Source organism: Papaver somniferum, chromosome 4, assembly GCF_003573695.1.
Source record: "Papaver somniferum cultivar HN1 chromosome 4, ASM357369v1, whole genome shotgun sequence".
Lineage (NCBI taxonomy): Eukaryota > Viridiplantae > Streptophyta > Magnoliopsida > Ranunculales > Papaveraceae > Papaver > Papaver somniferum.
In genome coordinates, this window is record NC_039361.1 from 85,519,614 (window position 1) to 85,591,702 (window position 72,089).

Genomic DNA, 72,089 nt, shown 5'->3' on the forward strand with positions numbered 1-72,089 from the left:
TTCTTGGCTATGGAGGACTTAGGGACCCATTTATAGTTGGGTTTCGCAGGAGAAGCTTTCTCCTTCATAATACCATTAGGACGACTGTCCTTTTGCGAAACATCCTTTCTCCAATTTGGAACATCAAATCTTGTGTTTGCATTTGAAACGTCATCTCTCTTTCTATAATTGGGTATTTTATGAGATGACCTTGTCGAGTGATATGCAAAATTTGAACTATCATCATAATAATTCTTTTGTCTAAACTTAGAACAATAAAGATCTGAGTTCTTATGAGGAGCAAGCTTATCCAATTCATTTGATACAAAAGAAAGTGCATCTTGCATCTTACGAACTTCGCATTCCCATTACAAGTGTCCTATATTACCACAATAATAACAATACTTAGTATAAATATACGAAGTATGAGTTTTAATGTTACCTTTTTGTGGATCCTCTTTCATTGGAGATTGATGAGTTTTCTTCTTCTTTTCCTTATCCTTGTTCAACGTTGTTGCCTTCTTGACAGACTTCTCTTTTTTACAAGGAATATGAGCATCTTTGTCATCAGTGGAAGCCTCTGATTGAGAAGAATTTGTATCTTTAACAAATTTTACCTCTTTGCTAATACTTGAAGCATCTATTCCCTTATAGCCCAATCCTCATATATCACGATGATTTCTACTTGCTTCTAACATTGAGTTTAACTTGTTGGAGCTTTCATTGGATTTTTTCAGTTCCAAATTTACTTCTTCCAATGTCTTGACTTTATCAAGAGCACCGGCTAGATCATCCTCAAGGAATTTTTCTCGTGAGAGATATACACCTTCTTTATCTTCAAAACTCTTTTGTTGAGAGTTAATCCTTGCATCAGATTCAACAAGTTTCTCTTCCAACAAGTGAATTTTTTCAAGAGCAACTTCATGCTCTTTCTCTAACAATTTTGTTTGAGAGAGACTACCACTGGATTTTTCTTCAAGACCCTGTACTTGTCGAGAATCAAACATAGCTTCCGATTCAGCACGTTTCTTTTCCGACAAAAAAAGTTCTCTTCGAAGATTTTCACATTCTAATTTCTTAGAATTTAGATCTTTTGTACGATCTTTAAGAAGATATTCACGGTTTTGGAAACCAATATAATAAGCTTCAAAAACCTTCTTCAATTTTTTTTTCTCGCGACAAAGAGGAGTCATAAAACCAAGAAAATCTGAAGTTCTTAGCTTTTCATTTTTAAAAGGTTCCAGCAGTTTAGAGTATTCTTAGATATCCTCTTCTACTTCTTGTTCAAAATCTGAGTCATCATCATCGAAAATTTCATCTAGCCTTTCTTGTAGACTTATTTTCCAGTCGTTATCGGTTTCTACATTATTAACAAGATTAACTTGTCTAGTAGAGACTCTAGTGATGATATCTTCATATATTGATTCGTAGATGCCATCATCAAGTGTTAATTCAGAACTCTTGATGTCTTGATTTACGTTAACTGAATTATTCATTATATTCAATTCTTATAGGTTGGATAGAACCAAACAAAGATTGTTAGATCTTTTCGTGTTTTCCTTCTCTGATACCAATTGAAAAGGAGAGGGTACCCAAATATAGCTCAAGCTAAAACTTTTCCTACCTATAAGTCCTTTCTCCGAAAGTGATTTTCTATGGACTGAGTCGAGACAATACAACTAATCGGTTCACACTTCGTGTGATCGTCTATGGATACGAGATCGAGACAATACAACAACGAAGTATGTTTACTTGATACAAAGGTTCGGACTTAACCAAACACAATAGGATTGCTTATCAAGCAAATAGGAATTGATGATTGTATAATTTACTTTAATTATAATAAAACAATTAAAATGCGGAATATAAAAGTAAATGCCACAGCAAGATTTTGTTAACGAGGAAACCGCAAATGCAGAAAAACCCCGGGACCTAGTCCATAATTGAATACTCTCAGGATTAAGCCGCTACACAAAATTACACTAACTTCCTATAGTTGATACCAAGTACCTAACCCTATAGTTCACCTAGTTCCTTTTGTATTCCCACGCCTCCAACTTATAAATAAGTCACGTACTTGGACCAATTCCTTTGGTTCGTATTCCAAACAGTAAAGGAACAACAAATTTGTTTGGTATCAACTCTATTCAACCAAGTGATATGAGTCGGACAAAGGCTCTTCCGTTTATCACAACATAAACTCATTCGTCAGGTCCTTAGATCTGTCTTATTTTCAATCACCCAAAGGTAATCGATTAAGATTAAGCCAACAACACCTTTAATCCAAAAAATCATGTTGATGCGATCTAATCAATTAATCAATCCAATCTACCACAAGGATAAACCGATTATCAATTGGATCATATTTTACCGAAACAAGTATTGTGCACATCAAAGATTATAAAACCCAAGTCAGATCTTCAATATCTTCTTTGTCTTCAAATCTTCTTAAATCTTCAATAAAAACCTGCACACAATCACTTGAATCTCTTGTGATCAATCACGCACAGAACGAAGTCCGTTAACAATGGATTATCACAAGATCGTCTTTAGAACTAACAACAGTCTAAAGATCCCTGTCGAAACTCTGAACTAGTTTGAGTGAATCTTATATCAGAAGAGAAGATTCTCAATAACAAACAAACTAGGTGCAATCATATTTCAACCACCGTTAGTCAATCAAATCAATCAAAAACAAAAGATAAGCGAACTAGGTGCAATTATCTAGTTTCCCACCAACGATACACGCTAGAGCTTCTCAATCCCAAAGAAAACTTTAAACTGAGCGGCCGTAAGAGATTTCTCCTAATTAGGTTACTCTCCTCTTCGAATAGGCGGTTACACCAGTAACAACAACAAAAGAGTAAATCTATTGTTACGAAGGATTAGTTTGCTAGAAAGGCAAACTTCGAGTATTTATAGACAAGGAAGTTTGGACACCAAGGAATTTACAAAACCGAAAATATTCTCAAGATATTCATAAAAGCACAGATTCGATTTTCATAATTCCTGTAAATGCTCTGTCCAAAAATAACGATTGAAATTTCTCGGAAAATCTAATTAGTAAATGCACATTACTAATTCTGTAATTTCCCTACAAAATGATATTAATAACCTTAATTAAAAGATTCTTAACTTACTTATGTTTTGATCATGGGATTCTCTTCCCTTAGCCGTTAAGGAATATCTTTGAACAATTAAAGAAATAAACATTCACAGCATGTGTTCAAAGTTTGTCGACATCTTAACTTTGTAAGTTTTCTTTCACACTTACAACCTTGAAACCGATTTGCCACACTTACAAACAAGTTTAGAATTGGTTCATCTGACTTTCAAGAACTATGTGATTGATCAAACCAATATTAAATCACAACCATGGGTTTACGGTTCTACCAAAACAAGTTTCGGTTCTACCTCCATGTGAGTATTGTGCATAGTCACACTAGCTTTCCAAAAATTCGGTTGACTAGGTACTAGGATCGGTTCCCCACATATATATGGTATCTAACTTATATGTGTTGCAGATGTCCATAGGATCGGTTCCCCTTTGCCTAAAAACGTGTTGCACATGTCCATAGGATCGGTTCCCCTTTCTGCTATAAACCTTGCTGCATCCCATACAAGGATCGGTTCCCTTTGATGTACTGCACCCTTTAGAAGGATCTGTTCCCCTTTCCTTTTAATTGGTTCTGAAAATCCGATCATACCACATGTAATTACTTAGGATCGGTTTTACTAATAAAAGTTATACCAATACATAAGTCAGGCCTTTATGAATAGTTCTACCAAGAACACAACAAGTCGTGATCGGTTATACTCTACCGCACATATTGGTTGTCAATAAGATATGCAATGAATAACAAAACCAATAACACCTGTCAATTTCCTTTTCGGTCCACAAACAAGTTTATGAACTTACTTCCTTAGAACACATGTAAACATTGTTCCCTAGGATGAAATCCTCACCTCATACCCATACATAATCACAATATCATTCAAATGATTATGGAGATGTCTTATCTACAAAGTTTAATGGTTAAGCAATAAACCTCGTATTGTATTCCTTAATACTATGTTTATCTAGAGTTCAAATATGCTTCGCAGTTATGTTTTTAATATGCACGACTTTAAAGATACGTTAGGGAATGAAACAGTTTAAGTCAAATATCACTAACCTCAAGTGGAAGTATGATTGTTGTCGTTTTAGCTCCTTGCTTCTTCACATCTTCAAGACTTCGCAATACTTGTAATGTCTCATATCCTAATACTTTCAAGCTAACCTATACGAAGTTGACTCTAGTACATAATCATGCGTCTCCTAACATGAGTTTTGATTCACTAAAATATAACAACCAAACTTGACATACTAACGCTTGGTGGGTTCAACCGAGCAATTCTCTAAAAGGTTAAATCTGAGAGTATCAAATTAGGGTTATAGAGTTGATTTAGGTTTTGAAGATTTAAGAGATGAAATTAGAGCTATGGTTTGATGAAGAATCATGGGTTTAGGTTTAATTGAAGTTCTGAACTTTTCTTGGAAATGAACTGAGAGCTAGGGTTTCTGAATCTGGTTTCGAGATTCGATTGAAGATGAACTTGATGTTTTAGGATAGTGATTTGACATGGGTATTAAGAGATTAAATGAATTAGGGTTTAGAATTGAATAATAACTCTAAATGGATAATTAGGGTTTGAGAAGAGATTCAAAAATTCAAGATGAAGTGGATTGAAGCTGAGATGTGCTAGTAGAATACTAAACTGATCTAAGAGATTAGGGTTATCTGAGGTAATCCTTTATTCTATCAATAGGATTGAATTTCAGTTATTATGTTGTGTTATCAGAATTTGAATATGTATTGAACTAGACTTGAATGTGAAGAATAAGAGAATTCGTAGAACTGTTATTGGAGTATTTGTAGTAGCAGGTGGAGAACATAGTACAGATAAGAAAGGTGATTGTGTTTTAATTGAATTATAGGTATTTGGTAGAGATGGAGTTTGGTTGTTGTATTGAATTTCAGAGAATTGTTTATGTGGATGATTTGGTAATCGAATAAGAGAATAGTTTTGGTGAAGTAAGTTGTTGGATGTTGATGTAAGAATAGGAGGTGTCACAGTGCATTGTTAATGTTTAAACTGTAATAGTGGTGATGATATAAGTTGAACATAAATGAGGGAGTTGGTATGTTGCTGGTGTAACAGTATTGAAATGATGCAAGAATTAAGTTTGTTTTAGAATGGATAATGAAGCTGAGGTGCAGAGTTACTTGAACTGAGTATGTATATTAGAAATAGAACTGCAATGAAGATATGGATGTATAGGTGGTGGATTAATTTGATGAAAGTAACCGATACTGCTTGTGGTGATGGGTTTGTTTATGCTGAGGGTGAAATTCAGTTAGAAGTGAAGTGTAATCAAATGGGAATTATAGTTGAGGTTTGGGTGTTGTTTGAGTTGAAGCTTTGTGGATATTGCAACTACTGCATTTGTAGGTAAGCTAGACTTGTATTTGTAGTTAAAGTATGAAGTTCAGCTGAATTAAATATGTTAGTGTTGTAATGGGAGTTTTAGAAGTTGTTTAGATTAAATTAAAATGGTAATAGAGTAGAAGTTGTATTTGAGTTTTGGTGTGTTGCACAATGTTTGTGCATTAGTATTCTTTGGCCTGAACGATGGCTCTGCCCTGTACTAAGGTTTTGGCCTTTTTCCTTTCAGCCTAGTCAGGTATATGACTCTAGCTGACTTAGTTGATCTGACTGAATCAATCATGTGCTGACTTAATGGACCTTGACCGATTCTAGTTTGACTCGTTGACCAGTTATCCTTTGACTTGACCTTGGACTTTGATTATAGACGTTGACTGTTAGTTGACCTGTAACTGTCAGTTTGACCATTAGTTGACTAAGATGAATTGGATCCGGCCTTGTGTTAATGGGCCTAGTTTAGTGGATTTGGACTTAGGTTTAGTTTTCCTATTTTGATGGTTCGGACCCTTTGTGGTCCTAATTTGCTTTTGATTCCTTCTCCGAAGTTGTGGATATTTATAAGACTTACCTAATGGACTTTTGAATCAACTCAATTGAATTTATAGACCTTTGGATATGCTAAAGATAGATAGTAAAAAGGTGTAGAACCATAAATGGGCTTAGAACCATTAGATAGTTAACTTAGCCTAATACCAGAGTTTTGTATTGAATTATGTATGATTCTTGTATGAGTCTTTTGACTAAATTCTTAGAGTGCTTATCTTATCAACAATTACTCTTTATTAACAACGATCAATTCAAATGATGAACCATTGGATCGAGGATTTCGAGGTAGGCTAGGCTCGTCATCAAAAGAGGTGGGAACTCTGTAACCTTCTGGTAATCATTGAGCTTACTTTCTATTTGCGAGCATGATGTGCTTTTACTATTTGAATGAGTGTATATTATGATCGCATATATACGATGATTTCTTTGGATATAATTGTGTATGTTATAATATGCATTGTGTGATTTTCCGGCGAAGAGTGTCCGTGTATCCCCAGGTCTCCTAGATAAGTTAAGTAGGGCGGTAAGTCATCCGTCGGCAATGTATTAATAGGGAGGTAAGTCATCCGTCTGAATATTATTATAACTATTTCACTTAGTAAGGCGGTAAGTCATCCGTTTAAATATTAATGCTTATTAAGATAGTAGGGCGGTAAGTCATCCATCAACAATAATATTAGTAGGGCGGTAATTCATCCATTTGATTATTATTATATACTATTTAAAATTGGGAAAATCACTCGTGTGCATATTATACTTGTTTGTATAAATTCTTGATCTTGATGGTAATATTCTGAATCATGGTATGTATGGGCACTCTATGTGGACGATGTTATTATTATTGATTAGGGTTTCTGTCGCGTCGTCTTCTCCAATGAGTTTGGCGAGGTTAGGTTGACACTTGCTTCGTGTTGCATAAATTTCTAAATAATTAGTTTCTTTTTGTTTGTTTCAATTTCTGTAATTCTTTTAGAACAGTGAGGCATGTTAGTGATTACTTGAGGGTTACATGTTTTCATTGATCACCATTTTGGGATGATGTGATCACTCGTTCCCACTTCAGTTTCAGTTACTTGAAGAAATGGTGCACGTGAAGATACCCATTTTCGTAGTTTAAAGCGTAAACGAATTACGTCACATTTATGTACCTTTTGTATATGAGTACTGTGTTTTATTATAAGACAACATACTAACATATATATATATATATATATATATATATATATATATATTAATATCATTTGACAGTTCTTCATTTATAAATATCAGAGTATTGGGTTTAAGTTTGGTTTTAGTTCACTCTATGTAATTAAGATTCTTAAAATCGTTAATCTGGAATACATTTTTCAATTAGGTTGAAATCCTATTAGCTAAGAAGGTTTAGTGATTGGGGCGTCACAGTGACAATCCATCGCCTGAATTCTGAATCTCTTGACATAATCATTTGGATACTCATTGTTCCGCTGGAACATTCTTCCCAAGTCTGACAGAGTGATTTGCTCAGACATAAAGAAATATTTCTTGCAGAAAGCGGTAACCATCTCACACCAGTTGGCTATGTTGTTTGGTGCTATGTTGTTGTACCAGGTGTATGCTCTCCCAATAAGTGATTTTGAAAACTCTTTCAGGCTTGTATTCATGCTCTCCTAACACTTCCAGAAAACGAGAGATGTGTTCACGAGTGTTACCAGTACCATCATAAAGGGCAAATTCAGGATAAGAATATCCTTTCGGAAGAGGAACTCTTTGCACATCAGGAGGATAAGGAGGTTGATACCGATGTATGGCCGCCGGGTTTTCTCTGCCTCGATTTTGGAGAAGTCGTTCCAGATACTCACGTGTGATAAAATTGGATTGTTGATTCCTATCTGATGGATGTTCAGGAGCAACACGAGCCTCTTCATCTATAAAGGCAAGCCCAGTCGAAGTGCTTGCGCCAGGAGTCATGAAAGCGTTCCTTGTATGCTCCACTTGAGGCTGACGTGGCTCTGGTGGTAGCCGCTCTGTTAGTGTCTTGAGGAATGTGAGAACTTCTTTTTGAGTTGTATCCATGTCTATTTGATCTTTAGCAAAGACTTTTTGTCTCTCCATTAAATCGACAATGGTAATAGGGGGTTGGCTTGCTCGAGCTCCTCCAGTCACCCGTCCTGACGGAGTGGCAGTAGCTCTAGTAATGATTGGAGGTGTCACGCTCGAAGAAACATTGGGAAGGTTAACAACGGCTCTGGATCTGGTGATAGGAGGTGTCACGCCAGAGGGAATGTTTCCTGCGGCACTGGTGCTGGTAGTAGAGGATGTAACACCACGAGATGCATCAACTGTGCTGGCAGATGGTACATTGGTGTCAGCATCAATAATATTGACACCGGGAGTGTTGTCAGCGCTAGTAGTATTAGGATTAGTTATCGATCCATACCTAAGATCCACCATTTTGAAATTGAGGAAATTGAAATGAAAATTGAGAAATTGACTTCGCAACCGAGAGATTGATCTCCCACTGTGGTCACCGATTTTTAGTACGACAAAAACTGATTCTGCTGAAAATGGTAAATTGGGTGTGCCGCCGAGAAACGAATCTAAACCCTAAAAAAATGTACTGCACATGAGTACTTTAGATTCGAGAGATCAATCTGTACAATTCTGGCATAAACCAAGAAACGGCCGTTCCAGTCTTGCTTCGGTCACAAAATGAAGGAGAAGGGTTGATCTTAGGGAGGGAAGCGAAGAAGGTTTTGAGATCAGAATGATGAACTATGAAGGTGTGGCTTTTTTATAACTTGTATCCGAATGTGGAACTTTCTTGCAGAATGTAAGCTATAAGTTCTTGGTTTTTTCTGGATACTTGTGTTGATGAAACTATTGTCTTTGAAATAGATTGAAAATCTAGTTATACAAGTGATAGCCGAACCCCCTAATCTCATAAGAAGTAGAAATAGTTGAGTGATGGAGAAGTGGGGATCATGTAAAATGGTGAAAACCATGTCCTTATTATGAGGGGAAGACTGGTTGGTTTTATTCTCACTACTTCTCTACCATCAGTAACTGTCTGCCTTTCCTAACACTTTCTTATAATGGGCGTGTTTCACGCCCCATGCTGTAGACTGCCAGACCAATAGCCTGATGAATATCCCCCAGTTTGTGACATGTACGATGTCTCAAATATTTTGTAGAAAAATATGTAGCAAGTTGTTGAGTGGATCTTGCTTGCAAGACCTAATTATTTTGACCAATCACACGCAAGCTATGCGGCGGGCGGTCATATGTTACAAATCAAGTTGTGAGACATTCCGCAAGAAATAGCATGTAATGCTCTAAGATTAAATAATTAAGCAAGCAGCTCAAAATAATTGATGTATATGAAACATCGTTGTATAGAGCCTGTCTTGGTTGGTCGCAGAACTTAATGTCTTAAAAGGAGTGCGACCGGCCATCTTTGGGAAGCTTCTAGGAGCCGTTCGAGCAGGCCAAGGGAAAGTCGATCGGCCCTTGTGGAAGAGGGGCGTCCAGAGATCACTACGGCACCTCATTGGTCGCCCAGAATTGGATCTAAGCCGGTCAATTTGGATAGCAAAGTTGGACGACCAAGATGATTTGCGACAGTAATCGGTTGCCATTGAATTTATTAATACTTTTGTAAGCAGCGCGACTAGCCTGCTTTGAGAAACTACCAGGAATTATACGTGTGGGTTGAAGATGGGACGATCGGTTCATATAGGAGAGAGGCGGCCGGCGATCATGACGGCATCTCATTGGCTCCCCAAAATCAGATCTAGGCCAGTCAATTCAGCTGGCGAAGTTAGATGACCGAGATTGCTTTGCGGCAGTTATGTGCTACCGTTGGTCGACCTTGAGGCTTTTAAAGTCATGTGGCCAACCTACTTTGAGCTAACAGTTTTAGGCGTTAGCGGCAGACTGGGAGCAATTCGATTGGCCAGGTCTAAAGGAGAGTCGCCGGTAAGCATATCGGTATTTCATTGGCCGCCCAAAATTGGATCTGGTCCGGTCGATTTGGATATCCAAGTTTGATGGCCGAGATCGGTTTTGCGACAGTAATGTGCTGCCTCTAATGAAAAAGTGTGGGTCTAACAACCTCACCCAATAATTCGCTTAGCAATCTGTATGGACTAACTCCAATATACTTTTAAGAGAATCAACTAGACAGTCAAACTCAATCTTAATAAAAAGTATATCAAGGAGTTATATCTCAATTTGTCAATTCAATACTTACTCAAGCAAATAGAAATCTGTGATTCTAATTGAACACAAGAGAAATTAACTTGAACGTACCAAAGACCAATGTTCAAGTATCAATCAGTTTCAATCAACAACCAAAGGTTGGATTTAACAATTGATCGATTCAACGCACAACCTGTGATATCTCAATAATTTTACAAAATATAATGCGGAAAAGAAATAACACAGACACCATAAGTTTTGTTAACGAGGAAACCGCAAATGTAAGAAAACCCGGGGACCTAGTCCAGATTGAACACACACTGTATTAAGCCACTACAGACACTAGCCTACTACAACTAACTTCGGTTTGGACTGTAGTTGAACCCCAATCAATCTCACACTGATCCAAGGTATAGTTGCGCTCCTTACGTCTCTGATCCTAGCAGGATACTACGCACTTGATTCCCTAAGCTGATCTCACCCATAACTAAGAGTTGCTACGACCCAAAGTCGAAAACTTTAATAAACAAATCTGTATCACATAGAAAAGTCTACAGGAATAGATAAATATCTCTCCCACAGAAATACCTACGAGTTTTTGTTCCATCTTTTGATAAATCAAGGTGAACAGGAACCAATTGATATACCAGGCTTATATTCCCGAAGAACAACCTAGAAATATCAATCACCTCACAATAATCTTAATCGACTAGAAAAACAAGATATTGCAGAATCACAAATGATGAGATGAAGATATTTGTGACTACTTTTCTATCTTTCCTATCAGAAAAATTAATCTCGAGCCAATTTTACAATTTTACTCAATACGATAGAAACAAAAAGATCAGATCACGCAACTGCAGAGAAAATAGTTGGGTTTGGCTTCACAATCCCAATGAAGTCTTCAAGTCGTTAACCTACAGGGTCTCGATAGAAACCTAATGTTAAAGGAGAACCGACTCTAGCTTATGTAACTAGTATCACACAGGAGGTGTAAGGATTAGGTTTCCCAGTTGCTAGAGTTCTCCTTTATATAGTCTTCAAATCAGGGTTTGCAATCAATGCTACCTTGGTAACAAAGTATTCAATATTCACCGTTAGATGAAAACCTGATTAAATTCAAGCTAATATCTTTCAACCGTTATATCAAATCTTGGCTTGTTATACACAAATGAAATGCACGTTCATTTAGGTTTGTGTAACCGTACCTAAATGAGTACACCTAGTTAGTTCAACAGTAGTTAACCAAATGGTTAACCATGTGAGCACTTTCATATAAACCATATTTATCTTCACCATAACTAGTTCAAATGACTAGTTAGAGAGTTTTTGAGTTGCTTATATCTTATAAAAGTATACAAGACACAGTCGAAGCAAAATCGGTTTTGATTCACTCAAATCGATTCATGAACATTATAGCCACGGTTTACAAATTGCATTCCTTATTATATAAATGTTTTAGTTCATTAACAAACCAATTTTAGAAAGTAACGTACTTAAGTATGTGTATGGGTATGCGTACTTAAGTAACCATATTTGAGTTTGTTTTGGTTTTCAAACTCAGCAGAAATTCACGGACGTGAACTTTCCGCTAGTATGCGTACGGGTACGCATACTTTGGTAACCTGATTGAGTTGGTTTTGAATTCCAATCTCAGCAGAAATTCACGGTCGTGAACTTCCGCCAGTATTCGTATGGGTACGCATACTTACCCAGTCTCCATCAACCATTTAGTACACACACAAGTATGCATACATTTGGTTCCCGGTTTTGGACTTATAAACTAATGTGCGAACACACTATATGCTTATTGAAAAAGCTGGGGTCTAACAACCACACCCAATATTTCGTTTGGCAATCTGTATGGATTAACTCCAATATACTTTTAAGAGAATCAATAGACTGTCAGACTCAATCTTAATAAAAGTATATGAAAGAGTTATATCTCAATTTCTCAATTCAATCCGCAAATAAACAAATAGGAATTTACGAGCCCGATTGAATATAAGAAATAACTTGGACGATATTGATGTATTTTTTCGAGTGGTAAGTAAAGTTCGTTCAACTCGGACTTGTGTAGACTCGATTCTAGACTTAAATACTAATTCTAATAAATATATACAAAAATATGGTAGCAGTATCGGGAGAAACTGGGACTTAGGATTCCACCAAACTCATAACATAAAGCTCAAATATTAATTCTTTTAACAATTATGGATCAATAAAGACATGGACTCTTATTTTTGCCAAGGCAGATTCTCAAAACATCAGTTGTAAATCCTAAGCATGGACATCAAAACATCTACGCAAGCATGACCCATCAAACGAGATGACAACTAATTAATCAAAATCATAATTCAATTTTAATTAATGCAATAGTCATATAAGAATTAAATATAATTACCCAAGTATGATATTAGGATTCCTCCGTCATCCCAGTGGTGGGGTTTAGCTCTTCATGGAAAACACGCTCAAAATAATAAATCATGGCTCAAAAGGTGTTTTTATTGAAGAAATTATATGACTCAACGAATCTGCAACGCTGTACTGGAGTTACAGAGTTCACTGTTACAGAAGGTGTGGCTAACTGAAGATATGTGTGGCTATTGTACTGTTACAGAACTGTTTGAATATAAGACTGTTCTGTGCAGCTTAATGTTCTTCAGATTAGGGTTCTTGAGAACGACACTTCTGATATGTCGTTTGCAACTCTTCTTCTTCCTCTTCTCAGCTTTTACTGCAGAATCGCTCTACAACATTTTTGTTGCTCTAAACCTACCCCAAACTCTCGATTCCCCTTTTATGACTCCCAACACTCGTATTTATACATAACAGACCTTTTGGTGCAAGAAATTTCTCGTTATAAATTTTTCTTTCTCCCTCCGGCAAGTCACAAAAATAACTCCCTGCTAGCTTGTCTACGCGTCTGTTGTCTTTCCTTACACTGCAACTTCCTTTAGATAGATTCAAATCAAATTAGCGAAGATATCCTCCAAATATTCACTCAAAATTCTCGTAAATAATTCTTCTCCCTATTTGTAAAGAAAGTACGATGAACTTCCCTTTTCTTCGATCTAAAACCAACTACCAAAGCTGATTCGACCTAACATGCCCAAACTAATCCAAGTCCATGAGAATCTCCACGGAAAACTTTCCTAAATTATCTCCAGAAGTTAACGCAGGTAGAAAAGAAATCTCCCATGTTCTCTCGAAACATGTTGATCCAGTCCATGTTATTCGGATCCGACGCATATATATCCCCTGTCTGGTCCATTCAAGTCCAACCCAGTCGAGTTTTGCAATTGAATCTCCATAAAACTCGTCTAACTTTGATCCTCCAATTTACGTAGATGAAAGATCATTTTCCAGCCAATATCCATTTGAATGTGTGGAAGAAGATGGAGTCCCCTTAATCAGACTTGGGGTCCCTTTAGCACTGGGGTGAAAATAACGGTGGATCACCCCTTATCAACTGGATTCCCCTTATCCATTTGAGGGGTGTCTTTAGAAATTTTCTCCGGAGGTCCAAATGCCACTATTCGATCCAATTTTTCCATAAAAACTTATTTCTCCAAAAACACCTAGAAAACAATAAAATAACCAAATAATTATAAAATCGAGCATTATAAATACATAGAATTGAGATCATATCAGACACAAAGATGTGTCTATCAAATACCCCCAAACTTATTATTTGCTCGTCCTCGAGAAAATCTAATCCAAAAAAAATGAAATCCTAACTCATTGTCGCAGGCATCGAGGTATACCCACAAAACCTTTACTCCCGACCCTAGTTATCTACGCAGAACCTTGGAAGGCACTAAAGAATCTCCTTGGTTGGCATATTTATTGACTACATGAGGAAGTACCCTGATGCGAAATTCCAATTGTTATACGCGAGTTTGCACCCGCATACTAAAATTCATATATAAGTGACAGAGCTATACCCAGATAGTCGCACTTGGACATCGATATCCGAAGTCAACAAATCACTTGAACAGATTAAGAAGATGGATATAGAGAAAAACGTAGATGGTTTTGATGTTGACTAAGGTGAACGGTGTTTCCCATATCTGTCTGAAGGCCACGTCCAAGACGAACCTATCCTAATAGACTGAGATACTGGTCTGACTAATATCAACAAAACTGGCATATACAAGGGAACCAGTGGTCAACAATCCTAATTCTAGATCAACTCAGCTGGCATATACAAGGGAATCAGTGGTCGATTTATTGAACATTACTAAAAAAAAATTAACAACAGGATTAGATCTTGCGGATCCAAGCGCGTGCTTCTTGTCAGCATATTACATGGTAATTCCCGTGGATCCTGTGTTCCACGCTTGTTTAGGCGATGGAGACAGGGAAAACACACACATATTGCTATCTAAGTGTTAATATTTATTCCGATTGGTCTAATTGGTCTGGTTTTTTTTTTTAGTAACTCAATCACTCTACTTCATCCTAGCAGTGGTAACAATTCGATGCATGTGCCCCACCAAATCACTTAGAGAAACATATTTAGAAATAAATAAAAGAAAAACAGAAGGTGAAAAGGACTCAACGAGATATGGCGACCTGAGCTTTGCGCTTTTATGAATAGACTCTATTTAGATGTCTCCATCTACTCAGATTGGTTCTTCAACTCCTACAACCAAGATGCTTCCGTCCACTTAGATTGGTTAGTTTCATCCTTAATAGGCATAAATTTCTAGGCTATGGAGTTCATTTATTGCAATTAAAAAGTTTCTCTCATACCCCCAAACTTAAACCTAACATTGTCCTCAATGTTCTAAAGATAAAATTAAAAGCATGAACAAGGAGAAACTGTTACCACTTGAAGAAAGTGAGTTAAGGAAAGATATTACCGTGTTGCATGTGCATGGGTTACCTCCCAAGAAGTGCTAAGTTTAACGTCTTCATCCAGATATGAGAAATAATTAATCACCTCGAATCATATAGTAATAATCGAAACAATTGTGGATCATCTGCACAGATAAAAGGAAACTGCAACAAACCAAGAAAATGAACAACAAGAGCACACCCTTGTCTAGTTTCCTTTTTAAGACAACTACATCTAGTTGTGGTTCAAGTTCGGGTTCAATAAAGGGGTCTAAATAAAATATTTTCATGGGCTGCACCTCCTCATAAGTAAGATCCAGAATATCAGGTTGTAAAGTCTGCAAAAACTCAAATAATAATTTAGAAGCACATAATAATATCTTGAATAATTGAGGATCCTCATAGTCAATCATATATGACTCAAACAATTGACCGCAATGAAAGTGGTGGTCATTCTTAAGCAAATGTGTAGTTTCTATTTTCCTAAACTGCTTAGGTTTAGTCTCAGAACTTAATAACTGACACATTTGAAACTTGTACGTTCCCACATTTGGAAGAAAAGTTTTTGGTGGGGAAACAAAATTAATCTGGGTATTATAGACCGGGTAAACCACATCAACCAGAGGATGGGTTTCTAACAACCGAACTTCTTATGGAATCACTAGGTTCAGGAAAACGTGTCTGAAGATGATCTTGTAAAATGGTAGAGGTACATATGTCAAATACCAAGTGATGGACCTTTCTAAGAGTTAAAGTTAAGGCACATGGAGAGTGATAATCACCCCCAAACTTAGAGTTTTGGGTGTCTCTAGATAGACTAGCTACAATTTCCCTAATTTCTAGATCGTCAGAATCCCGAAAATAGTCAATTGCTTCTTCTAGGTTATACTCAGGTGATTCATCCTCACACATATTGAAAGGCTCTACGAGTTCATCTTCTTTGTCTAAGACTATTGTTTCTAAGTCGCTAGACTCTAAAACATTATCCTCAGAATAAACTCGTTCCTCTAAACCATTATCGGCTTTGTAATCAAAAGAAAATTCTACATCGTCTAAAACGATGGTATTTCTCGTCAAATCCTCATCCTTTTGAATAGGTGAATAATCATTAAAATTATTTGGAATTGAACTAGAAATAACATGATCATTAAAAAGCTCAGTTGGAGTAACAAATTCCTGATCACTATGCCTACATATTTCAAATTCTTCGTCAACAGTATCCTCATCATAATCATCATTATAGTAACATGAAAATGATCAAACCTCATCTAAAGTAGTGTTACCAATTCTAACCTCGTCATCTTGATTATGCAAATTACTATCCTCATTTTCAAGGGTACTATTGGAAACACTATATTGAAAATTTAGATTATCTTGAGAAAAATTTCCACAATCCTATTTGTATTCTCAGTAAATCGCTTAAGAGACTCTTCTAGAGACATATTAGTTGACTTCTCCTCTGGAAGAATATTAAAGGTTTTCTTCATAAATAAGGTATGACTCTTGAAAGACTCTTCTAGAGAAATAGAAGGATTGTTTTGCTCATATGACTGGTGGATGTGCGAATAGTAATTGGGCTCACCCTGGTATAACCCATAACCTTGAAAAGGTGGGCGTTCCCAGCCACTATTCACACTATGGTAATAATAAGAATGATGTCCATGTTGCTCAGTCGGATATTCATTGTATTGGCTATTGTAATACAAGTTCGACATTATATTGTGCACGTGCAAATGCAAGGTTGACTAAAATGGGTAAGCTCAGTTTACCACAACAAAATATACCCAAAGGTACTAGGCTGAGGTTTGTGGACTTTCAGCTGGTAACTCCCATAAGGCCCAAGGCACGGGGTCAGCTTACTAATCCACGAGTTTTCCTAAAATCGGTAGTCTGACGATGCAATTGGTGTGTGCACATGTTTTTTTTTTCTTAATAAATAAAATACTAAAAATAAACAAACAATATATACAAGTCCAAAAGAAATAGAGAAAAACTAACAAAAATAATATCTTCAGTTTTCTCCTTTTTTGGCAAGTTCGACTTTCCACTTTTAGCTTCGAGTCAATCATGCAAAACAAAAACAAAAATATTAAAGACGTAAAAAAGAAAAAAAAAAGATCTAAAAAAAACAAATATACAAAACCTAAATACAAGTCCGCGTCGGCGGCGCCAAAAATTGATGTAGTGTTTCAAGTGGTAAGTAAAGTTCGTTCAACTCGGACTTGTGTAGAATCGATTCTAGACTTAAAATACTAATTCTAATAAATATATACAAAAATATGGTAGCAGTATCGGGAGAAACTAGGACTTAGGATTCCACCAAACTCATAACATAAGGTTCAAATATTAATTCTTTTAACAATTATAGATCAATAAAGACATGGACTCTTATTTTTGCCAAGGCAGATTCTCAAAACATTAGTTGTAAATACTAAGCATGGGACATCAAAACATCTAAGCAAGCATGACCCATTTAAACGAGATGACAACTAATTAATCAAAATCATAATTCAATTTTAATTAGTGCAATAGTCATATAAGAATTAAATATAATTACCCAAGTATGATATTAGGATTCCTCCGTCATCCCAGTGGTGGGGTTTAGCTCTTCATGGAAAACACGCTCAAAATAATAAATCATGGCTCAAAAGGTGTTTTTATTGAAGAAATTATATGACTCAGCGAATCTGCAACACTGTACTGGAGTTACAGAGTTCACTGTTACAGAAGGTGTGGCTAACTGAAGATATGCGTGGCTATTGGACTGTTACAGAACTGTTTGAATATAAGACTGTTCTGTGCAGCTTAATGTTCTTCAGATTAGGGTTCTTGAGAACGACACTTCTGATATGTCGTCTGCAACTCTTCTTCTTCCTCTTCTCCACTGCTACTGCAGAATCGCTCTGCAGCGATTTCTGTTGCTCTCAACCAACCCCAAACTCTCGACTCCCCTTCTACGACTCCCAACACTTGTAAAGAAAGTCCGATGAACTTCCCTTTTCTTCGATCTCAAACCAACTACCAAATCTGATTCGACCTAACATGCCCAAACTAATCCAAGTCCATGAGAATCTCCTCGGAAAACTTTCCCAAATTATCTCCAGAAGTTAACGCAAGTAAAAAAAAATCTCCCCTGTTCTCTCGAAACATGTTGATCCAGACCATGTTATTCGGATCCGACGCATATACATCCCCTATCTGGTCCATTCAAGTCCAGCCCATTCGAGTTTTGCAATTGAATCTCCATAAAACTCGTCTAACTTGATCCTCCAATTTACGTAGATGAAAGCTCATTTTCCCGCTAATATCCATTTGAATGTGTGGAAGAAGGTGGAGTCCCCTTAACCAGACTTGGGGTCCCTTTAGCACTGGGGTGCAAATAGTAGTTGTGGGGTGCAAATAACAGTGGATCACCCCTTATCCATTTGAGGGGTGTCTTTAGCAATTTTCTCCGGAGGTCCAAATGCCACTTTTCGAGCCAATTTTTCCATAAAAACGTATTTCTCCAAAAACACCTACAAAACAATAAAATAACCAAATAAGTATAAAATCGAGCATTATAAATACATAGAATTGAGATCATACCAGACATAAAAATGTGTCTATCAGGTATCAAAAACCAATATCCAAGTGTCAATCAATTTAATCAACAACCCAAAGGTCGGATTCACAATTGATTGAACATACGTACAACCTGTGATATTTCAATTATATAAACAAATATAATGCGGAAAAGAAATAACACAGACACTGATTATAAGTTGTTAACGAGGAAACCGCAAATGCAGAAAAATCCCGGGACCTAGTCCAGAATAAACACACACTGATTATAAGTTGTTACACCAATTTCCTACTACCTATTCAGACTATATGCAATACCTGCTTCAGCACTAATAAAACTCCTAGCACAACACCGATTGTCTTTAGGAATTCTTCTCGTAAATCTTCAGTCTTTATCCTTAAGAGTAGTTCTTCTTAGACCTAATCTAGTCCGAAACTATCTTTAGTATACTAAATCAAGAATGCATTTTGGCAACTAAATTGACAACTAACTTGACATACCAACGCTGGTAGGTTCAACCGAGCAATGCTCTAACAATCTCCCCATTTGTCAATTTTAGTGACAAAACCATTTTACATATGGATTGTACTTGTTAAAATCATTACAGCTCCAAATTACGACATGCTTGATTTCCTTGGTTCTTCAACTATGCAAATGTGTTCATCCTATACTTGTTGAAGATCCATCATAGTATTATTACACAACATCAAAGTTCAACTGTATCACAACTTTGACAATAATACTACGGTGATATGTATCACCCCCCTAGTCAATACTTCATCTCACAATGAAAACCACTCCCCCTTACATAATGATCTGTAAACCATATGTATATGTAGTGTGAACTACAAAATAATTCTCCCCCTTTTTGTCAATATAAATTGGCAAAGGTACGAAAAATGGTGGGATCCTAATGAAATTTTCATAGAGGAATTTCTTGACTAAAAGAAAAACATATCAACTTTACTTTAGATGATATCACACAGTCGAAACTTAGTGACTTCATCAAGGAGTTCATTACGATACAAGTTAACCCCTACATGTTCCACAACCGCTTCTCCCCTCAAATATATAACAGTTAAGCAAGAGTTCATTTAAGAACTCTCCCACATAAGATGTCATTCCCGAAAGAAAAATAAGAGTGACCTTACTCCAGAGATAAGGATTTATCTATTGGATTTTAGAAACCCCACAAGGAGATACGAACTAAGAACCAATCATTGAAAGTCTCTCATGAGATCGTGTTACTAAACAGTAGAACTATCTCATGATAATAATACACAATGTGTAATCATGAAGATCAGTATTGTGATCGTCTTTTCTAAGATATAAACTTGTATAAACAAGAACTGATATGGTTAAAGGAAGAATAACCTTTTCCATAAGGATTTATACCAAGAATGGTTACTATAAGAGTATGAAAAAGATTCTTTGACAATAAAAACCAACATCCAATGGTTTTGATTATGGCTTCTAACCTGTTATGCTTAAGAATTTTTAATCACAAATCAAGTTAGGTAATTAAAAATCATACGCGTGGTATTTAACCATATTCGTCTTAACCACAACTAGTTCAAATGACTCAAATGAACTAGTTAGAGAGTTGTTCAATTGCTTAGATCTTTATAATAGACACAATTGAAACAAAATAGATTTGATTCACTCGAATCGATTCATGAACTTTATAGCAACGGTTTGCAAACTTATATTCCTTAGTTTATATAAATTTAAGTTCAAGAATAATCGTTTTTAGAAAATAACCAACTTAAGTACGCGGACTTAAGTACCCGGAATAAGTTTGTAAATAGTTCACAAACTCCAGCAGATTTTCTCGGGAAGAGAACCTGCGACAGTATGCTGACTTAAGTACCTGGAATAAGTTTGTAAATAGTTCACAAACTCCAGCAGATTTTCTCGGGAAGAGAACCTCCGACAGTACGCGGACTGGGTACATGAACTGGGTTCGCGGACTCTGTTCCGGTTTTCCTGAGCAGCAAAGTACGCATACTTTGGTTCAAGGAATAAGGACTTATACATGTATGAGTTACCACACAATGCTTATATCCAACCATGGTTATATAATCTAAACTCTCATTTCAATCATTGAAAAATTCTTAGAGGACGTTATATAGTTGTTGTTCAAACACTATTTTTCGTCAAAGAAATTTTCAAGTAATTGAAACTTAATATGACTTTCGTCACTAGTAAAGATGAACTTGGCCAAAGAGAAAGCTTACCAACACATATTTAGAGAAATATGTAAGGGAGTTAGACTCAGCTCGAAACAACAAATTGTTCCACATATTCAAAAATTACCCAACACAATATGTGGGCCCCAATTATTTTGCAATCCTCACCGCATTTACTAGGGATTCTTGGTGAGTATGCACTTTCAACACAATCAGGTTATGTTGAGGTGAACAAAATCTTGCTCACCACAGGTATTTGAAACAAAATCATGCATGGACTCTAGGAATTTAACAACTTCCTTGAAACTCTCAATAATTGTTCCATACCTTTTTAAGATGTTATCCCTTGTCGAACTCTTGTCTGGGAGATCCTTCTTAATAGTAATCGTTGCTTTATTGATCTTCTTTGGTACCCATTTCTGAGTAGTTTTTGGAGCAACGTATTTCTTTTTCTCCCCAATATGATTATTAAATTTCTTGGAGGGAATACTAGAAGAACTGATATTATGAAACTCCGTTTTTCTCCAGTTTGGAACATCAGATCTTGTCAGCTTAATAGATTCAGATCTGGTTTTATCTCGTTTAAGAAATATGCATTTCCTTTGCAAGTGACCTGGTTTTCCAAAATAAAAGCAATATTTAGTAGAATGGAAGAAGTTATGTTTAGTGTTACCTGAAAGTGTATGTGCTTGCTTTGGAGCTTGACATAATTTCCTCTTTTCGTCGTCGGCAGTTAGCAGAGATACTTTACTTTTTTCAACCGTGGAAGGTTTTGGTTGAGAAGAATTTTTAGCTCTGACAAATTTCACCTCTTTGCAAATACCAGGAGCGTCTATTCCTTCATAGCCCAATCCTCGTGTATCACGATGAATTCTACATGCTCCCAATATTGAGGTTAATTTATCTGAGTTGCTATTTCCAGACAAACTCTCTTTTAAGCTCGAGTTTTCTTCTTCCAAACTTTTGACCTTTTCAAGTGAAATAACTAGATCATTCTTGGATGATTCATATTGAACTTTGAGATTTTCTCATTCCGAATCAAATAACAAGTTCATCTCAATGTTCTCCGAGTTATCTAGCTTTGCTTTACGAGCAATTTCCCAGTCTCGAACTTCGGCAATTTTTTCTTTAAGCTTTCGTATTTCGTTGAGATAATCTCTTGCACCAATAGAATCAAGTTGGTATTGCAAGTATTTATTCCAACTACGAAGTCTGTCATATTTAACTTTCTCACTGAAAATGGTATTTTCAGCTTCCGAGAGTTTCTGATGACATTCTTTAAGAAGATTATTAGCAACTGGATCAACATGGCACACTTCTTCGTCAGAATCAGAATCAGTATCCGAAAGAATTTTTCCAGAAGCTAATGCAACCTCGCCTGCGTACTCTTGGTAATCATAATCAGGTCCATCAGCAAGAGTAGGCAAAGCTGTTGCATATGCCGATTGTCTGCGGCTCCAGCTAGGACATACTGAAGACAAGTGACCGAAACCACGACAGTTATAGCATTGTACATCATTATTAGGAGATGTTGTAACTTGAGAAAAACTCTTTTTCCTGTCTCTCAAGAGTTTTCTAAATTTTCATGGAGTAACATCCTTAGTATCTGGCGAACCAGACTTATCCTTAGAGGATTCAGAATTGTTTGCAGCTTTAAGAGAAATTACCTCTTTTCTAGATGCGTGTTCATTATCAAAGATATTTAACTTTCCAACAAGAGTATTTCTGGAAAGTGTAGAAAGATCGGTTGCTTATTCAATGACATGTTTCTTAGACTCGTATCTTGATGGTAGAGGCCTGAGAATTTCGCACACAATAACTTTCTCCGGAATAGTTCTTCCTAATGAATATGAGGAGTTAACTATTTGAGAAAGTCCTTGGTTAAACTCATCAAAGGTTTCATCATCAGACATGCGAAGGTTTTCCCAGTCAGAAGTTAGATTTTGAAGCCTTGCTTCTTTCTCTGCGACATTCCCTTCGAATATAGTTTCTATGATATATCCCAAGCATCTTTAGACTTACTACACGTAATAACGTGGTGCTGAAGATCTGGGGTAATGGCATGGATGATAGCATTTAATCCATCAGAATTTTTCTTTGCAGCAAGAATCTTAAGATCATCGTAATCACCAATATCCTTTGCAACAATTACACCGTCTACTATAACTAATGGACGATTATAGCCATTAACAATACGAACCCATGATTGAAAATCTCGCGCTTGAATAAAAGCACGCATAGCAATTTTTCATCATAAATAATTCGTTCCATCGAAGGCTGGAGGTACGTGTATAGAGATAACACTTCTGTCCATAGAATCAGATTGTTGACTTATGAGGTCTTAGCGTGTTTGCCTGCTCTGATACCAATTGAAAAAGTGGGGGTCTAACAACCACACCCAATAATTCGTTTGGAAATCTGTATGGACTAACTCTAATATACTTTTAAGAGAATCAACTAGACAGTCAGACTCAATCTTAATAAAAGTATATCAAAGAGTTATATCTCAATTTCTCAATTGAATCACCAATCAAACAAATAGGAATTTGGGAGCCCGATTGAATATAAGAAATAACTTCGACGGTATTGTTAGGGCATTGTTCGGTCGAACTCGCATGCGTTGCTATCTCAAGCATGTTTGTCAATGTTAGTAATCAAAACTATAAGTCATGATTTCTATTCTATTATCGCTAAGTCTCGAACTAGGATAGAAAGTGTGGTTGAGATCAAGGACTTCATGGCGATTCATCATACAAGAATAAGAACTACTGAAGGAACCGGTGGAACTTCTCGACAAAAAGGTATGTGAAGACTTGAACTAATATGTCACTCAAAAGCCTGTCTACTCTATCTCCTACTCTTTGAGACAAGAAGTCGTATGCTATATATATAGACTTGGATTATACACATTTGGTATTTCGAGCCGAGTATACCTCGCTTATCTATATCTCGAAATATGTGTCGGTAAGATTTTCGCTTCGATCAAGTTTATCTTTACCTAGTGACGAAAGTCATGATATGTTTCAATCACTTTGAAAATTGCTTTGACGAGAAATAGTGTACAACTATATAACGTCCTCTAAGAATGTTTCAATGATTGAAATGAGAGTTTAGATTACATAACCAATGGTAGACATAAGCATTGTTGTGGAAACACATTTATGTATAAGTCCTATTCCTTGAACCAAAGTTTGCGAACTTTGTTGATCAAGAGAACCAGAAGCATGGCGTGAGCCAAGTCCGCGAACTGTCGAAGTTCTCAAACCCTAGAATTTCTGCTGGAGTTGACAAACTACTTGCGTGAATCTAAGTCCGCGAACCCAGTCCGCGAACCGGCGAAGTTCTCAAACCCGAGAATTTCTGCTGGAGTTTGTAAACTCTGCCCGGTAACTTAAGTCCGTGAACCTAGTCTGTAAACTTGAGAAGGTTATATATCTAAAGATGATTTCTGAACTTAAACTTAAAAAGACTAAGGAATGTAATTTGCAAATCGTATCTATAAAAGTTCATGAACCGATTCAAGTGAATCAAATCATCTTTGCTTCAATTGTGTCTTGTGTAGTACATGAGATTTCCTTGCAATTGAACAACTCTCTAACTAGTTAATTTGAAGTCATTTGAACTAGTTATGGTGAAGAAGAACATGGTTGATATGAAATGCTCATATGGCTAACCTTTTGGTTAACTATTGATGAACCAACAAGTGCATACGTTTGGGTACGGTTAACAAACCTAGAAGCGTGCATTGTCAAGTGTGTGTAAGAAGCTAAGTTTTTGATCTAACGGTTGAGAAATATTAGCTTGAATCTAAATCAGGTATTCATTTAACGGTGAATATTGAATGCTTTGTTACTAAGCTAACATTGATTGCAAACCCTGATTTGAAAGACTATATAAAGGAGACATCTAGTATTGTGAAAAACTAATCCCCACACCTTACGTGTGATACTAGTTTGCGTGCTAGAGTCGATTCTCCTTTAACCTTTGGTTTTCTTCTTCTAAACCCAGGTTAACGACTTAAATACTTCATTGGGATTGTGAAGCCAGACCGATACTACTTTTATCGTAGTTGTGTGATATGATCTTGCATCTTCTATCGTACGAGTACAATCAGATTGATTGTCTTGAGATTTATATCTCCGATAGGCAAGATATAAAAAGTAATCACAAACATCTTCGTCTCATCGTTTGTGATTCCGTAACATCTTGTTTCGCTACCATACGATTAAGATTGTTGTGAGGTGATTGATAACTCTAGGCTGTTCTTCGGGAATATAAGACTGGATTGTCAATTGATTCTTGTTCACCTTGATTATTATCAAAAGACGGGACAAAACCTTTCAGGGTTTATCTGTGGGAGACAGATTGATCCTTTGATAGACTTGTCTGTGTGAGACAGGTTTGTATATTGTCAAGTCTTCGACTTTGGGTCCTAAGAACTCTTAGTTGTAGGTGAGATCATCTAAGGGAATCAAGTGCGCAGTATCCTGCTGGGATCAGAGGCGTGGGGAGCACAACTGTACCTTGGATCAGCGGGAGACTGATTGGGGTTCAACTACAGTCCAGTCCGAAGTTAGATTGGAGTAGGCTAGTGTCTGTAGCGGCTTCATACAGTGTGTGTTCAATCTGTACTAGGTCCCGGGGTTTTTCTGCATTTGCGGTGTCCTCGTTAACAAAACTCTGGTGTCTGTGTTATTTATATTTCCGCATTATATTGTTTATCTTTATAATTGAAATAATACAGGTTGTGCGTTGTAGATCATGAATTAGAATATCCAACCTTTGGTTGTTGATTTAAATTGATTAATACTTGGATATTGGTCTTTGGTACCATCCAAGTTATTCCTTGTGTTTGATTAAAGACTCGCTGATTTCTATTAGCTCGAGTAAATCAAAACAAGAGAGAGATATTAACTCCTTGAGATACTTTTACCTAGATTGAGTCTGACTGTCTAGTTGATTCTCTAGAAAGTAATTCGGAGTTAGTCCATACAGATTGCTAAGCGAAATATTGGGTGGTTTTTTTAGACCCCCGCTTTTTCAATTGGTATCAGAGCAGGCAAACACGTTTAAGACCTTACAAGTCTGTGTTTATAGCAATCTGAGTCTGAGGACAGAATCTCTTACGCATACCAAGATGCCTCCTAAAGCTTTTAACTATTTCAGTTGTCTCGGGAATACCTCAAAGGATTGTTCCTTAGTTGATTCTTCTGAATCCCGAGGTAGGAAGATTGTCTCATCTTGTGTTGATCACTCTTCCTCCAATGAGACATTGGACATAATGGCAAAAGCTGAAATGGAACTCACCAGAATCGCAAAAAATTCTACTGAGTTTGTTGATCTTCATAATCATGATCAACTCATCGATGAATTTGAAAAGTCTATTGGTAGAGAACGTGTTCTCTATAACATTATTGAGTCCTTCTCTAAGGATATTGAGAAACTTCTTTAAGAAAATAATTTACAGCGTGAAAATATTTGTGATCTTGAAAATATTGTGAAAGAAGGGTCAATTAGAGAAAAAAATTTGATCAAGACGCATTCATCTGTTCTTGAAAGACTTCGTGTTGAAAAAGATAAACTAGAATCATCCCTTTCACTATCCCATGAACAGTGCAAGTCCTTGGAAAAGGATAACTTTGTCTTAAGGAAAAATTCTTCTGTTCTAACTGTTTCTGACGTACAGTACATGAAGAAATATCCTCCAAGAGAAGATTGTGTCAATAAAATTTTACATAACTTACCATCTTCTCACAGGGCTGTGAAGTTAAAACAGATGCCGTTCTTTGCTTCTCCTCCACGAACCTGTACTTTCTGTGGAAAAGGGGACCACTATGCTATCTATTGTTTTGCCAGGAGGAAAAAAATTGCTAATCTTCATAATTTTCTTCACTTCGCTGTCAATGGAACATATAGTCAGTCGACTACAACAGTGAACCTTATGTCCAAAGGAAACCAGACAACTTATAAGAATGATCTCTTCCCTACAAATCATTACAGGACCTTTGTGCATTCTAGTGGTAAAAATTCGTGTGTTGCTAATGAAAGCATGTCCTGTTCTTATAAGAACAACTTTGGTAAATCTAAGTCTAGAGTATGGAGACCCATTTCGGAAAATCCTCTAGAACCGATCCCTAGAGGTCCTAGACTCATTAATCAGAAAGCTTCTTCTCTTGAGCTTTCAGGAAGAGCTGTGAGAAATTTCTCTAAATTTGAAAACAGCTAAGGGAAGACAAGAAATACTGAGGTCAGACATCCAGGTGAAAAACACAACTATTCTCTCAATACCTATGGTGAGACTCTGTCTCCCTCTGCTACCTAGTAGTAGAAAGTTCTATTCTTGTATCTAACTTGAGAGATACAAGGATGATGATTGAGAGATGCTCAAGTATTTAGTTGACTTTCATCTGTCTGATTGATAGATTCTTTGTGTATTTCTTCATTGTGACTCTTCTAACCTGTTCATGAGCATTGAAAATGTCACACTATGCAGTTTTTCCCTGTTTGGTCCATCCTTTTTGTTCATATGTTCGGGTTAGCCCACGGACGTCCATATCTCCTCAAGGAACTCTAGGGTTTCTGTCTAGGGTGTACTACTTAACATATATATATATATATATATATATATATATATCATATATGTGTTCTTAATCTTCAAAAAGGATGTCTATGGAAACTGTTCCTAAAGAAGAACCCTACAATGGAGGAAGACCTAAAAGGATCTGATCCAGTTCAATATTTTGTTCTGAAGAAGATGCTCGAAAGAAAAGAGTAACTCTTGTATTGGAGAATATGTTAAGGATTTGATTCTCGTTCAAAGTGAGGTTAAAAACGAACTTGCTAAACTTCAATTGCAGATAACCAGCTTATTGATGGACATGCATAAATCCTTGGTAATCAGAATATGTTAATCAGGAATCAGAAGAAAGTTATCCTTGACTGCGCCAAAGCTAGACATCTTGCTCGCATTGTTGACCGAAAAACTAATGTGTTAACTCTTGAACATGGTGTTTCGACTGTCAAGAAGATCAAGGATATCAGCGATACTTACTTTGATGGTCCGTTTCAAAGGTATGAAGTGGTCAAAGAAATCTGATTCAATTGTTGCCTAGTATGTCTTCTTTTTGGTTTAGTTGGAAGAATAACTAGTGCTTTGAATAGCAATGATTGTGACTACACATAGCTATTATTTTTCATCTTTTTCTTTTAGGTTTATTGGTATTAAATTCTAAAAATATTTGGAGGATAATGTTTTGCAGTATTAATCTTTATGATTTGGTATATTGCATTTTGTTACGGGATATTGGTGTTGACGTCCGTGAACAATGTTTGTCCCATACTTTGTCAAAAGTAAAGTCGTTTGTGTTCGGTATTCACGTACTGGTAAAAGAATGGATGGACTTTTGGAAAATACAAAAGTTAAGTCTATATTGTCAATTATTGGATGGAAGATAGGTTAAAATCTTTTGTTTTAAAGGATTATGTCTATTATTGTCGTTATGCAAATAGTGATTGAAGATAGAATGAATCCTTGTGTATTCCGCGGTATTGATCATCCCTGATCCATATTACTGTGAGGCTCCGTAATGTATCTTATATTGAGCATTATACAACCAAGTTGATTTTCTTAGCTTAGTTATTGTTCCGTGAGATATATTATGTCGAGCATATTAAACTAAATTAATCATCTTGTTTGGTTATTTATTTATTGCTCCGTAAGTATTCTTATGTCGAGCAAAACAAATGACAATTAAATTGATTACTTTTGTAATTAGTCTGGTTGAGTATTTTTGTGACTCCATAAGGTTTTCTTGTGTTGAGTATATGAATGGTTAAGCTAATCATTTTCTTATGGTTAACTTAGTCGTAGCTCCGTAAGTTATCTTATGTTGAGCACAATCAATTGAATTGATCACTTTTTGTGTTTAATTTGGTTGTGTATTCCGATTAAATTAATCATGGGTTTACTTGTGATTAACTTGATTGAGTTTTTGGATATAAAAAATTATTCTCATGGTTTTTGGTGTCCACTAAAAATACTTCTTTTATTTTGAAATTAAGGTCGCTCGTTGTTGTTCTTTCGGGAATGACATCAAATGGGGGAGAGTTCTTTTGAACTTGTGCTTAATGGTAATATCTTGAGGGGTGTGCGGCTGTAGAATTTTAGAGGGGTTATCTTGTATCTTTAAACTACTTGATGAATGCATTTAGCTTCGGCTTTATGATTGCATCTAAATTAGTTGGTATGTATTTTTTTTTAGTCATGAAATGTCTCTTTCAGAAATTTCATTATGATCCGTTCTTATACCTTTGCCAATTTTATTGACAAAAAGGGGGAGAATTAATATGTAGTTCACACTACAAATACATATGGTTTTAGGATCATTGTGTAAGGGGGAGTGGTTTCCATGTGAGATGGAGTATTGACTAAGGTGGAGTGATACATATCACCATAATATTATTGTTGAAGCTGTGATACAATTAGACTCTGACACTGTGTAATAATACTATGACACTATATAACAATGATCGAGACCGATGCATTCTCATTGCTATCTCAAGCATGTTTGTCAATGTTAGTGATCAAAACTATAAGTCTTGATTTTTAATCTATTATAGCTAAGTCTTGGACTAGGATAGAAAGTGTAGTTGAGCTCAAGGACTTCATGGAGATTCATCATACAAGAAGAAAAACTACTCAAGGAACCGGTGGAACTTCTCGACAAAAAGGTATGTGAATAATTGAATTTATCTGTCACTCAAAAGTCTATCTACTCTATCTCCTACTCTTTGAGAAAAGAAGTCGTATGCTATATGTATAGACTTGGATTATACACATTTGATATTTCGAGCCAAGTATACCTCGCTTATCTATATCTCCAAATTAGTGTTGGTAAGATTTTCACTTCGATCAATTTTATCTTTACCTAGTGACGAAAGTCATGATATGTTTCAATCACTTTGAAAATTTCTTTGACGAGAAATAGTGTAACAACTATATAACGTCCTCTAAGAATGTTTCAATGATTGAAATGAGAGTTTAGATTACATACCCAATGGTGGACATAAGCATTGTTCTGGAAACACATTTATGTATAAGTCCTAGTCCTTGAACCAAAGTTTGCGAACTTTGTTGATCAAGAGAACCGGAAGAATGGCGTGAGCCACGTCCGCGAACTGCCGAAGTTCTCAAACCCGAGAATTTCTGCTGGAGTTGACAAAATACTTGCGTGAAGCTAAGTCCGTGAACTCAGTCTGCGAACCCAGTCCGCGAACCGACGAAATTCTCAAACCCGAGAATTTCGGCTGGAGTTTGTAAACTCTGCCCTGAAACTTAAGTCTGCGAACCTAGTCTGCGAACTTGAGAAGGTTATATATTTGAAGATGATTTCTGAACTTAAACTTAAAAATACTAAGGAATGCAGTTTGCAAACCGTGGCTATAAAAGTTCATGAACCGATTCAAGTGAATCAAATCAGCTTTGCTTCAATTTTGTCTTGTGTAGTACATGATATTTCCTTGCAATTCAACAACTCTCTAACTAGTTCATTTGAAGTCATTTGAACTAGTTATGGTGAAAAAGAACATGGTTGATATGAAATGCTCATATGGATAACCTTTTGGTTAACTATTGTTAAACCAACAAGTGCATACGTTTGGGTACGGTTAACAAACCCAGAAGCGTGCATTGTCAAGTGTGTGTAACAAGCTAAGTTTTCGATCTAACAGTTGAGAAATATTAGCTTGAATCTAAATCAGGTTTTCATCTAACGGTGAATATTGAATGCTTTGTTACTAAGCTAACATTGATTGCAAACCCTGATTTGAAAGACTATATAAAGGAGACATCTAGTATTGTGCAAAACTAATCCCCACACCTTACATGTGATACTAGTTTGCGTGCTAGAATCAATTCTCCTTTAACCTTTGTTTTTCTTCTTCTAAAACCAGGTTAACCACTTAAAGACTTCATTGGGATTGTGAATCCAGATCGATACTACTTTTATCATAGTTGTGTGATCTGATCTTGCATCTTCTATCGTACGAGTACAATACGATTGATTGGCTTGAGATTGATATCTTTGATAGCCAAGATATAAAAAATAATCAAAAACATCTTCATCTCATTGTTTGTGATTCTGAAACATCTTGTTTCTCTACCGTACGATTAAGATTGTTGTGAGGTGATTGATAACTCTAGGATGTTCTTCGTGAAATTGGTATCAGAGCAGGCAAACACGTTTAAGACCTTACAAGTCTGTGTTTGTAGCGATCTGACTCTATGGACAAGAGTACTATCTATGATAACCGCGTTACCAGATATAAAAGTTATATCTCGCTTAACTCTATTAAAGAGAAGGGTTCTATAATCTCGAATATAGATGAATCTTCTGTACTGACGAGACAGACTAACACTGACATGAGTGTTTCCGATTACCCTTAAAATGTGAGCCTCTCCATTAATGAACGGGATTCAGCTGAAGAGAGTGAATTGATTATAAATATTGTTAGAATCCAAGCTGATATATTCAATCGGTTGAAGCACCATGTCAATGTTCTACTTGGTGTAATAAGAGATTGCAAACCCAAAGGTAATTCTGAAGATCATGCTTCGTGTACGTCTCTTGAAGCTAGCCTCAGAAGAGATGCCTTGGAAATTGAACATCACTTGAGTAATCTCTCTATTCAAGGATGCTTAAAACAATCTAATATGCCAAGTACTTCTGACACAACTAAAGCTGGTTCATGCTCAGAAGTAAAAACGGAAGCACCTTCTAGTAAAACGGATGTGCCTAAAGTCAGCATCACTCAAGGATGTTGCACATCAAATGGAGGGAAGAAATCTTCTAACGATGATATTAAGACTGTACTATCTAATCACTCTGATGATCAGAAAGTATGTCTTGTCTGTGAGACAAAGAGTTCTGTTAAACGAAAAGGAACCTCTAGGTTGAAGAAAAACTCCTTGTTTCAACTTCAACACACCTTAGATTTAATTCTTAAAGGTGTAACTGAAATTCGTATGATGAAACCAATTGGTTTTCATACCTACCCTGTGTATGTTACCAGGAAAGTCAGTTCAATGAGTCCCTCGAACACTCAAGAACAAAACAGGCGTCTTAATAAACACCGTTTAAAGGAAGATCGTGTCATGGTCTCTGGAAATAATGCTGCCCCTGATGAGAAAGGAAGTTCAGAAGAAAGAAGAAAAATTGATGAAATGAGAGATAATCTGAAAGAGATAATTAAAGGGTATGGTCAACAGGTTGTCTTCCTCCTCAAACCAAAATTCTTATGGTAAGAACTCAAACTATATCTCGTATTCTGATGACAGTAAGTTTTATAATAATTTCTCACATAAAAAAGGGATCCTCTCTAGATTCAGGAGGAAAAAGAGACTTGATCATAAAAAAAAAATCTCTTGAAGAGCGTGTAGGTCATACTTGTGCTAATTAATCACAAGGGTTAAATAACTTACTCATAAAAATCCTGTTGAGTAAGAGGTGTCATTTTCAGGTATACCTTAAGCATACTATTTCTGTTTAGTGAAGCTATCTTCTTATTGTCTATAGCCAAACTACTGGTCTGCAGAAATGATTGCTTAAGTATTTTTTCGTGTTTATTAAAATAAAACTTCTCTTTGAGTTTTTTCGGTGGGTCAAGTTTATTTTCAGACGGATACCTGTTCCGGCACGAGACAACTGTTTGTAAACCCTAAAAGTCTTCCTTTCCTTAGAAACCCTTAAATATCCGACCTATTGAGTTTCAAAAGTCATGTTCGCATACTCTAGATTGGTTTCTGGGTTTGTTTAGAATGTCGTCTTCTTCCTCGTCTTTCTATGGTGGTTTTGCAAGGGGATTCCTTGATAAAGATTTTGTTATTGAGTCCAATAAGAAAAGAACCCTTGTAGATGAAGATCATCCTAACTATTCATGTTATTTTTTCTATGTTCATGAGGATGCTGAAAAGGATGATATGATTTTTGCTGAAGTTGTTCATGACTTTCTTAAGTACTTTGAGGAAGCAAAACAAGAGCTCATTGTTACTCTGAAAAATCTTGATGCATTGAAAACTGAGTTGGAAAAGGTTACTGATGACCTTGGTCTCATAAAGTCTTACATCAATGATCTTCGCAAAGAGAATCACCTCTCCGATGTTCAATGAATTTTGTTGATCACAAGCTAAAAGACCCTTTGTCTCACGAGGATTCTGAACCGTCCATATGATCTTAGTTCGTGTTCGGGATAGCACTGGAGTCTGTTTTTTCTTTAGCTTGTTTTATTTATGTTGCCTAGTATGTGTTCTTTTTGATTTAGTTGGAAGAATAACTAGTTCTTTGAATAGCAATGATTGTGACTACACATAGCTATTATTTTTCATCTTCTTGTTCTTTTTAGGTTTATTGGTTTAAATTCTAAAACTATTTGGAGGATGATGTTTTGCAGTATTAATCTTTATGATTTTGTATATTGCAATTTGTTATGGGATATTGGTGTTTACGTCCGTGAACTATGTTTGTCCCATACTTTGTCAAAAGTAAAGTCGTTCGTGATTGGTATTCACGTACTGGTAAAAGAATGAATGAACTTTTGAAAAATACAAAGGTTAAGCCTATATTGTCAAACATTTGATGGAAGATAGGTTAAAATCTTTTGTTTTCAAGGATTATGTCTATTAAATATCGTTATGTAAATAGTGATGGAAAAATAGAATGAATCCTTGTGTATTCTGTAGTATTGATCATCCCTGGTCCATATTTTATGTATTACTGTGAGGCTCCGTAATGTATCTTATGTTGAGCACTATACAACCAAGTTGATTTTTTAGCTTAGTTGTTGTTCCATGAGATATGTTATGTCGAGCATATTGAACTAAATTAATCATCTTGTTTGGTTATTTAGTTATTGCTCCGTAAGTTTTCTTATGTCGAGCAAAACAAATGACAATTAAATTGATTACTTTTGTGATTAGTTTGGTTGTGTATTCCAATTAGATTAAATATGGGTTCTCTTGTAATTAATCTAGTTGAGTATCTTCGTGTCTCCATAAGTTCTCTTATGTTGAGCATAATCAATTGAATTGATCACTTTTTTTGTTTAATTTGATTGCGTATTCCGATTAAACTAATCATGGGATTTTTTGATTAATTTGATTGAGTTTTTGGATATAGGAAATCATTCTCATGGTTTTTTGTGTCCAATAAAAATCCTTCTTTTCTTTCGCAATTAAGGTCTCTCTTGTTGTTCCTTCAGGAATGACATCAAATTGGGGAGAGTTCTTTTGATCTGTGCTTAATGGCCATATCTTGAGGGGTGTGCGGCTGGGAATTTTAGAGGGGTTATCTTGTATCTTTAAACTCCTTGATGAATGCATTTAGCTTCGGCTTTATGATTGCATCTAAATTAGTTGGTATGTATTTTTCCTTTTGTCATGAAATGTCTCTCTCGAAAATTTCATTATGATCCTGTTCTTGTACCTTTGCCAATTTTATTGACAAAAAGGGGGAGAATTAATATGTAGTTCATACTACAAATACATATAGTTTTCAGATCATTGTGTAAGGGGGAGTGGTTTCCATGTGAGATGGAGTATTGACTAAGGGGGAGTGATACATATCACCAGAGTATTATTGTTGAAGTTGTGATGCAATTGAACTTTGAAGACATGTAGTAATACTATGACACTGTATAACAATGATTGAGAACTAAGTTTTCTCATTGTTATAGCTACGGATTTTCAACAACAGTGATGCTAAACTTACAACCTTTGGGATCATTGGAGTACTTGGAAGTGACGATATTTCGAGGAATGTTGAAGGTTAGACATGTGGAATAGGAGCTACTAAAGTTACTTTATCTTTTTTGTATTCATATGTATTGATAGTTTTGTCACTAAAATTGACAAAGGGGGAGATTGTTAGAGCATTGCTCGGTCGAACTCGCATGCGTTGATATCTCAAGCATGTTTGTCAATGTTAGAGATCAAAACTATAAGTCTTGATTTCTAGTATATTATAGCTAAGTCTCGGACTATGATATAAAGTGTAGTTGAGCTCAAGGACTTCATGGTGATTCATCATACAAGTAGAAGAACTACTCAAGGAACCGGTGGAACTTCTCGACAAAAAGGTATGTGAAGACTTGAACTTATCTATCACTCAAAAGTCTATCTACTCTATCTCCTACTCTTTGAGACAAGAAGTCGTATGATATATATATAGACTTTGATTATACACATTTGGTATTATGAGCCGAGTATACCTCGCCTATCTATATCTCGAAATATGAGTTGGTAAGCTTTTCTCTTTAACCAATTTTATCTTTACCATGTGACGAAAGTCATGATATGTTTCAATCATCTTGAAAATTGCTTTGACGAGAAATGGTGTAACAACTATATAACGTCTTGTAAGAATGTTTCAATGATTGAAATGAGAGTTTAGATTACATAACCAATAGTGGACATAAGCATGGTTGTGGAAACACATTTATGTATAATTCCTATTCCTTGAACCAAAGTTTGCGAATTTTGTTGATCAAGAGAATCGGAAGAATGGTGTGAGCAAAGTCCGCGAACTACCGAAGTTCTCGAACCCGAGAATTTTTTATGGAGTTGACAAACTACTTGCGTGAAACTAAGTCTCGAACTCAGTCCGCGAACCGGCGAAGTTCTCATACCCGAGAATTTCTGCTGGAGTTTTCTTAAGTCCGCGAACCTAGTCTGCGAACTTGAGAAGGTTATATATCTGAACATGATTTCTGAACATGAACTTAAAAAGACTAAGGAATGCAGTTTGCAAACCGTGGCTATAAAAGTTCATGAACCGATTCAAGTGAATCGAATCATGTTTGCTTCAATTGTGTCTTGTGTAGTGCATGAGATTTCCTTGCAATTGAACAACTCTCTAACTAATTCATTTGAAGTCATTTGAACTAGTTATGGTGAAGAAGAACATGGTTGATATGAAATGCTCATATGGCTAACCATTTGGTTAACTATTGTTGAACCAACAAGTGCGTACGTTTGGGTACGGTTAACAAACCTAGAAGCGTGCATTGTCAAGTGTGTGTAACAAGCTAAGTTTTCGATCTAACGGTTGAGAAATATTAGCTTGAATCTGAGAAATATTATCTTGAATCTAAATCAGGTTTTGTCTCAAGATAGGAGATAGAGTAGATAGACTTTTGAGTGATAGATAAGTTCAAGTCTCCACATACCTTTTAGTCGATGAAGATCCACCAGTTTCTTTAGTAGTCCTTCGTCTTGTATGAAGATCCCCATGGAGTTCTTGAGCTCAACTACACTTTCTATCCTAGTCCGAGACCTTAGATATAGTACACTAGAAATCAAGACTTATAGTTTTGATCACTAACATTGATAAACATGCTTGAGATAGAAACTCATGCGAGGTCGACCGAGCATTGCTCTAACAATCTCCCCCATTGTCAATTTTAATGACAAAACTATTAATACATATGGAATACAAAAATAAATACATAAACTTTTGTAGCTCATATTACACATGCCTAATCTTCAACATTACTCGAAATCTTCGACACTTCCAAGTACTCCAATGATCCCAAAGGTTGTAAGTTCAGCATCATCGTTGTTGAAAATCCGTAGCTATAACAATGAGAAAACAAAGTTTTCGATCATTGTTATACAATGTCATAGTATCATTACACAGTATCAAAGTTCAATTGTATCATAACTTTGACAACAATACTATGGTGATATTATTGATAGACACATTTTTGTGTCTGATATAATCTCGATTGTCTATATTGTTAGTGCTCTATTTTGTATTTATTATGGCTTTTTGTGTCTTTGTAGGTGTTTTTGGAGAAATAAACATGCGTAAAAAAATTGGCTCGAAAAGTGGTATTTGCGCTCGTGGGAGAAAATTACTATTCGGACTCTCAGTTTTGATAAGGGGCACCTCAAATGATAAGGGGTACTCAATTGATATTCGCACCCCTTCAGAGGATAGGGGCACTCCACCTCATGACTTCCATACAAACAGAAAATAGAGGGAAATTTGTTTGGTTTCTGCGTGAACTTCTAAAGATGGACTTGACCAAGATTGTTGCATATTTCTTCATGGGAATGATATGGTACTACCTTGGTTCATCAAAACAGGGTTGGTAAGACTTGTAGATACGAAGAAAAAGGGACAGAAACCGAGTTTAAGCAAAACAGGGAAGTAAAGTTACTCGGGTTGTTCGAGTTATTTTTGGGAAGATTTTGTTGGAGAATTTCGAGAGATTTAGATGGAGTTTTTGTCGCAGTTCGATTGGGAATATCCTGTTAGGTTAAAACAGCATAGGTACTTGTCTCGGATTCGAAAAAGAAAGGAAGAAACGTCACTTGGAAGAAAACAGAGGTGGAGAATATCACGGGTTATTCGGCGTATCTTAGGAAGTTATCTGGTGGATTTGGAGAATTTTTTTCCGTGGAGATTTAATTCTATCATTAAGAGAATTGATACCAACTCAGTTGACGCATAAAAAAAGAATAAAAAGGGAAAAAAAACTCCGAAACTTGCTGTGGAGATAAACCAAGATTTTGGGGGAGATTTAATCGAGCTGTGGCCTATAAAAGGAGAGGGGATAAGTCATATAAGACGTACGAATCCTTTCAGAGAAGTTTAGAATACCACAGAGCTCCAGAGATCGAGTTGCAGGAAAATACCTTATTCTGCTGTTGCTGCTGCTGAAGAGGAAGAACACGAAGAACATTGACGCACAAGCAACTGTCGCAGCAAACTATCGTTGTTTCACAGCAGTACCTATGTTTCGTTCATCACAAATGTTGCATTAGGTCTTTAGCTACTATTTCTCCCTGTAACAGTGATTCTGCAACACCGGCAAACTGTTGCGAATCGTCTGTATTATCACTTTTCATCTTTTTAATCATCTTTTGAGCCATAAACAATTATTTTGAGATCATGATTAATATGAGGAGCTAAACCTCATTGCTGAGGCGATAGAGGTAGCTATTTTTCCAACAAAAAGCGGTACAATCTATTTTATTTAACTTATTGCAATTATTATTATGATTATTTGCCTTGAACTATTATTGAATATGATTTTTATTTGAGTGATTGTGATTTATTTTGATGGAGTATGCTTAGTTTATAGACTCTTGATGCTTCATACTTGGTATTTACAATTATTACTTTTGAAAATCTATTAGTTGAAATATTTTAGAATCAAATTAAACGAGAAAATTGCATGAATATAAATATTTGGACTAAATCATTTTGAACTTAGAAAATAGTGGAATCTTAGCCTTAGTGTTCTTTTAATATTGGTACCAACTTTGTCGGTGTTTGTTACAATCATTAGCGAGTTTTCTATTTAGTTTTGAATTTAAGTCTAAAGGTATCCTTCACAAGTTCGAGAATCGAATCACTTTTTACCACTATCACAAATCACATCAATTTTTGGCGCCGCCGACGCGGACTTGTTTTAAGGTTTTATATTATTTTTTTATTATTTTTGTTCTTTTTTATGTTTTTGGGTATTTATCTTGTTTCTACAGGTTCTGGATCATAAAGAAAATTGAGCCAAAGAGTTTGGTGATTTCATAAAGACTTGGAGCTAAAGATTAAAGCAAAAAGAACAGAAAATAAAACAATTTTATTTTAGACAATTTTAGTTTAGGGTTTGTTTATTTTCTTTTAGAAAAAAAAATAAATGTATTAGGGTTTATTATTTTTGTAATTTTTCTTTTCTTTTTGGACTTTTGGACTTTTGGACTTTGGGACATTATTTTTTATTACCCTACGGAAGGGTACTTTAAATATAAATTGTTTGCAGAGAAGGAGTACAATTACGATATTGTCTCTGCACCTTGGGTTCGTACACTTGACATCAGAGTCAGTAGCCCGAGTCGACTACAACCGATTCATCCCCCGTCTGGAACGGGAGGTAAGATTCTAAACACTCGCGAATCCCCTGTCAGCGAGTTACTGGACTCCTTCGTATGCATATATGTTGAGAACTGAATACGGACATTTATTTTTCTAGTAAAGGGAAAGGCCTGGCCATACAAGATAAGGGTTCGGATTTCATCACCGTTCTCTTCTTGCTCGCTTTAGGAAAACGTAACCTACGCTAACCTAATCCTAAAATTTTGACTAAAACGAGACCGATAGGGTAACGAGCTTAACAGGAAAGTCATTCGAAAAATATTGGTTACTCTTTTAAGCATACTTCGAAGTTCTTGACGGTTTCTGTAAGTTGAATGCGTGACTGCGCCGCCTTGTAATACCGGTGAGACCTTGGGTAACAAAGCTCCACCGAGCTTCCCTCGCCTCTATTCAACTTACTTTAACTCGGATTGATTCCAGAGGGGTTTACTTAAATTGTAACGAATTCCCGTTCGAAGGATTAGAAGCTGGTCTAGAAACAATCTAAGTGGAGCCATAATGCTTTTTGTTTGCTAGAAATCAATAGGTTTGATTTGGTTGAGTCGACCTTGATCTGTGTTTGCTTACCCTTCCAATTTAGAAAATTTTATTGTATGCCTGAACGTAAAAGAGACGCACTAGGTAGATTTTTTAAAGAGAAACCTAGTAGTTCTAAGGGTCTCGATTACCTTAATCTAGAGAGTACGACTTTTGAAGAGTCTGTTTTTGAACGTCCTTTGACTGAGGAGAGAATCCCTGTTGCTCCAATAGCGCCATAAATGGAAACTTTGAAAGCTTTGTTAAATCCAACTAGGACTACTCGTCCCTCATGTATCAGGTTAGCTGAGACGGAAGCAACTTATGAACTTAAACCTGGGACCTTACAACTGCTCCCAATCTTTTTAGGGAAAGAAAATGAAAACCTCTATTTCCATGTTAGGGACTTTGAGGAAACTTGTAGTACCCTCAGGATTAGAAACCTAGATGATGATGCTTTGAAACTTAGGTTATTCCGCTTTTCCCTGAAAGATAAAGCTAAATCGTGGCTATATAGTTTGGCTTCCGGGTCAATCGAAACGTATGAACAACTTACATCTGCCTTTTTGAAAAAGTTTTCCCTAGGCACAAAACATCGTCTATTAGGACGCAAATCTGCACGTTTTCTCAAGATGAGGGAGAAACTTTGTATAGGTATTTGGAAAGGTTCAATGATTTATTAGCCCAATGTCCTCATCATGGTTTAGAGAAGGTTAGGTTAGTTCAGATCCTTTATGAGGGTTTAGATTATCCCACCACAACCACAGTAGAATCTATGTGTACTGGTGGATTTGAGAACCAAACAGTTGATGACGCGATGACATATTTGCATGAAGTCGCCGAAAAGACCCAACAATGGGAAAGTAGTAGGGGACCCCAGAAAACAATTCTTCTCGGCAGAGAAACGTTAATAGGGTAGAAGGAGGCTATGAATCAGATGCCAAAATTGCTGCTATAGCGAAAAGGTTAGAAGCTTTAGAAGTGGGTAACACTAGTGGTAGATTGGAGCCTTTTTGGGAAGGCCAGAATAATGAAGAGCAAGCCAATGCTCTATATAATAACACGTTTGATAATCGTCAGAAGTTTGACCCATATTCAGAAACCTATAATCCTGGTTGGAGAAACCATCCGAACATGGTCTAAGGGCCAGAGTCAGGGTCAGTCTAATAATTCTAATGCTCCCCCAGGTTTTGGCTACACTAGGAATACATCAGGCCCAGAAAATAAAACGACTAGCTTAGAGGAATCTATTAAGATGTTAGCAAAAACTCAGGAAATGTTAGCACAGACCATGTTAGTTTTCAACAGGAAACCAAGCAGAATTTTCAAACTAATGCTCAGAGCCTTGCTAAGTTAGAACTTCAAGTCGGCCAAATAGCTAAGACCTTAAGTGAGAGAGATAATGGTAGGTTCCCTAGTCAGACTAATCCCAATCCTAGAGGAGTTCATGAAGTAGGTACAAAACCATCGAATCAATTGAATGCTATTAGAACCCTTAGGAGTGGTAGAATAGTAGACAATCAGGTAACCATGCCCGATAGTGAACATACTGTAGTTCACCCCTCAGGAACTAGCTAAGGAAACTGATAAAATTTCTGATGATGCCAACTCAGTTCCTGAGAGGTCTGATTCTGTGCCTAGAGCCCCATTTCCTCAGCTATTAGTACCAACAAAGAAGGAATCGAACTTTAATGACATATTGGAGGTTTTTAAGCAAGTTACCATAAACCTTCCTTTATTAGATGCAATTAGGCAAATTCCTGCTTATGCCAAGTTCCTTAAGGATATGTGTACGCGAAAGCGAAAACTTAGCGTCCATAAGAAAGCCTTTTTAGCTAGTCACGTAAGTTCAATTATTCAAAACACAACTCCAAAGTACAAAGACCCAGGTTCCCCTACCATTGCTTGTACAATAGGTAAACCGGGTAGAAAAAGCTTTACTTGACTTAGGAGCCAGTGTGAACCTACTTCCGTACCATGTGTACTTACAGCTAGGACTTGGTGAAATGAAACCTACTCAGATAACACTGCAGTTAGCTGATAGGTCTGTTAAAATTCCTCGAGGTGTTATTGAGGATGTCCTTATTGAGGTCGACAAGTTTATCTATCCAGTGGATTTCGTGGTCCTAGATACTCAACCTGTCCCTGACCCAGAGAACCAGATACCTGTGATTTTAGGTCGCCCGTTTTTAGCTACGTCGAATGCGATCATTAACTGTCGAAATGGTGTGATGAATTTATCTTTTGGTAATATGACTATAGAGATGAACATTTTTAATGTCAGTAAGCTACCTTATGAGCTAGATGACACATGTGTTGAAGAGGTGAACATGATAGAAGCCTTAGTTCAGAAGTCATTACCAAACATTTTATTTGAAGACCCATTAGAAAGTTGTCTATCCCATTTTGGTTTAGATTTTGATGACGATAGCACTATTGAACAAGTGAATGCTCTATTAGATTCTACCCTGTGTTAGACACTGATAGATGGAAAGCTAGGTTCGAACCGTTACCAGTTTCTGAGACTACCCTAATTCCTTCTTTAGAAGACCCCCAAAGTTGGACCTTAAACCACTACCCGATACTCAGTATGTGTTTTTAGGCCCATCTGAGACTTTACCTGTGATTGTAGCTTCCGATTTGGATAGTGATCAGGAAAGTAGGCTAGTAAAGTACTTCAAGACAATAAGGAAGCTTTAGGGTGGACTATAGCAGACATTAAGGGTATAAGTCCTACTGTGTGTATGCATCAGATTCATTTAGAGGAAGACTCCAAACCTTCTAGGGAGATGCAACGTCGACTGAACCCTAACATGAAAGAGGTAGTTCGAAAAGAGGTGCTTAAGTTGTTAGATGCGGGTATTATTTACCCAATTTCAGACAGTAAGTGGGTCAGCCCTGTTCAGGTTGTCCCCAAGAAATCAGGTATCACTGTAGTCCAGAATGATAATAATGAATTAATCCCAACCCGAGTGACCACGGATGGTGTGTGTATTGACTATAGGAAATTGAACAAGGTCACAAGGAAGGACCACTTTCCCCTTCCTTATCGACCAGATGCTAGAGATTAGCTGGACATAGTCACTATTGCTTCTTAGATGGCTACTCCGGTTATAATCAGATCGTTATTGCCCAGAAGACCAAGAGAAAACCATTTTACCTGTCCCTTTGGTACCTTTGCGTATATACGCATGCCTTTCGGGTTATGTAATTCCCCTGCGACTTTTCAGCGTTGTATGATGAGCATATTTTCTGATATGGTAGAACGTTTTTAGAGGTATTTATGGATGTTTTTTCAGTATTTGGTTCATCTTTTGATGAGTGATTGCATCATTTCACATTAGTGTTGACTAGGTGTAAGGAAAAGAATTTAGTGCTTAATTGGGAAAAATGCCATTTCATGGTTGAATCAGGAATTGTCTTAGGGAACATCGTTTCTTCAAAGGGTATAGAGGTAGACAAAGCCAAAATTGACCTTATTAAGACTCTACAGGTCCCAAAAACCGTAAAAGATATTAGGTCATTCTTAGGGCATCCAGGTTTTTACCGTAGATTCATTAAGGATTTTAGCTTGGTTTCTAGACCTCTTTGCAATTTGCTTGCAAAAGATGTTAAGTTTGTCTTTGATGATGCTTAAAGGCTTTTGATAAAGCTTAAAACTTTACTCACTACTGCCCCGATAGTCCAGGCACCTAACTGGAACCTACCCTTTAAAATTATGTGTGATGCTTCAGATTATGCTATAGGCGTTGTGCTAGGTCAGCGAGAAAAAAAATTACTCCATGTGATTTACTATGCTAGCAAAACTCTGAATGATGCCCAAATGAACTATACAACTACCGAGAAGGAATTTCTAGCCATCGTGTTTGCCTTGGATAAGTTTAGATCCTATTTATTAGGTTCTAAGATCGTAATCTATACTGATCATGCTGCTTGGAAATACCTTTTGTCCAAGAAGAATACCAAACCTAGATTGATTAGATGGATCCTTTTGTTACAAGAATTTTGTCCAGACATTAGAGAAAAAAAGGGTGCAGAGAATGTGGTAGCATACCACTTGTCTAGGCTAGTTGTTAGTTCCCCTAATAATTCTCTTCCTATAAGAGATAGTTTTCCTGATGAACAATTGTTCTCTGTTTCCCAATCACCTTGGTATGCAAATATAGTGAATTATCTTGTTACTGGTCGAATTCCTCAACATTGGGGTAAGCAAGATCATTCTAGGTTTTTAGCGGAGGTTAAGCATTTCTTTTGGGACGATCCTTATCTGTTTAAGTATTGTCCGGACCAGATTATTAGGAGATGTGTATCTGAGAGTGACCAGTCTAGTATTATCTCCTTTTTTCATGAACATGCATGTGGGGGTCATTTTAGTGCTAAGAAGACTGCTGCTAAGATTTTGCAGTATGGATTTTACTGGCCTTCGTTGTTCAAAGATTCCCATAGTCATTGTGTTTCTTGTGAGCGTTTCCAGAAGTTAGGAACCATTTCCCGTAGAAATATGATGCCTTTGAACCCTATTTTAGTGATTGAGGTCTTTGATGTGTGAGGCATTGGTTTTATGGGTCCATTTCCTATTCCGTTTGGTTATCTTTACATACTTGTCGCTGTAGACTATGTGTCTAAGTGGGTTGAGGCGGTTCCGTGTAAAACAAATGACCACAGGGTCGTAGTCCAGTTTTTGAAAGAGAATATACTTACACGTTTTGGTACGCCGCGAGCTATAATTAGTGATGGAGGTTCACACTTTTTTAATAGACCGTTTGCTCTTTTAATGAAACAATACGGTATTACCCATAAAGTAGCAACCCCATATCACCCTCAGACTAGTGGTCAGGTAGAGGTTTCCAATAGGGAAATTAAACGTATTCTAGAGAAAACAGTTAATCCAAATAGGAAAGACCGGTCGTCGAGGCTTACTGATGCCTTATGGGCTTACCGTACTGCGTTTAAGACACCCATTGGAATGTCACCTTATCGTTTAGTGTTTGGCAAGGCATGTCACCTGCCTGTTGAGTTAGATCATCGAGCCTATTGGGCTATTAAGAACTTAAACTTTTCACTTGACAAGGCAGGAGCTCAAAGAAAGCTCCAACTCAATGAGTTGGACGAGATTCGTAGAGATGCATACGATAGTGCTAAGGAGTATAAGAACAAAATTAAACTTGTGCATGATAGGAATATTTTGCGAAAGTTATTTTCTTCAGGTCAAAAAGTTCTTCTATATGACACTCGGTTTCATCTATTCCCCGGGAAGTTGCCCTCTCGATGGACCGGTCCTTTTGTGGTCCGTACTGTTTTTTCTCATGCCGCTGTTGCGATTGAGACACCAGATGGTAGTAGTTCTTCGAAGGTTAACGGTAAGCGATTGAAGCCCTTTTTAGATCCTTTTCCTACAGGTGATGTTGAGGAGGTCCCTTTGGAGGACTCTGTTTACCTTGATTGACCATCGAGGCGATTTTGTATGTTGTATATTATTTTTGTAGGTTTTTGGTTACACTTCACCCAGGTACTATCTTTCCGACTTCTTTCTTTACTATTTCCTCATGTTACTTATATTTTTGGTACTGTTATTTAATTAGAAACATTGAGGACAATGTTAGATTTAAGTTTGGGGGTGGGGTAGAACTTTTTGTTACCTTTTCGTTGCAATAAATAAACTCCAGAGCCTAGAAATTTATCCTTATTAAGGATGTCACTACCCAATCTAAGTGGATGGAAGCATTTTGGTTGTAGGAGTTGAGGGACCAATCTGATTAGATGGAAACATCTAAAGAGTCTATTCATAAAAGCACAGAGCTCAGGTGTTATAAATAACATGGTAGTTTCGCCATATCTCATTGAGTCCTTTTCACTTCTATTTTTTATTTTTTTCTTTTTAAACTATGTTTCTCTAAGTGATTAGGTGGGGCTCACGATTCAACTTGTTACCATTTCTAGGGTGAAATAGAGTGATTGACATAGCAATAAAAAAAAAGAGAGAAATTGAGACCAGACCATCAGACCAACTGGAATAAATTCAATAAAGTCAACCACTGGTACCCTTGTATATGCCAGTGTGTTGACATTAGTCAGACCGGTATCTCAGTTCATTAGGATAGGTTCATTATGGCAGTGGCCTTTAGACAGATATGAGAAACACCGTTCACCTTAGTCAACATCAAAAACATCTATGTTTTTCTATATCCATCTTCTTAATCTATCCATGTGATTTGTTTGATTCTGAGTTTGGATGCGACTATCTGAGTAGAGCTCTGTCACTTTATATGAATTTTAGTATGCTTGAGTGCGAACTCGTGTACATCAATTGGAATTTCGCATCAAGGTACTTCCTCCTGTAGTCAATAAGTATGCCAACCAAGGAGATTCTTTAGTGCCTTTCAAGGTTCTGTGTAGATAGCTAGGGTCTGGAGTATAAAGGTTTTGTGGGTATACCTCTGGTACGCTCTCCGGAGACAACACTCCGTCACTAGAGACACCTAGGGGTTTAAAGGCTTATTGCATACGCTAAATGCAATCGACGATGCCTGCGCAGTAAGTTAGGATTTTATTTCTATTTTATTTTTGCTCGAGGACTAGAAAATAATAGGTTTGGGGGTATTTGATAGACACATTTTTGTGTCTGATATAATCTCAATTGTATATATTGTTAGTGCTCGATTTTGTATTTATTATGGCTTTTTGTGTCTTTGTAGGTGTTTTTGGAGAAATAAACATGCGTAGAAAAATTGGATTGAAAAGTGGTATTTGCGCTCGTGGGAGAAATTACTATTAGGACTCTCAGTTTTGATAAGGGGCACCTCAAATGATAAGGGGTACTCAATTTTTATTCGCACCCCTTTAGAGGATAGGGTCACTCCACCTCATGACTTTCATATGAACAGAAAATGGCGGGAAATTTGTTTGGTTTCTGCTTGAACTTCTGAAGATGGACTTGACCAAGATTGTTGCATATTTCTTCATGGGAATGATATGGTACTACCCTGGTTCATCAAAACAGGGTTGGTAAGACTTGTAGATACGAAGAAAAAGGGACAGAAACCGAGTTTAAGCAAAACAGGGAAGTAAAGTTACTCGGGTTGTTCGAGTTATTTTTGGGAAGATTTTGTTGGATAATTTCGAGAGATTTATATGGAGTTTTTGTCGCAGTTAGATTGGGAATATCCTGTTAGGTTAAAACAGCATAGGTACTTGTCTCGGATTCGAAAAAGAAAGGAAGAAACGTCACTTGGGAGAAAACAGAGGTGGAGAATATCACGGGTTATTCGGCGTATCTTAGGAACTTATCTGGTGGATTTAGAGAATATCTTCCCTTGGAGATTTAATTCTATCATTAAGAGAGTCGATACCAACTCAGTTGACGCATAAAAAAAGAAGAAAAAGGGAAGAAAAATCTGAAACTTGATGTGGAGATAAACCAAGATTTTGGGGGAGATTTAATCGAGTCGTGGCCTATAAAAGGAGAGGGGATAAGTCATATAAGACGTATGAATTCTTTCAGAGAATTTTAGAACACCACAGAACTCCAGAGATAGAGTTATAGGAAAATACCTTATTCTGCTGCTGTTGCTGCTGAAGAGGAAGAACACGAAGAACATTGACGCACAAACAACTGTCGTAGAAAACTATCGTTGTTTCGTAGCAGTACCTATGTGTCGTTCATCACAGATGTTGTATTAGGTCTTTAGCTATTATTTATCCCTGTAACGTGATTCTGCAACACCAGCAAACTGTTGCGAATCGTCTGTATTATCACTTTTCATCTTTTTAATCATATTTTGAGCCATAAACAATTATTTTGAGATCATGATTAATATGAGGAGCTAAACCCCATTGCTGAGGCGATAGAGGAAGCTATTTTTCCAACAAAAAGTGGTACAATCTATTTTATTTAACTTATTGCAATTATTATTATGATTATTTGCCTTGAACTATTATTGAATATGATTTTTATTTGAGTGATTGTGATCTATTTTGATGGAGTATGCTTAGTTTATAGACTCTTGATGCTTCATACTTGGTATTTACAATTATTAATTTTGAAAATCTATTAGTTGCAATATTTTAGAATCAAATTAAACGAGAAAATTGCATGAATACAAATATTTGGACCAAATCACTTTGAACTTGGAAAATAGTGGAATCTTAGCCTCAGTGTTCTTTTAATATTGATACCAACTTTGTCGGTGTTTGTTACAATTATTAGCGAGTTTTCTATTTAGTTTTGAATTTAAGTCTAAAGGTATCCTTCACAAGTTCGAGAATCGAATCACTTTTTACCACTATATACAAATCACATCAATTATCACTCCCCCTTAGTCAATCCTCCATCTCAAATGGAAACCACTCCCCCTTATACAATGATCCGAAAACCATATATATTTGTAGTGTGAACTACATATTAATTCTCCCCCTTTTTGTCAATAAAATTGGCAAAGGTACAAGAACTGGATCCCAATGAAATTTCCGAAAAAGATATTTCATGATCAAAGGAAGAACATATCAACTTGTTTAGATGCAATCATAAAGCCGAAGCTAAATGCATTCATCAAGGAGTTTATAAAGATACAAGATAACCCCTATAATATTCCACAGCCGCACTCCCCACAAAGATTTGGCAATTAAGCACAAGTTCAAAAGAACCTCCCCCATTTGATGTCATTCCCTAAAGAACAACAAGAGCGACCTTAATTTCGAAAGAAAAAAAAAGGATTTCTTTGGACATAACAAATCACATACAAGTATGAATTTGAATCCAAAATTACTCAATTAAATTAACCAAAGGAGAACCTATGATTAATTTATTCGGAAGTGTTCAACATAAGTGAACTTATGGAGACTCAAAAATGCTCAATTAGATTAATCACAAGAGAACCCATAATTAATCTAATCGGAATACAGAACCAAATTAACCACAAACAATGATGATTTTGATTGGTTATGCTCGACATAAGAGAACTTACAGAGCAACAACTAAATTGACCACACAAGTATGATCAATTCAATTGGTCATGCTCAATCTTTCAGGATTCTCACGGAGCAACAACTAAGTTAATCATAAAAATATAATCAACTCAGTCGATAGTGCTCAACATAAGAAAACTTACGGAGCCTCACAGTAATACATAAAAGATTATGGATCAGGGAAGATCAATACTGCAGAATACACAAGGATTCATTATATTTTCCGTCACTATTTGCACAATGAAATACAATAGACATAATCCTTGTAAACAAAAGATTTTAACCTATCTTCCATCAATAATTGACATAATATGCTTAACTTTTGTATTTGTCAAAGTCTATTCATTCTTTTATCAACACGTGAATATCGACTTACGAAAGACTTTACTTTTGACAAAGTATGGGACAATCATAGTTCACAGACGCAAACACACATATTCCATAACAAATTACAATATATAAAACCATAAAGATTAATACTGCAAAAATCATCTTCCAAACAACTTAGAATTTAAATAAATTAAGAGATATTTTGTAAAAAGGTCGTAAAAGATGTATTTGATGTAATAGGGTCGAAGATTAACGTTGACCGTCTGTTTTTCCATTAAAATATGCTTATGGTACAATTAAATGAAGACATATCCTAATTCTTTCTAAAATTTTAACCAGGTACACAGACACATTTGATCGAACATGTTATATGCATATTCAGTCTCTTCCCGATTTTATTCAACCAAAGATCATAACACTCATTATGATCCAAAAATTCAATAAACCCCACGGAAGGAAATACTTAAAACAGCCACCAACTATTATCTATCAAACATAAAAAGAAACACGAAACGTAAATTGAAATACCAGTCATTACAAGCTTTCCAATCTTCCATTAATAATCATGCTATTGATCTGGATGATTACCCAAAAATTCATCATTCATGAACTCCTTTCCATTTGCTCTCTCTGATCTTTAGACCCGTTATTAAGAATGGTCGTTTGAATACCTTCGGACCTGATAAGCAACAGAAATTCAATGGAAGGTAGACAAACAAGAGTTCGATTCTACCCATTTTTCCAATAGCTCTATGTTGCAATTGCTTTGTTCGTATTGTGGATCAGTGATAAGTATTTGTTTTAATGGTCCAATGGGGAGTGCATTCACTATTATGATATGATCACCAATGATGATTAAAATAAAATAAAAATACGATCACTACAAAGAAGAGATTTCAAGATGTTGCATCCCTTTTATGAAGAGATAGAGACTTGACAAAGGAAGGGCAAAGGCTTTAACAGAAACAAATGGAAAATGAAAACATGATATCTAGAAAGAAAAAGAAAATGGAAGATGACGGAAAAGGATGAGAGAACTATATTTTTTTGACATGCTTTAACTGGTCAATGTTAGTCTTCGACCCTATTGCAACAAATACATGTTTTACGACCTAGACCCTAATTATGTTGTAAACTTAAGACCCTTTTATAAAATATCTCATAAATTAAATCTAAAAATACTGAAGATGAAAACGTTTGGAAATAGCTATGTGTAACCACAATAATTGCTAATCCAAACTCTAGTAATCCTTCTCAAAAACAAGAATAAATTCTCGTAAGAAGATTCCTAGGCATCAAGACAAACTCGTAATGCACATATAAGATGATTTGTCCGTAGAGGGTATAATCAATCTTTTTCGCCCGGATTTACACCAAGAATAGCTACCAAAGGAGTATAAAAAGATTTTCTTAAAAAATAAGAACATACAAATTCATCAACGACCATGCACCATAGCTCACATAAAATGATTGTGAACATTCAAGAATCCCATAGTAATGCGTGTTACTGCCCATTCTTGAACTTCCTTCTTTGTGCTTCACCAACAACATTTTTGTAAAAGCTACAAATGAGCTTATAAGAGTAGTACTCCCACGAATAAAAAGTTCCCAAGTCCAAGAGAAGTGGAACAAGTGCGAGGAAACGGAGCAAAACACTTAAAAACAAGATAAGGGCCAACAACCAATCTTAACTCATCCAAATACAATAATTCTAATATCCATTTTGAATAGAATTCAAAGAGGAAGAGAATTCAAAAAGAATGAGGTCATTCCGAGTTCGGACGAAGAAGTTACGGTCAAAACAAGTTTACTGAATATCGACGTCTACCGGCAAGTATGCATACGGGTTTGCAAACGAATTTTCGTGACCTGGAACAGTATGCAAACAGGTATGCGTACTTTAGTCCCTGGATTTTGATTTTAAATGATGGTATGCACACCAGGTATGTGTACCATGAAGTCCAAACATCCCGAACTACTATTTTCAAACCTAAACATTTAAGAACCTTAAACACATATCAAGTTAGGTAGAAATGAACGATAAGAAAGGTACGTGGATCATTATAAAAACACAAATCTTGCTCATATTTATAGACATGCCTTTTTAGAAGAATCCAGTCGAATTCTACAGCCTTACCGAACATAATCTGTATGCTCCAATTCTCGTGCTTCCTCACCGTATACATAGCAGGGCATTCCTTGGTGAGGATGCACTTACAACACAATCAAGTTGCGTTAGGGTGAACAATGTCTTGCTCACCACAAGTGACCTTTGGATTATCATGAAAGAGATCGCTTTTAGAACCTTTCACATCCAATTCTATTTTTACAAAAAACTTGTTAAGTTCCAACATCATGGATACTGCCTTCTCCATAGTCATGGAATTTTCTGGAAGATCATTCCTTTTTACACTCAAAGTATCATTGGCTTTCTTTGGTACCCACTTCTGAGTGCGTTTAGGAACAACCAGAATCTTCTTCCCATTACTCTCTTCAAGATTTCTCGAAATAGAATTGGATTGAATATTCTTTTGCAAGTTATTCTTTCTCCAATTGGGAGCATCGGATCTTGTCTTAGTCTTTATGAAGTTATCCTTTAGATAACCATTACGATTGTGAAAAGGATTCGTATGACGTTTATAGGCAAATCTAGATTTATCAGCATTGATTCCTTTGCCTAAAGGTTGGACAGTCACAACCTGTAGCGTTAAGAGGATTAGTCTTAACATATGATCTTGGTTTCACAACTTCTTGTGATTCTCAAACAAGAACATCATGAAGTTTTTCATTCCTTATACGGAAACGACATCTCCTTTCCAGGTGACCTTTATTTCCGCAATAGTTACAAACATAAGGAATGTTCTTACCTCGATCCGTGTGTGCTGACTTGGAGGTTGATATACTTTGCTCTTTCGAACCTTAACTGCCAGTGAAGGTATTTCACTTTTGCCTTCAGTGGGAACAGTTTGTACCGTGTATTTTATACACGGTGAGCCTATAATCAAGCCCGTCTAGCCAGCCCATGACGGAAGATTCTAGAAGTTTCCAGAGGGCTTGTTGCCCAAGTTGCTTGCACATGAAGTTTACATTAAAATTAGGGTTATATAAACTCTATAAATACATGTATCATAAACCCTAAGAGGATATGGAATTTTAGGTTAGCTAACCCGGAGAAAATTCTTATATCATACAATCAATAAAATAATTCTCTGTTCCTCCGTGGATGTAGGCAACACTTGCCGAACCACGTTAAATCCGTCTCTTTGTTCATCTTTAGTTCGTTTTTTAACCCTAATCGCATCATCAAATCATCGTGTTTTGTGCTTAAAATTATTTTTGGGTACAACCAAAATACGACACGTCAGATGAGGTGGTCCAGTCAGCACGAACTGCCACGTCAGCACTTTCGAGTCAGCGATCTTTCTCCGATGACGTGTTCGCCACGTCAGCATCCAGACAGCTGCCACATCAGCAGCTGGTCAGCATCCAGTCATCCGCCACGTCATCAAACGTATCGGTGTCCGCCATATCTGTGATGCCACGTCAGCACTGATTAGGTACCATGTCAACAACGGGATCCTTGTCAACAGTTCCAGTCAGCGATTCTGCACAGTCAGCACTGCCACATATGCAACAGTGCGCGCTTTTCGTTCAAATCGTGTTTCGTTAATAACTTCTTCGTTTTAAGTCTGAATTGAGTGATATTTGGCTCGCTAGAATCGTTTTTCAATTCCCTACAACATGGAAGTAAAAAATCCAGTGTTCTAAAAACTTGGATGTGCACTTGGAGCAGCAACATGATCGGGTTCGAGGTTCGTGGACAGCGACAAGATCGGGTTCGAGGTTCGTGGATAGCGACATGATCGAGAGTTCGAAATGAGGATTGCTTAGACCCTTCAATATTTATCCTTGCATCACATAGCAAGCACCTAAAGCCTCACCTTGCACGTGAGAACTTAAGTCTTGCTTTGGAAAGCATAAAATCTCGTCTTGCACGCGAGTATGAAAGACTTGCACCTTGGCAAGCATAAAGTCTTGTCTCAACCACGATCCCAACGCCCTATGTTGGTCCAAAGAATCGTACTCAACACAAGCAATACAGCCATCCTTCCCGAGCAGCGAGCGCTACATCCTTGTTACGTTGCGAGCAAAAAGCCTTGCCCTAGCCGCAAGCACATTACATTACATTTCACTCAAGACTCGACTAGCTCTCGAGCATCACAAGTCCACCACATGGAAAAAAGTCTCGCCTAGCACGTGAGCAATATTATTATTATTTTATTTTTTTTACTTTTCATTTTTATTTTTATTTTTTTGTAGGTAATTACAGTTGGGGGCGTCTTCGCAATATCTCTACTCACGCTTGGGGGAGAGTTTCATCATCAACGTTCGACGCAAAAGGATAAACAATTTTCTTAACCACCAACAAGTTGGAGGTTAAGAGGGGGCGATGTTTGTACCGTGTATTTTATACACGGTGAGCCCGTCTAGCCAGCCCATGACGGAAGATTCTAGAAGTTTTCAGAAGGCTTGTTGCCCAAGTTGCTTGCACATGAAGTTTACATCAAAATTAGAGTTACATAAACTCTATAAATACATGTATCCAAAACCCTAAGAGGATATGGAATTTTAGGTTAGCTAACCCGGAGAAAACTCTTATATCATACAATCAATAAAAGAATTCCCTGTTCCTCTGTGGATGTAGGCCACACTTGCCGAACCACGTTAAATCCGTCTCTTTGTTCATCTTTAGTTCGATTTCTAACCCTAATCGCATCATCAAATCATCGTGTTTTGTGCTTAAAATTATTTTTGGGTACAAACATTAGAAGATGTTGGTGCAAAATTAATCACCCCAACAATCTTCGAGATTTGTATGTGTTGATCGAATCTCCACCGTTGCTTTATTTCCCCAGAACTGTAGATGAAAGATGAGGGGGGGGGGTACCTGCAAAGACACTCCGATGCTTAAGTCAGAGAGAATTGTAGACAAGTTTTTTAGAGGAGAAGAGTAATTGTGATTGTGTACCTTTTGAGTTGGTTTTCAGCCTCTATTTATAGGCAGAAACCAAATCTAGTTGTTATGATTTGTGGTTATCTCAAATAACCACCAAGATTTACCTTTATCTTACGATATTTGTAGTTAACTTAAATAACCACTTAGATTTGTACTTATCTCCACAATATTTGTGTATATCTTGGAAGATTCATGTTTATCTTCTTCATATTTGTGCATATCTTGAAAGATCCATGTCTATCTTGTCAAGATTTACATTTATCCAAAAAGATCTATGTTTATCTTTATAGATCTGGATATATCTTGAGACATTCTAGGCTATCTTCTCCAGATTCATAGTTATCTCAATATAACCATATTTATCACTTGAGATTCGTATTTATCTTTAATGGTTTCCATAATAAACCACTAGGCTACCTTGATAATCCATCCTGGCTTCATAAGCCATTTTTGGTTTCCTTAGTAAATCACTGGGTTACCTTGATAACCCAGCCGGGCTTCATAAGAAATTTTTGATTTCCTCAATAAACCACTGGGTTACCTTGATAACTCAGTCGGGCTTCATAATCCATTTTTGATTTTCTCAATAAACCACTGGGTTACCTTGATAAACCAACCGGGCTTTATAAGACATTTTTGGTTTCCTTAATAAATCACTGAGTTACCTTGATAACCCAGCCGGGCTTTATAACCCATTTTTTGTTTCCTTAATAAACCACTGGGTTACCTTGATAACCCAGCCGGGCTTCATAAGTCATTTTTGGTTTCCTTAATAAACCACTGGGTTATCTTGATAACCCAACCGAGATTCTTTAATAAGCAATTTTTGGTTTCCTTAGTAAACCATTGGGTTACCTTGATAACCCAGCCGAGCTTCATAAGCCATTTTTGGTTTCCTTAGTAAACCACTGGGTTACCTTGATAACCCAGCCGGGCTTCATAATCCATTTTTGATTTTCTCAATAAACCACTGGGTTACCTTGATAAACCAACCGGGCTTTATAAGACATTTTTGGTTTCCTTAATAAATCACTGAGTTACCTTGATAACCCAGCCGGGCTTTATAACCCATTTTTGGTTTCCTTAATAAACCACTGGGTTACCTTGATAACCCAGCCGGGCTTCATAAGTCATTTTTGGTTTCCTTAATAAACCACTGGGTTATCTTGATAACCCAACCGGGCTTCTTTAATAAGCCATTTTTGGTTTCCTTAGTAAACCATTGGGTTACCTTGATAACCCAGCCGAGCTTCATAAGCCATTTTTGGTTTCCTTAGTAAACCACTGGGTTACCTTGATAACCCAGCCGGGCTTCATAAGCCATTTTTGATTTTCTTAGTAAACCATTGGGTTACCTTGATAACCCAGCCGGGCTTCATAAGCCTTGAAGGTGTGGCCGCCTTCTATTAGAAATTGGGCATTTCTCTAGATCATTTGTTAAAAAAAGGGGATAAGCACATGGCCTTAATGTGCGAAATTAAGGACTTTACTCTAGATATAGTTATGTGTGTTAAACAATCTAATATTAGTTAGTGTTCAAGACGCAAGTCACTCTAGTCACCTGGTACTTAGAAAGTTTAACACTATGCAGAGGTTCAAGTCGAAAGGCCCCTTTGCAGATGCACAACTATACAACACTTAATCAATGTTTTTAAAATATAAGTGGGGGATTGTTGGGAGATATATATATTTAAAAACATAGTTTTTTGATTTATATCAAACTTAGAGAAACAGTGTGGTGGTATTATTTTGGGCTCCCACACTATAGACTTGAGTTCAAGTCTCACCCCATGCATTTGACTAGGTATATTTATATTATTTATTTAAATCCGGGAGAAGGAGGCTTTGGGGATTTGGGAGGTCTGGTGATTCAGAAACTGATTTTTTGCAGATTTAACTCTTGATTTCCAAAAACGGTTTTTTCAACTTAATATTCTCCAATTTATTCTATTAATTTTTGGTAATTATATTGTTACCGTTTTGTGACTGTTATGGAGGATTTTCAGTGAGCACTAATTGCAAAATTGATTTTCACTAAAACCGTATTAATTTCTTTTGAGTTATAAAAGAACAGTTTCTGGAGAAGATGAAACACAATTGTTTTTCATCTATTTTGAGTTCTGAGCAAGTGTAGAAAGAATTGTTGTTGGTTCGATTTCTCACAGTGCAGAGAAATCGAATAACAGAGTTATCAGCTGTTTAATCCCATAGGGTTTTCGACAAAAGATAAAGATCCCGATTTTGAATTTTACGCTATAGAGGAAGAATCTTCTAATTTACAAGAGGCGTTTAGTTCTGCAGAGTCTAGTTTCTGGCAAGAAGCTGTAGATAATGAATGGGATTCTCACATGTCTAATGGAACTTGGCGTATAGTAGATTTACCTCCTGGTTGTAAGCCTATAGGTTGTAAATGGGTTTTGAAAAGGAAACTCAAACCCGATGGAACAGTAGATAAGCACAAGGCTAGGCTGGTTGCTAAAGGATTTAGGCAACGAGAAAACCTAGACTTTTTTTATACTTATTCTCCTGTTACTAGATTAACATCAATACGTGTTTTGATTGTTGTTGCTGCTGTTCATAATCTTGTTATTCACCAAATGGATGTGAATACTTCTTTTTTGAATGGTGAACTAGAAGAGGAAATTTACATGGAACAACCTGAAGGTTTTTTAATTCTTGGACAAGAACAAAAAGTATGTAAGCTAGAAAAATCTCTTTATGGTTTGAAACAAGCTCCTAAACAATGGCATGATAAATTTGATAATTTAATGGTTTCAAATAACTTCAGAATAAATGAGGGTGACAAATGCATCTATTATAAATCTGAGAATGATGTGTGTGTGATTGTTTGCTTTTATGTGGATGATTTGTTGATATTTGGTTCCAATTTATCTGTTGTCAATGAAACTAAAAGCATGCTTAGTTCGAATTTTGACATGAAAGATTTAGGTGAAGCTAGTGTAATCTTGGGAATCAAAATAACTAGAACTGATAGTGGTATTTCTTTAGATCAATCTCACTACATTGAAAAAATTCTGAGGAAGTATGAATATTTTGATTGTAAACCTGTTTGTACTCCGTTTGATCCTAATTTGAAATTGTTTAAGAATAATGGAGAAAGTGTTAGACAATCTGAATATGCTAGTATAATTTGAAGTCTTCGTTATGCAACTGATTGTACTAGACCAGACATTGCATATATGCAGTGGGAGTTCTGTGCAGGTTTACTAGTAATCCTAGTTTGGAACACTGGGATGCTATTGAGAGGGTTATGCGGTATCTGAAAAGAACCACAAACCTAGGATTACACTATAAGAGGTATCCCGCAGTCCTTGAAGGATTTAGCGATGCTAAGTGGAACACTCTTTCAGATGATTCCAAGGCCACCAGTGGATATGTTTTTACTATTGTTGGGGGCGCTGTATCTTGGAGATCAAAGAAACAGAAAATTATATTCCAATCTATGATGGAGGCTGAATTGATGGCACCAGCAGTAGCTAGTGAAGAGGCAGGATGGATGAAGAGTCTGTTGTCAGACATTCCAGTATGGGAAAAATCGATGCCAGCCACTTTGATCCACTGCGATAGTACTGCAACTATTGGAGTAGTAGAGAATTGTTATAATAACAATAAGAATCGACAGATACGTCGAAAGCACGACACAATCAGAGAATTTCTCATAACTGGCGTTGTTAAAGTAGATCATGTGAGATCTGAAGGAAACTTAGCTGATCCTTTGACGAAAGGATTAGCAAGAGAAAAGGTGTGGAATACCTCTAAAAGCATGGGACTTTTTCCCGTTAGAAGTTGAGTCATCTGTAATGGATACCCAACCTAGAAATAGGTTCAAAGAGACTAGAAGAAGTTATAAATGATATGATAGAGTCATGCATTCCCATAGCATGATATCCTGAAGTGGGAAACATGATGAGTTTTTAACTCTTAATGATGTCTATAGCTCTTAAGTTAGAGTTGGATACACAGGAGTATTCTTGATAGACTCACCTATACGAATGTGAAGGTGTGGCCTCCTTTTATGAGAAATTGGACATTTCTCTAGATCATTTGTTAAAAAAAAAGGGATAAGCACATGGCTTTAATGTGCGAACTTAAGGACTTTACTCTAGATATAGTTGTGTGTGTTAAACAATCTAATATTAGTTAGAGTTCGAGACGCAAGTCACTCTAATCACCTGGTACTTATAATGTTTAACACTATGCAGAGGTTCAAGTCGAAAGGCACCTTTATAGATGCACAACTATACAACACTTGCTCAATGTTTTTCAAATATAAGTGGGGGATTGTTGGGAGATATATATATATATATATATGTATATTTTTCAAAACATAGTTTTTTTAATTTATATCAAAATTAGAGAAATAGTGTGGTGGTATTATTTTGGGCTCCCACACTATAGACTTGGGTTCAAGTCTCACCCCATGCATTTGACTAGGTATATTTATATTATATATTTAAATCCGGGAGAGCGGGGACTTGGGGACTTGGGATAGGGGTGTAAATTTTGCCCGGCAGCCCGAGGCCCAGTACCGTCCGCCCTGTCCCATGACAGCCCATGGGTGACCATGGCCCTTTACGGGATGGCCCGATCTATCCCATTTAAATAAGAGGGAGGGCACAGGCCACAAGTCAAATTTTCCTCCTTATTATCCCGTCAATGTTACCCGCCATGTTTGCCCGCCAGTGTTATCCATTTACCTAGCCTAAGTGACTATTCTCATTTGTTTTATCCTAGAATATACTTGATACAGTCAACCCTCATAGTTCTCATATGTATTTCTTAACTTTTACTCCATAGGAGTCTAAATTTGTTAACCATATAGAAAAAATATTGAGCAAAATCTAAGGTAGTTTCCTTTTCTGATGATTCAATTCAGGAAAAATTATCGGAAGTTTGGTTTATCTTATTCCCATCTCAATTCTCGTATTTGATTATTAATTTAAGTAAAACTTGTGTATTATTACTACTTTCTTTTTATTTTTAATAATATATATTTGTTTGTAATATTCAAGGCCCTCCCGGCCCTACCCGCCCGAGCCCAAATTACAAAACAGGCTTAGGTAGGCCATGGATACTAACTGTAGATAAATAACCCTGCCCGCCCGGCCCTTTTAATTTCATGGATAAGAGATATTCCAGCCCGCCGTATACCGTCCCATTTAATAAATAGGCCGGGCTGCCCGGCCCGGCTTAATTTACACCCCTAACTTGGGAGGTCTGGTGATTCAGAAACTGATTTTTTGCAGATTTAACTCTTGATTTCCAAAAACAGTTTTTTCAACTTAATATTATCCAATTAATTCTATTAATTTTTGGTAATTATATTGTTACCGTTTTGTGACTGTTATGGAGGATTTTCAGTGAGCACTAATTGCAAAATTGATTTTCATTAAAATCGTATTAATTTCTTTTGAGTTATAAAAGAACAGTTTCTGGAGAAGATGAAACACAATTGTTTTTCATCTATTTTGAGTTCTGAGCAAGTGTAGAAAGAGTTGTTGTTGGTTCGATTTCTCAAAGTGCAGAGAAATCGAACAAGAGAATTATCAGCTGTTTTATCCCATAGGGTTTTCGACAAGACTAGACTGCTAGCACACAATCAAGAGGCAGAGTCGCGAAACACCTTAAAGATAGCTACCTAGTCCGCGACTCAGCTGTTTGAGATCCGTTTTGATTTTGTAAATTGTTTCCAACAACTCTACGACACCGTGTTTGGCCTATTAACTGACGTATTCTCTCCATCAAAATCATAGATCTCAACAGAAGTTCATCTTCCTTTCTCCCGTGAGTATCTGTTTCTTTCTTATTCTGCGCATTATTTGCTTGTTCTGCTGATGGCACAGGTGGATTATTCGTTTTCTGCAATTGAGGATATGGCTGCTGGTTTGCTGAAATCACCTGCTGTTCTGCGACTTGCGCAGTACTTGGTTCAGGCATCTTGACAGCAGCCACATTTTCTTGCTTAACCTGAGGTGCAATTTGTTCCCCTTGTGGTTGTAGTTGATCAGTATGGGACTGATTATGTTGAACTGGTAGCGTATTGTGCTCCAACGATGACGCATTTTGTTGCTGCTGATAGGTATTGTGTTCCAGCGATGACGCATTCTGTTGCTGCTGACTGTCAGCGCTACTTCCATTTTTCATTGTATCAGTAGTTTCAGACGATTGTTTCTCCTCTTGGGGTTCCGAATTCATCTTTCCTTCTTCATGACCTTGACCCGTGGCATTTGCTTTACTAACTGAATTTTGCCATTGTTCAAACGTCTGGCTTAAGGCAGGATTATTTGCATGATACATTGCTCTGATATCCCTTTTTGTTCATGATTTGTGAGTTAACTGATCCAAGATGGTATAGACTATTATGGATTGGTTTTCTCCAACGAACAGACTGATCCGAGTTGATTAATCCTGATTGGAGTGATTGAAACTGACCCAGAAGTTGACTTGACTTGAGTAAGCTTGTCCGAGGTAATTTGCTACGGATTTCCAAAACAATTGAACCCAAGATGCTGGTACAAATTGGTTGCTCCCGAAGCTAGTTGAACTATATTGATTAAAAGCTGTACTTATTTCGATCCAGAGGTTGCAAAAGCTATATGTTTCGAGCGAGTTCCATTGGGAATTTCTTATAGAAGACAATCGTTGCTGCGTAACTCTTCGAAGGATGGTGATCTTTATGGTTGTAGAAATTTATTCCAATTAGTCGGTTGTGAATGATGATCGCAAAACTGCTCCCTGAACGCACGCTGTTATAGCGCATGAAAATCATCTTTCTTTACCCAGGGATTCTCGTTTACAGGCTTGTGAAGTGCACACCTTTCTGCGAGTCGAGTTCAAACTTTGAGGTGGATTAAGCTGAGCTGTGCGCCTTTTGAGGGTGCTTTAGACAAGCATGTTTACTGTATCTCACTGGTGGCTTGGGTCCATCCCTTTAATCCCATCGTAATGTGGTCTGGACTTTTATCCCCGTGATGATTTGGCATTGTGAGGACTTCTACTTCTTCCCTTGTCGGTACAGTTGTGAAACGCAGCTTCTTTCAATGCTTTTGCGCAATCTGACAACCTGCGGCTTATGATCAGAGTGAGTAATAGTTGTAAAGAACTAATGGAATTAGCCTTTCCAATTGAATTGTTGTACATGCCTTGGTCAGATGTGACTTTAAAACTACAACAGTTCCACTACTAAAAAGATTAACTAATGCCTTTAATCGAGTTGCCACAGTAGCAATTTTTAGTGGAGCATAGAAATATACATTCACTGAATATAATTAAGTGGAATTCAAAACGATGCTTCATCGATGACTGAATGTGATTCAATTCATGCATTAAGTAAGGTCTGCAAAAGCTTAGATGCTCTCGATAAATATTTTGAATGATCTTTTTAGAGTGGGTGATACTAATCTCGCTTCCCCATATGAATATAGACTGCTGCGTGTAGGAGTCAGAATTCGGTAATTCAATGCTCTACTCCAGAACAGTACCGTCTTGAGCAAAAAGATTTACATTTATCCAAAAAGATCTATGTTTATCTTTATAGATCTGGATATATCTTAGAGATTCTATGCTATCTTCTCCGGATTCATAGTTATCTCAATATAACCATATTTATCTCTTGAGATTCGTATTTATGTTTAATGGTTTCCATAATAAACCACCAGGCTACCTTGATAATCCATCCTGGCTTCATAAGCCATTTTTGGTTTCCTTAGTAAATCACTGGGTTAGCTTGATAACCCAGCCGGGCTTCATAAGCTATTTTTGATTTCCTCAATAAACCACTGGGTTACCTTGATAACCCAGCCGGGATTCATAAGCCATTTTTGATTTCCTCAATAAACCACTGGGTTACCTTGATAAACCAGTCGGGTTTTATAAGCCATTTTTGGTTTCCTTAATAAACCACTGGGTTACCTTGATAACCCAACCGGGCTTCTTTAATAAGCCATTTTTGGTTTCCTAAGTAAACCATTGGGTTACCTTGATAACTCAGCCGGGCTTCATAAGCCATTTTTGGTTTCCTTAGTAAACCACTGGGTTACCTTGATAACCCAGCTGGGCCTCATAAGCCATTTTTGATTTCCTTAGTAAACCACTGGGTTACCTTGATAACCCAGCCGGGCTTCATAAGCCTTGAAGGTGTGGTCGCCTTCTATGAGAAATTGGGCATTTCTCTAGATCATTTGTTAAAAAAGGGGATAAGCACATGGCCTTAATGTGTTAACTTAAGGACTTTACTCTAGATATAGTTATGTGTGTTAAACAATCTAATATTAGTTAGAGTTCAAGACGCAAGTCACTCTAGTCACCTGGTACTTAGAAAGTTTAACACTATGCAGAGGTTCAAGTCGAAAGGCCCCTTTGCAGATGCACAACTATACAACACTTGCTCAATGTTTTTAAAATATAAGTGGGAGATTGTTGGGAGAGATATATATTTAAAAACATAGTTTTTTGATTTATATCAAACTTAGAGAAATAGTGTGGTGGTATTATTTTGTGCTCTCACACTATAGAGTTGGGTTCAAGTCTCACCCCATGCATTTGATTAGGTATATTTATATTATTTATTTAAATCCGGGAGAGAGAGGCCTTGGGGATTTGGGAGGTCTGGTGATTCAGAAACTGATTTTTTGCAGATCTTGATTTCCAAAAACGGTTTTTTCAACTTAATATTCTCCAATTAATTCTATTAATTTTTGGTAATTATATTGTTACCGTTTTGTGACTGTTATGGAGGATTTTTAGTGAGCACTAATTGCAAAATTGATTTTCACTAAAACCGTATTAATTTCTTTTGAGTTATAAAAGAACAGTTTCTGGAGAAGATGAAACACAATTGTTTTTCATCTATTTTGAGTTCTGAGCAAGTGTAGAAAGAGTTGTTGTTGGTTCGATTTCTCACAGTGCAGAGAAATCGAATAAGAGAGTTATCAGTTGTTTTATCCCATAGGGTTTTCGACAAAAGATAAAGATCCCGATTTTGAATTTTACGCTATAGAGGAAGAATCTTCTAATTTACAAGAGGCGTTTAGTTCTGCAGAGTCTAGTTTCTGGCAAGAAGCTGTAGATAATGAATGGGATTCTCACATGTCTAATGGAACTTGGCGTATAGTAGATTTACCTTCTGGTTGTAAGCCTATAGGTTGTGAATGGGTTTTGAAAAGGAAACTCAAACCCGATGGAACAGTAGATAAGCACAAGGCTAGGCTGGTTGCTAAAGGATTTAGGCAACGAGAAAACCTAGACTTTTTTGATACTTATTCTCCTGTTACTAGATTAACATCAATACGTGTTTTGATTGTTGTTGCTGCTGTTCATAATCTTGTTATTCACCAAATGGATGTGAATACTTCTTTTGAATGGTGAACTAGAAGAGGAAATTTACATGGAACAACCTGAAGGTTTTGTAATTCCTGGACAAGAACAAAAAGTATGTAAGCTAGAAAAATCTCTTTATGGTTTGAAACAAGCTCCTAAAGATTGGCATGAGAAATTTGATAATTTAATGATTTCAAATAACTTTAGAATAAATGAGGGTGACAAATGCATCTATTATAAATCTGAGAATGATGTGTGTGTGATTGTTTGCTTGTATGTGGATGATTTGTTGATATTTGGTTCCAATTTATCTGTTGTCAATGAAACTAAAAGCATGCTTAGTTCGAATTTTGACATGAAAGATTTAGGTGAAGCTAGTGTAATCTTGGGAATCAAAATAAGTAGAACTGATAGTGGTATTTCTTTAGATCAATCTCACTACATTGAAAAAATTCTGAGGAAGTATGAATATTTTGATTGTAAACCTGTTTGTACTCCGTTTGATCCTAATTTGAAATTGTTTAAGAATACTGGAGAAAATGTTAGACAATCTGAATATGCTAGTATAATTGGAAGTCTTCGTTATACAATGATTGTACTAGACCAGACATTGCATATGCAGTGGGAGTTCTGTGCAGGTTTACTAGTAATCCTAGTTTGGAACACTGGGATGCTATTGAGAGGGTTATGCGGTATCTGAAAAGAACCACAAACCTAGGATTACACTATAAGAGGTATCCCGCAGTCCTTGAAGGACTTAGCGATGCTAAGTGGAACACTCACAAACCTAGGATTACACTATCAGATGATTCCAAGGCCACCAGTGGATATGTTTTTACTATTGCCGGGGGCGCTGTATCTTGGAGATCAAAGAAACAGACATTTATATTCCAATCTACGGTGGAGGCTGAATTGATGGCACCAGCAGTATCTAGTGAAGAGGCAGGATGGATGAAGAGTCTGTTGTCAGACATTCCAGTATGGGAAAATCGATATCAGCCACTTTGATCCACTGCGATAGTACTGCAACTATTGGAGTAGTAGAGAATTGTTATAATAACAATAAGAATCAACAGATACGTCGAAAGCACGACACATTCAGAGAATTTCTCACAACTGGCGTTGTTAGAGTAGATCATGTGAGATGTGAAGGAAACTTAGTTGATCCTTTGACGAAAGGATTAGCAAGAGAAAAGGTATGGAATACCTCTAAAAGCATGGGACTTTTTCCCGTTAGAAGTTGAGTCATCTGTAATGGATACCCAACCTAGAAATGGGATTCAAAGGGACTAGACGAAGTTATAAATGATATGATAGAGTCATGCATTCCCATGGCATGATATCCTGAAGTGGGAAACAAGATGAGTTTTTAACTCTTAATGATGTCTATAGCTCTTAAGTTAGAGTTGGATACACAGGAGTATTCTTGATAGAATCACCAATACGAATGTGAAGGTGTGGCCTCCTTTTATGAGAAATTGGGCATTTCTCTAGATCATTTGTTAAAAAAAAGGGATAAGCACATGGCTTTAATGTGCGAACTTAAGGACTTTACTCTAGATATAGTTGTGTGTGTTAAACAATCTAATATTAGTTAGATTTCAAGACCCAAGTCACTCTAATCACCTGGTACTTAGAAAGTTTAACACTATGCAGAGGTTCAAGTCGAAAGGCACCTTTATAGATGCACAATTATACAACACTTGCTCAATGTTTTTAAAATATAAGTGGGGGATTGTTGGGAGATATATATATATATATATATTTAAAAACATAGTTTTTTAATTTATATCAAACTTAGAGAAATAGTGTGGTGGTATTATTTTGGGCTCCCACACTATAGACTTGGGTTCAAGTCTCACCCCATGCATTTGACTAGGTATATTTATATTATTTATTTAAATCCGGGAGAGCGGGGACTTGGGTCCTGGGAGGTCTGGTGATTCAGAAACTTATTTTTTGCAGATTTAACTCTTGATTTCCAAAAACAGTTTTTTCAACTTAATATTATCCAATTAATTCTATTAATTTTTGGTAATTATATTGTTACCGTTTTGTGACTGTTATGGAGGATTTTCAGTGAGCACTAATTGCAAAATTGATTTTCATTAAAACCGTATTAATTTCTTTTGAGTTATAAAAGAACAGTTTCTGGAGAAGATGAAACACAATTGTTTTTCATCTATTTTGAGTTCTGAGCAAGTGTAGAAAGAGTTGTTGTTGGTTCGATTTTTCAAAGTGCAGAGAAATCGAACAAGAGAATTATCAGCTGTTTTATCCCATAGGGTTTTCGACAAGAATCGACTACTAGCACACAATCAAAAGACAGAGTCGCGAAACACCTTAAAGATAGCGACCTAGTCCGCGACTCAGCTGTTTGAGATCCGTTTTGATTTTGTAAATTGTTTCCAACAACTCTACGACACCGTGTTTGGCCTATTAACTGACGTATTCTCTCCATCGAAATCATAGATCTCAACAGAAGTTCATCTTCCTTTCTCCCGTGAGTATCTGTTTCTTTCTTATTCTGCGCATTATTTGCTTGTTCTGCTGATGGCACAGGTGGATTATTCGTTTTCTGCAATTGAGGATATGGCTGCTGGTTTGCTGAAATCACCTGCTGTTCTGCGACTTGCGCAGTACTTGGTTCAGGCATCTTGACAGCAGCCACATTTTCTTGCTTAACCTGAGGTGCAATTTGTTCCCCTTGTGGTTGTAGTTGATCAGTATGGGACTGATTATGTTGAACTGGTAGCTTATTGTGCTCCAACGATGACGCATTTTGTTGCTGCTGATAGGTATTGTGTTCCAGCGATGACGCATTCTGTTGCTGCTGACTGTCAGCGCTACTTCCATTTTTCATTGTATCAGTAGTTTCAGACGATTGTTTCTCCTCTTGGGGTTCCGAATTCATCTTTCCTTCTTCATGACCTTGACCCGTGGCATTTGCTTTACTAACTGAATTTTGCCATTGTTCAAACGTCTGGCTTAAGGCAGGATTATTTGCATGATACATTGCTCTGATATCCCTTTTTGTTCATGATTTGTGAGTTAACTGATCCAAGATGGTATAGACTATTATGGATTGGTTTTCTCCAACGAACAGACTGATCCGAGTTGATTAATCCTGATTGGAGTGATTGAAACTGACCCAGAAGTTGACTTGACTTGAGTAAGCTTGTCCGAGGTAATTTGCTACGGAGTAACGGACTTTTCCAAAATAATTGAACCCAAGATGCTGGTACAAATTGGTTGCTCCCGAAGCTAGTTGAACTATATTGATTAAAAGCTGTACTTATTTCGATCCAGAGGTTGCAAAAGCTATATGTTTCGAGCGAGTTCCATTGAGAATTTCTTATAGAAGACAATCGTTGCTGCGTAACTCTTCGAAGGATGGTGATCTTTATGGTTGTAGAAATTTATTCCAATTAGTCGGTTGTGAATGATGATCGCAAAACTGCTCCCTGAACGCACGCTGTTATAGCGCATGAAAATCATCTTTCTTTACCCAGGGATTCTCGTTTACAGGCTTGTGAAGTGCACACCTTTCTGCGAGTCGGGTTCAAACTTTGAGGTGGATTAAGCTGAGCTGTGCGCCTTATGAGGGTGCTTTAGACAAGCATGTTTACTGTATCTCACTGGTGGTTTGGGTCCATCCCTTTAATCCCATCGTAATGTGGTCTGGACTTTTATCGCCGTGATGATTTGGCATTGTGAGGACTTCTACTTCTTCCCTTGTCGGTACAGTTGTGAAACGCAGCCTCTTTCAATGCTTTTGCGCAATCTGACAACCTGCGGCTTATGATCAGAGTGAGTAATAGTTGTAAAGAACTAATGGAATTAGCCTTTCCAATTGAATTGTTGTACATGCCTTGGTCAGATGTGACTTTAACACTACAACAGTTCCACTACTAAAAAGATTAACTAATGCCTTTAATCGAGTTGCCACTGTAGCAATTTTTAGTGGAGCATAGACATATACATTCACTGAATATAATTAAGTGGAATTCAAAACGATGCTTCATCGATGACTGAATGTAATTCAATTCATGCATTAAGTAAGGTCTGCAAAAGCTTAGATGCTCTCGATAAATATTTTGAATGATATTTTTAGAGTGGGTGATACTTATCTCGCTTTTTAAGAATATAGACTGCTGCGTGTAGGAGTCAGAATTCGGTAATTCAATGCTCTACTCCTCATCGTGATAGACTTATAATGTCTAGTCATATGACCCGATCTGGAGCCTCCTGAACAGTACCGTCTTGAGCTTTTCTTCTTGTCGGCAACGTTGTTTTGTCATAATTATTCGCTGCAACTTTGGTGTAATTCGTGTCCTGCACTCGAATTTTCCATAAATTCACTGTGCCACTGTCTCTCCGGGAACAGATAAAAGTGAGCATAGATTTTTCGAGAGGAGCCGTGAACGTGCAAACTAAAATTCACCACTAATTGACATTCCGCGTCACTTATCGGTCTTGAAACAACATTTTCATGGGATCTTTAAAGTACTTTACATTGCTTTGAAGTCACAAGCATTTATCTTGTAAACAGAGGGCTGGACGTAAGACCCTCACGCTTTTCATCAAACATTTTACATTCTTTTTCTGGAAAACAAGAGGCCAGCTTCTCCATGAGACTCTACTTTGATTAGAGAATTCGCATATCTTCCATCACTTGCGTTGGTTGAAACTTTTTGATTCGCAAGAGCAGAATGATCTGATATGATTAATTTATGCTGACTTGGTAGGACTAGTTTTCCTTGTTGCACGTAAATCGATCTGTCTGAGTCGAAATCTCTGACATAGTTACATCCAAACGAACGAACTGGATTGATACGGGGTTATTGCTCGATTTAGTACTCAGTAGCTGCATCTTGATCTTGCTTTTTCTTGTTGTTTGCCGACGAATGTCTGAGTGTTGACGAGCTACTCCATCGTCAAATTGATTCTTCTTGCATTATCGTTTTAGGAGTTAAGTTCATCTAATACAGGGACTTTCTTCATTGTAGTTGGGTTTCTCTGTGAAGTCCACCTTTGATATGTTGGGGGAACACAATAAGTATTTTATTCGTCTAAATACTGTATACTCAAAGCATGATTTAGTTCAGTGGTAAAGCAAGAGAATATTAACCACGTTTTCCTTAGTCGGCGTCAAAAGATGTTGGTGCAAAATTAATCCCTCCAACAATCTTCGAGATTTGTATGTGTTGATCGAATCTCCACCGTTGCTTTATTTTCCAGAACTGTAAATGAAAGATGAGGGGGTACCTGCAAAGACACTCCGATGCTTAAGTCAGAGAGAGCTCTAGACAAATTTTTTAGAGGAGAAGAGTAATTGTGATTGTGTACCTTTTTAGTTGGTTTTCAGCCTCTATTTATAGGCAGAAACCAAATCTAGTTGTTATGATTTGTGGTTATCTCAAATAACCACCAAGATTTACCTTTATCTTATGAGATTTGTAGTTATCTTAAATAACCACTTAGATTTGTATTTATCTCCACAATATTTGTGTATATCTTGGAAGATTCATGTTTATCTTCTTCATATTTGTGCATATCTTGAAAGATCCATTTCTATCTTGTCAAGATTTACATTTATCCAAAAAGATCTATGTTTATCTTTATAGATCTGGATATATCTTGAGAGATTCTAGGCTATCTTCTCCAGATTCATAGTTATCTCATTATAACCATATTTATCTCTTGAGATTCGTATTTATCTTTAATGGTTTCCATAATAAACCACTAGGCTACCTTGATAATCCATCCTGGCTTCATAAGCCATTTTTGGTTTCCTTAGTAAATCACTGGGTTACCTTGATAACCCAGCCGGGCTTCATAAGCCATTTTTGATTTCCTCAATAAATTACTGGGTTACCTTGATAAACCAGCCGGGCTTCATAAGCCATTTTGGGTTTCCTTAGTAAACCACTAGGTTACCTTGATAACCCAACCGGGCTTCATAAATAATTTCTGATTTCCTCAATAAACCACTGGGTTACCTTGATAAACCAGCCGGGCTTTATAATTTTTGGTTTCCTTAATAAACCACTGGGTTACCTTGATAACCCAGCCGGGCTTTATAAGCCATTTTTGGTTTCCTTAATAAACCACTGGGTTACCTTGATAACCCAGCCGGGCTTCATAAGCCATTTTTGGTTTCCTTTATAAACCACTGAGTTACCTTGATAACCCAGCCGGGCATCTTTAATAAGCCATTTTTGGTTTCTTTAGTAAACCACTGGGTTACCTTGATAACCCAGCCGGGTTTCATAAGCCATTTTTGATTTCCTTAGTAAACCACTGGGTTACCTTGATAACCCAGTCGGGCTTCATAAGCCATTTTTGGTTTCCTCAGTAAACCACTGGGTTGCCTTGATAACCCAGTCGGGCATCATAAGCCATTTTTAGTTTACTGAATAAACCACTGGGTTACCTTGATAAACCAGTCGGGCTTTATTAGCCATTTTTGGTTTCTTTAATATACCATTGGGTTACCTTGATAACCCAGCCGGGCTTTATAAGCCATTTTTGGTTTCCTTAATAAACCACTGGGTTACCTTGATAACCCAGTCGGGCTTCATAAGCCATTTTTGGTTTCCTTAATAAACCACTGGTTACCTTGATAACCCAGCCGGGCTTCTTTAATAAGCCATTTTTGGTTTCCTTAATAAACCACTGGGTTACCTTGATAACCCATCCGGGCTTCTTTAAAATTCGGAACGAGAAAATCTCAAAGTTCAATGTGAATCATCCAAGAATGATCTTGTTATTGCGCTTGAAAAGGTCAAAAGATTGGAAGAAGAAAGCTCGAGATTAAAAGAGAGTTTGTCTAGAAATAACAGCTCAGATAAATTAATCTCAATATTAGGAGCATGTAGAATGATCACCGACGGCCCATCTTTGACTTCGACCAACCACACCATTTATAGCTTTTGTTCTGCGCTCCGAATCATTGGCCAAAGTAGGCTAGTCACGCGGCCTACAAAATCCTTAAATAAATTCAACGACAATCAATAACTACCGCAAAATCATCTCAACCATCAAACTTGGCTAGCTGATTTAACCGGATTAAATCTAATTTGGGTCGACCAATGGGAGGTCAAAATCGCTACCATCCATCCTTCCCTTATGAGGGTCGACCATCTCATCTCTAAGGTACAGGGATGGCTTCTGGAAGCTCAAAGATGGTCGGTCACGTCTGTTTTAAGACCGTAAATTCCGCGACCAATTAAGCCAGGCTCTGAACAACGATGTTTCATGGGCATCGGTTATTTTGAACTACTTGCTTAAAAGCGATGCTTTACGAGCATCGAATACAAGCGATATTTTATGAATATCGATTTCACAAATAATTTAATTATTTAACCTAAAAGCATTGTATGCTATTTTTTTGCGGCAAGTCTCACGACTTGACTCGTCACATATGATTGCTCGACGCCTAGATTGCGCGTGATTGGTCGAAATAATTAGGTCTTGCAAGCAAGACCCACTCGGTAACTTGCTACATATTTTCTACAAAATACTCGAGATATAAAACATGTCACAAACTGGGGGATGTTCATCAGGGTATTGGTCTGGCGGTTTATAGGTGCGGCGTGCAACATGCCCATTATGAGAAAGTGTCAGGAAAGGCGGATAGTTATTGGCGAGAAGTAGTGGGAGTAAAGTCGACCAGTCTTCCCTTCATGATAGGGACGTGGTTTTCACCATTTGCACGGTCTCCACTTCTCCAAGAAGAGAACGGTGATGAAATCCGAACACTTATCTTGTATGGCCAGCCCTTGCCCTTTACTAGGAATTAAAAGCAACCGTATTCAAGTACTCAGCATATATTCACCTTAAGGAATACAGTAAACCCGCTGACAGGGGATTCGGGGGTGTTTCGAAAAACTTACCTCCCGTACCAGACGGGCGAAGAACCGCTGAAGTCGACTCGGGCCACAACTCCTATGTTATGTACGAACCCGAGGGGCCGAGGTGATATCGTAATCACTGTCCTTCCCTGCACACAGTTTGTATTTAAACCATCCCTTCCTTAGGGTTTAAAAATAATAATGTCCAAAGTCCAATGTCCAAGTGTCCAAAAAGAAAAGAAAAATTACAAAAATAGCAAACCCTAATACAGTTCTCTCTCTCTCTTTTTTTTTTAGTAAAGAAAATAAACAAACCCTAAAAAAATAAAAAAAAATATCTAAAAATAAATTGTCTTCTTCTTCGTTCTTTTCTCTTTAATCTTTCGCTCCAAGTCTTTATGCTTTAAGTTCCAGTCCTTACGAAATCACCAAACTCCTTGGCTCAATTCGCTTTATGATTCAAAACCTGTAGACAAAAGAAATACCCAGAAACGTAAAAAAGAACAAAAAAAAAAACCTAAAAAAAAAAAAAAAAAAAAAAAAAAAAAACTAAGTCTAAAAACCCTAAAAGCAAATCCGCGTCGGCGACGCCAAAAATTGATGTGATTTGTAGATAGTGGTAAAAGTGGTTCGATTCTCAGACTTGCGAAGGATAAAATATAGACTTAAATTCTAAAACTAAAATAGAAAACAAACTAAAAATTGTCACAAACTCAATCAAAGATGATATCAGTATTAAAAGAACACTGAGGCTAAGATTCCACTATTTTCCAAGTTTAAAGTGATTTAATCCCAATATTTATATTTATGCAATTTTCTTGCTCAAGTTGATTCTAACTTATTGCAACTAGTAGATTCTCAAAATAACAAGTGTAAATCCAAAGCATAGAACATCAAAAACCTAGGTCCAAGTATGTTCTATCAAAAGAAATCACAATTGCTTAACAAGGATCATTCAAACAATTTTCAATCAAGGCAAATAGTCATAAAATAATTGCAAATAAATAAATAAAATAGAATATACCACTTCTTGTTGGAAAAATAGCTTCCTCTATCGCCTCAGCAATGGGGTTTAGCTCCTCATATTAATCACTTGCTCAAAATACATGTTTGTTGCTCAAAAGTTGATTAAAGATGAAAAACTATAACACTGGATGTTTGCAACGATGTACTGGTGTTGCAAGACAAAGGACTGACTGTTACAAAGAAGTCACTGTAGCAGCGTTACAAATTTGAGACATTGTTCTTATTTGCAGCGGATGTTCTTCAGCAGCAGCAGCAGCAGAATACGGTTTCCTGCAACTTGATCAATATGGCTCTGTAGGGTTTCTAACTCCTCTGCGACTGCTC